The 72,089-nt window shown below is 37.8% G+C and overlaps 2 protein-coding genes across 2 annotated transcripts in view; both read left to right on the forward strand.

The window, feature by feature from the left end:
* The first annotated feature begins 31,935 nt into the window (after nucleotides 1-31,935).
* LOC101559022 (calcium homeostasis modulator protein 6-like) lies at nucleotides 31,936-34,462 on the forward strand. The gene is made up of 3 exons (XM_055136728.1): nucleotides 31,936-32,478; nucleotides 32,859-33,201; nucleotides 34,374-34,462. The coding sequence occupies exons 1-3, from the start codon at nucleotides 31,936-31,938 to the stop codon at nucleotides 34,460-34,462; spliced, it is 975 nt and encodes a 324-aa protein (XP_054992703.1).
* Nucleotides 34,463-70,757: 36,295 nt separating this feature from the next.
* LOC129404367 (calcium homeostasis modulator protein 6-like) overlaps nucleotides 70,758-72,089 on the forward strand; it is a 1,664-nt gene continuing 332 nt past the window's right edge. The window contains exons 1-2 of the mRNA XM_055136729.1: nucleotides 70,758-71,336; nucleotides 72,056-72,089. The exon at nucleotides 72,056-72,089 is cut by the window's right edge and continues 332 nt beyond it. Of these exons, the coding sequence (XP_054992704.1) occupies nucleotides 70,758-71,336; nucleotides 72,056-72,089 (613 nt within the window). The remainder of the gene's footprint in view (nucleotides 71,337-72,055) is intronic.

The raw sequence follows: 72,089 nt of genomic DNA on the forward strand, positions 1-72,089 counted from the left end.
CTCATGCACTCAGGAATTACTCCTGGCAGTGCTGGGGGACCATATGGGATGCTGGGAATCGAACCCGGGTCGGCCATGTGCAAGACAAATGCCCTACACACTGTGCTATCATTCCAGCCCCAATTTATTTTTAAAGTAAATACAGTTAAATGATGCAATCACAGAAACAAACTGGTTTTCAGAATCATTCACTAGGTAAGAGGAAAATTGTTCATGCAATTTCTATAACTTTATAATTATATAAACCCTTCATTATAGGTTTATTCTTTGCTTTTATGTATCTGTGATAAACCTCAGTTTGAAAATATTGCAATGAAATTTAAGATAGAGACAAAAAGAAAGAGTATGCACTCTCAAATCCAGTACCAAATTTTAACTTGAAGAGGTTGTATAAATTGCTAATATAGCTTGAGAAAAAGAAAATATTGTGTGTTGGGAGATAATCCTTTTGACCTCTCATATTTCCTACTTGTATGTCATATTACAATACTCTGACTTATTTTAACACACATAATTTCTCAGGATTCCGTTTGTAGCAAGTGATCTTGAAAGATGAACTGATCTCTGTTATAGACAAAGTGTAGAGTTGATTATAGTAACTGTAAAATGGTTACTAATACCAGGTTAGCCTCAAGCTCAGTGTTCTTTCCAATAGCATTTTCATATATGAAAACCTATGATCAACGTCTGTGTCACTGTATCACTATCATCCCATTGCTCACCGATTTGCTCATGCTGGCACCAGTAATGTCTCCATTGTGAGACTTCTTGTTACTGTTTTTGGCATATTGAACATACTGTTTTAGCATATTGAATATGACCAACCTCAGATTGAAAATATTGCAATGAGATTTGAGAAAGACAAAGAAAAAGAGAACACATTCTCAAATCTAGTACCAAACTTTAACTTTTATATGATCCTTTTCATTTTGGTGGCAAAAAAAAAAACAGTGAAAGAACAATTGAGAATCACTATTAGTAATACTATTAGTTTTACTATTAATAGTAAATAGTAATACTATTAGTAATACTATTAGTTATCATAATTTGGGAGAAATTTGGTGATCAATGGCATGATGATGATTAATTATCATATCAAATTAAATCTTTGGGGTTCATAATTTCAATGAAGAGGTCACAACTCAATTTTTAACCAAGCTACAAAATTTGCCCTACAGTTATAGGGCAGTCTCCTTAAGCAAAAAAATATATGTATCTTACAATGGATTTGGTAAACATGCATATTTCAGGAACTGTGGCTGTCTAAAGATGAGAATTGTTGATGACTGCTGGAATTTTAAGCTTAGATATACAGTAATGGAGTAAAGAGATTATATTGAAGGATTTTCAGAAATGTGAAACTCAATGATTGCTTTCAGAATCATGATTACAGAAAGAAAGATCATTGTACCATGTTTTAATTAATTCTCCTGTTGATTATTGAACATTTTGATCTATGTAATTTATGACATAGATCAAAATAGCATTATGACATAATTCCTTTCTTCAATTTGGAAGCTAGGATTCTTTCAGTTTTACTGGTCTAATTTTGTTCCACTGTATGCATAAAGTTTAGCACAGGGCTTGGGTTAGTAACCATAGGAAATTTTTTTTTTACTTATCTATCTTAGTAATTTGAACACCTATGCAAAAAATACAGATTGGGTAGGAGAATATTTCTGACAAGAAAAATTTATTTCTCTCAATTCTGGAGACATCCTGATTCTTCATGTACTAATCATCTCCACATACAAATATAATTATATTGGCAATCAGTTTGTAAAATAAAATTTGAGAGAACACAAAATTCAGTACATAAAACTACTACTCATAGCCCTTAAAGTTTCTTAATCATCTTTCTCCGAACTCCACTACACCTATTGACACAAGCTTTTCTATGTGGATTCTCTAATCAAATGCTAACCATTTTATAACACCCATAAAATGGTAAGAAATGTCAGTCAGACTTTCCACTCATCTAATTCCCTTTTCTGTCTCTTTCTCAAGATCTTCTTTGGGCTTTTATTTTTTTCCCATTCAACTTAAAAACTTTAGATAGTTGATTAAAAGGTGAAGTGCTTACCTGGCATCAAAGAATTGTAACTCGGGTTATACAGATTCAGGTTTAGCATTTATCTGTTTGGTTTTGAGGCCACACTCAGCAGTGCTCAGGGGATATTCCTGGCTCTGCCATCAAGAATCACTCCTTGCAGGCTCTAAAAAAGAGCCTTAGCTGTAGTCTCTCTCCAGCCCCGGTTTAACATGTAGGAAAACCAAAGACTGTCGAGAAAGAAAGACTGCAAAAGAGTTTATGGAAAGAAAAGAGGGAGATGACATAAGTAATTAAGAAAAGAGCATTAATAGACTGAAACTAGTCTTGGCAAGATACAATGTTTTTTCATTTTTTATTAAGGTACCATGACTTAAAACATTGTTAGTGATAAAGATTCAAGTGGGAGAGTAGGTACTTGACTTGGATTCAGTTGACTCTGGTTCAATGCCTGGCACCATATATGGTCTCTTGAGCATCATCAGAAGTGAGAACAGAGCCAAGAAAAAGCCATGAGTCCTCTCCCCCAAATGATACAATTTTAACATTTCAATGCCATACATACCACTATAGGGCATGCTTCCCTCCAACAATTTCCCAGGTTTCCTACCACACCTATCTCCCACCTTTATTCGACATACAATTGAATACAGATTGTAGCTTCTGGCAAAGAGTCCATAATAATCAATACTCAAACCTTGCGGTATCAATACGGCAAACCACAATGCCCAAAAGAAGAGAGAGAGAGAGAGAGAGAGAGAGAGAGAGAGTGAGAGAGAGAAGAAAAGCACCTGCCAAAGAGGCAAGGGATGGGAGGGGGTATGGTGTTGGAATACTGTATCACTGTAGCACTGTCATCCTGTTGTTCATTGATTTGCTCGAGCGGGCACTAGTAACGTCTCCATTGTGAGACTTGTTGTTACTGTTTTTGGCATATCGAATATGCCACGGGTAGCTTGTCAGGCTCTGCTGTGTGGGAGGGATGCTCTAAGTACCTTGGCGGGTTCTCTGAGAGGGACGGAGGAATCGAACCCCGGTCTGCCATGTGCAAGGCAAATGCCCTATACACTGTGCCATCACTCCAGTCCTTGGAATACTGTATGGCTGAAATCTAATCATTAATGGCTTTGTAATGCTCAAAAAAATGTTTAAAAAATCAAAAAATAAAAGTTCTTAGGCAAGGACTTTCCAACCCTGCAATCAGAAAAAAAAAAAAAACTCCTTATAAATCAGGTAACTTTCTTTCAATCCCTGGCATAACACAAATCATATATGTTTTTAAAAAATTGTTTACTTGATGGTTTCCTAAAAAGATTGATTTAGTCCCAGTTCAAATGAGACAGGGAATACAGTTTTTCAATAATGGCTGGCTTGCATCAGAAAATGGGGTGAGGAAATGAACAGAAACTTTCCCAAGGAAGAGATACTAATGGCCAAAAGGCACATGAAAAAATGCTCTACATCACTAATCATCAAGGAGATGCAGATCAAAACAACCATGAGATACCACCTCACACCACAGAGACTAGCACACATCCAAAAGAACAAAAGCAACCACTGTTGGAGAGGATGTGGGGAGAAAGGGACCCTTCTACACTGCTGGTGGGAATGCCGACTGGTTCAGCCCTTTTGGAAAACAATATGGATGATTCTCAAAAAATTAGTAATTGAGCTCCTATTTGACCCAGCAATACCACTGCTTGGAATATATCCCAGAGAAGCAAAAAAGTATAGTAGAAATGACATCTGCACTTATATATTCATTGCAGCACTGTTTACAATATCCAGAATCTGGAAAAACCCCGAGTGCCCTAGAACAAATGACTGGTTGAAGAAACTTTGCTACATCTATACAATGGAATACTATTCAGGTGTTAGAAAAAATGAGGTCATGAATTTTGCATATAAGTGGATCGGCATGGAAAGTATCATGCTAAGTGAAATGAGTCAGAAAGAGAGAGATAGACATAGAAAGATTGCACTCATCTGTGGAATATAGAATAACAGAGTAGGAGACTAACACCCAAGCATAGTAGAAATAAGTACCAGGAGGCTGACTCCATGGCTTGGAGGCTGGCCTCACATTCTGGGGAGAGGGCACCTCAGAGAAGAGATCAAGTATAATGCGGTCAGAGGTCATGCAGGGGAAGGGTGATGCGGGCTGAATGTGGGCTAGAGACTGAGAACAGTGGCCACTCAACACCTTTATTGCAAACCACAACACCTAATTAGAGAGAGAACAAAAGGGAATACCCTTCCACAGTGGCGGGGTGGGGTCTGGGGAGATGGGATTGGGGAGGGTAGGAGGGATGCTGGGTTTACTGGTGGTGGAGAATGAGCACTGGTGAAGGGATGGGTTCTCGAACTTTGTATGAGGGAAACAAGAGCACAAAGATGAGTATATCTGTTACTCTACCCTCACTGTGATTCACTAATTAAAAATAAATAAAGAAATAAAAAAATAATGGCTGGCTTGCTCTTTTTTCACAAATGATCCTACAAATATAACTTTTTTATATTATTCTAACAAACCAATAGTGTAATATTACACTATAAAGGCAGGTAAAAAAATAAAAATTTTGAGTCAAAGGCAATATATTATATTAATTACATATAAGTTCCATGTTTTCAAAGGCTGTTTTAACATTCAAGTCCTATAAAGGGCTCTAAAGCTAAGATGAATACTGGCACATAGTGGGCTATGCTACTGGAGTGAACATAGATCGCAAGGCTAATTTAGTATTAATTATTAGCCATTTTACAGTTACTAATATCAAGTCTAAATATTATCTGAGAGATCAATTCACCTCTCAAGGCCACTTGCTACAAATAGAATCCTGAGAAATGATCTGTGTTAAAATTAGAGTCTTGTGATCCGACACACTATTAGGAAATATGAGAGGACAAAGGGGCTGTCTCCCAACACACAATATTTTTTCTTTTCCAATCTGCATTAGCAATTTATGCTCCCTCTTCAAAACATTTCCCAATGATATCAATACATTGGAACTTCTTCCTTATCAGAGTTCTTAGAACTTCAACTCTCTAATTCACTATATATGCTTTTGTCACAATATCCCTTTAAATAAAAGTAAAACAATGTAATTTAGGATGGAGATATTGTTCAAATAGTAGTGCACATTTCCTCTATGTCTGGGACCCTCAGTTATAGTCGCAGCACAGGACAAACCCCAAGTACCACCAGATGTTGACCTCATAACCCTGATGAACTGAGTAGAAGGCACAGTAGTATACTGCTAGCTGAACTAGCCGAATACCTCAAGGAGTCACCTCTATTTTAAAAAATATGAACAATTAGAACAAAAAGCATTTCTCTTCACTGTATTGTAAAGATAAATCTTGCAAATGCTACAAAATAGAATAGATTTTAAAGGTAAGAAAAGTTAAATAATTTTCTTTTTTCATTAAGAAGAACAATTTGTAGAGTTTCACAAATAGTTATGACAAGTTTAAGTCATGGAGCCAGAGGTAATACAACAGATAGGGCATTTCAAGTTTCCATCCTCGGTATCCTATACAGTCCACCAAACCCCACCAGGAGGTATCGCTAAGCATGGAGCCAGGAATAATTTCTGAGTAGTACTGGGTGTGGTTCAAAATTCAAAACTAGAAATAAGACTTATTTCTAGTCTTAGAAGCTGCATAGAAATGAAAAGAAAATAAATCAGTTAATAGATGTTGTATTTTGGTAAATACATTCTCATTTCTAGATATGACAATCTTGCTTATGATTTATTTGTGCATTTATTTTGTGTAGGAACATAATTTTTAAAGACAAATGATAGAAAAGTGAAAGGATCCTGAAATTGATCTCAGAGGCAGAGAGCTTTTCTTCTATCAGAAAGCTGTGAATTTGGTGCCCAACAACATCAAACATCCAACACCCCACATTGCCGACTGCAGCTACCAAAACTATTGTTGTGATTCCCCAACTCAAAGTGTTGAACCTACATGACATAAGGAAGAGAGAAGAAAAATGTACTAAGGAAATAATATAAATAAGTTTCATATTTTTCTACATAAAAAATTTCGAGACAAAAATGGAAATTTTTTAAGCAGTATTATTGAAACTTGGGTTATTGATTTTCCACAGAATAAACCTCAGGAAACTGCCTCAGATAATTAGAAGCATTTGGAAAATTAATGCTTGTTTAGCTAATTTCTTATGTTCTAAATACTTAATGTTAAAAAAATCTGCCCCTTTCCACTAGTTCCCAGGTGAGCTTGGTGAGACCTTGCATATGATCCTACTCAGTCCCAACTCTCACTCAGAGAGGCAACACATTGCCCAAAAAAGCACTGCTACATTGACTTTTCTCCTCCACTAGTTCGGAGTAAGCCTTCTGAGGATTCCTCCACAGCTCTGACTCTTCCCAATCCTCAACCACCCAAGACTTACACTCAGCCTACCTGGGGAGCCAACTGCATAGCAAAACAGTTAGATAAAGGCCAAACACAGTTAATTCCTATTCTTTGGGTTGATGTGGATTCTAAGATGTATTGTTTTTCTTCTCTCACCCTGATCGTTCCATTCTAGGCCATGTGTCCCAATGTGGAGTTCTTCAGGCAACCTTCTCGGACATATCTTGGCATTAAAATCACCAACAATGATCTTGTAGAAGGTGTGGTCTTCTTTATAGAACTTCTCTAGTTCCATGTAGAACCTCTAAATTTCTTCTTCATCGTAGTTAGAAGTTGGTGCGTAGATGATGAAGATAGAAACTGCAGGCAGTGAGCCACATCTATTCAAGCATAATCGTCCAATTTGGGTTGTTGGGCATTCGAATGAATTGATGTTCATGGCCAAGTTCATGTTGACAAGGACACCAACGCCACCTACGCCTCTGTTATCACATGTTCTGAGGAACAATTCTTCTCCAGTGTCTAAAATAGAGTGATGTGATTGATGTCTCCTCGTTTCGGTCAGACCAATGATGTAGTACTTGATCTTCTGCGCTTGCACCATCAGGTACTCGATGGATGCTTCTAATGCCAGAGTCCATGCATTGAAAGTACAGACAATCATTTTAGTCTTTTTTTGTTTTGGCAGTCTAGTTCAGCCCCAAGATTTTTTCAGCCTCTCTTTGCTCATCTTTTTTAATGCTACCATATTGGGGGCTCTTTTGGTGACAGGTGAATGAGACCAATTGTTGTTACTGTTGTTGACATATCAGATATGCCACGGGTAGCTTACTAGGCTCTGCCGTGCGGATGGGATAATCTTGGTAGCTCGCCAGGCTCTCCGAGAGGGATGGAAGCTTTTAGAGTGGCCTCCAATCGCCCTTAGAGGTGTTACCATGGACACTTACATACTGCCAAGTAAAAAGACTTTCATTGACTAACCTCCTAAGAATACTTAGTTATCACCCCTTCGGCAGCAATATTGATATCCAGTGGATTACTATCCATCAAGCTGCAAAACAACTTAAAACACGTGCTATAGTCCTCCATAACTAAGGATTATGGAGCTCAAAATGTAGACTATTGGATTTAAGAAACCTTAAATTAATTAAGTTGACTTATTAATTATTACTTGTACTTGATGCTTTCACCACTGTATTTGTGTTTTAGTTATTATAGTCTTGTCATATATTCACAATAATATAAATACTTATAGTTTTTATGAAAGCAATTAATTCGCTTTTAAACCACCAAATTGTCCAAGCTCCTAAATCAATATCCTTATATTACATCTATATAAGGTTGATAAGTCCGCTTCATTATTTTTACCTACCAACACTCCTTCTTAGCTGTTCTTTTCAGTTCTGTATTCTAGGGACATTGGTTTCTCAACATTTAAAACCTGTCCACACTCATATAAGCAAATTTCATTACTTCATCTTTTCTAACATCTAAATAGTATTCCATTGTGTAGATGTACCAAAGTTTCATTTTCTTTTCTTTTCTTTTCTTTTTTTAAAATTTTATTGAATTAACGTGAGATAGTTACAAACTTTCATGTTTGGGTTACAATCACATGATCAAACACCCATCCCTCCACCAGTGCACATTCCCCATCACCAATATCTCCAGTACATCCCCCATTCTCCAACATCCCCCTGCCTCCATGGCAGACAATACTCCCCATATTCTCTACTTTGGGGCATTATGGCTTGCAACACATACACTGAGAGGTCCTCATGTTTTGTATGTAATCTACTTTTGGCATACATCTTTCATCCGACTGATTTCTCCAGCCATCATTTTCTGAGTGATCCCTTCTCTATTCCATCTGACTTCTCCCCTCCACTAATGAAGCAGGCTTCCAGTTATACGGAAATCCTCCTGGCCCTTGTATCTACTGTCCTTGGGTGTCAGCCTCATGTGATGTTATTCTATACTCCACAAATGAGTGCAGTCCTTCTATGTCTGTCCCTCTCTTTCTGATTCATTTCACTTAGCATGATACTCTCCATGTCTATCCATTTATAAGCAAATGTGATGACTTCATCTCTCCTAACAGCTGCATAGTATTCCACTGTGTAGATGTTCCAAAGTTTCTTTAACCAGTCCTCTGTTCTAGGGCACTTGGGTTGTTTCCAGATATTGGCTATTGTGAACAGTGCTGCAATGGACATATCGGTACAGATATTATTTCTACTGTGCTTTTTTGCGTCTTTGGGAGTACCAAAGTTTCTTTAACCAGTCTTCTCTTCTCAGGCACTAGAGTTGTTTCCAGATTTAAGCTATTGTGAACAGTGCTGCAATAAACATAGAAGTGCAGATGTCATTTCTACTGTGCTTTTTTGAATTCTTGGGATATATTCACAGAAATGGTATTGTGGGGTCATATAGAAGCTCATTCTCTGGTTTTTGGAGGAATGTCCATATTGTTTTCCAAAAAGGCTGGACCAGTCAGCATTCCCACCGTAAATGAATGAGAGTCCCTTTCTCCCCACATCCACACCAACATTGGTTGTTCTTGTTCTGTTTAATGTGTGCCAGTTTCTGTGATGTAAGACAATATCTCATTGTTGTTTTGATTTGCATCTTCCTGATGATTAGTGATGTAGAGCATTTTTTCATGTGCATTTTGACCTTTTGTATATCTTTTTTTGTGGAAGTTTTTGTTTATTTCTTCCCAGTTTTGATGGGATTGGAGGGTATTTTCTTGTATAGTTCTACCAGTGCCTTGTAAATTCTGATATTAACCCCCTAACTGACGGATACTGGGTAAATAATTTTCCCTATTCCATGGGCTCTCTCTGTACTTTGGTCACTGCTTTTTTTGAGGTGCAGAATCTTTTTAGCTTAATGTAGTCCCATTTGTTTTTCTGTGTTCCCACTTGATTGGTCAGTGATTTTTCATCCTTAAAGATGATTTGGCTAGAATATTATGGAGGGTTCTGCCTAGTACCTTACAGATTTTGGTCTGATTGAAGTCTTGAATTCATTTTCATGTTTTTTTGCTTGGTGTTAGGCAGATATCTGAGTTCATTTTCTGCATGCAACTGTCCAGTTTTTCCAAGGGCATCCAGATAGGGAAGAAAGAAGTCAAGCTATCACTATTTGCAGATGATGTGATAGTGTATTAGAAAATCCTAAAGACTCTACAGAAAAGCTCTAAAAACAATACATTTGTATAGAAAAGTGGAGGTTTACAAAACCAATACCCAAAAGTCCATGGCTTTCCTATATACAAATAATAAAAGAGAAAAATGAGACATGTAAAAGATGTTCACAATAGTGCCTCAGAAAATCAAATCCCTTAGAATCAGCTTATATAAAGAGGTGAAGGACCTATACAAAGTAAACTATAAAACACTACTGCAAGAAAAAAAAGAGGACACTAGGAAATGAAGACATATCCCCTGCTTGTGGATCACAAGGATGAAAATTGTCAAAATGGCAACATTCACCAAAGCATTATACAGATTTTATGCAATCCCTATAAAGATCCCCATGACATTTTTCAAAGAAATAGATAAAACACTCCTGAAATTAATATGAACAATAAACCACCACAAACAGCTAAAGCAAACCATGATAAAAAGAAAATGGGTGACATCATCGTCCTCAACATCAAACTGTACTAAAAGGCAGTAGTAATTAAAAGAGCATGGTATTGAAATAGAAACAGACCCACAGAACAATGGAATAGAGTTGAATATTCTTTTTTTTTTTTTTTTTTTTGCTTTTTGGGTCACACCTGGCGATGCACAGGGGTTACTCCTGGCTCTGCACTCAGGAATTACCCCTGGTCGTGCTCAGGGGACTATATGGGATGCTGGGATTTGAACCCGGGTCGGCCGGGTGCAAGGCAAACGCCCTACCCGCTGTGCTATCTCTCCAGCCCCTAGAGTTGAATATTCTTATACAAACTCTCAGGTATATGATCACTTAGTCTTTGAAAAAGAAGCAAGAAATATAAAGTGAAGCAAGGAAAGACTCTTCAACAAGTGGTGCTGGGAAAACTCACTTTCCTTTAGAGCTATTCCTTGTTTGAACAAAAAATAAAGGAATTGGAGCTAAAAACAGCCAAAAACTGACAAAATATGGGGATTTTGGTGAGAGATTTGGGCATTTTGTCTAATATAATCTATAGATTCTGGTCTCATATAGAGGTATTTAGTTTTTATTTGGGGGTTGTATGGTATGCATGGAGAGTAGATGGGAAGGGTAAAAGGGAGGTTGTAAGAAGTATTTTTTGGGGAAAAATATTTCATTTGAGTTGATCAAGAATATATATTATTGTGAAATTGCATTAGTTTACACATCCTCTTGACCAAAATATAACTTGTACAGATCCTCATGTTTATGGACAATTAATCTTTAATAAAAATTTAAAACATGTGAAATAGAGCAAGGAAAACCTCTTCAATAAATAACATTGGGGAAACCTGATATTCACATTCAAGAAAAGTCATTTAGACCCTTTTCTAACACCATCAAAAAATCAAATCAAAATAGATTAAAGAGGTCAGAGAGATGGTACATCTGGTAAGGCATTTGACATGCATGAAATCCTATATTGTCTACCAAGCCTCTCAGAGATGATCCCTAACTGGAGCCAGGGGATAAGTCTGAACTATATGTGTCCCAAAAGTAAGAACTAAATACCTAGAAATGAGAACAAAATCTATACATTGTATTAAGGCAAACATAGATTCTGCACTTCATGAAGCTAAGTCTAGAGATATCTTTAATGATTATTCAAAGTCATTGGCCAACCTAATGAAAACAATGATAAACAAAAAGAGCTACATAAATCTAAGACACTTGTGCACTGAAAAAGAAACAATGACAAGAATAAAAGTACACTTCACAGACTCTGAGAGAATATTCCCTCCTGTCAATTATTGGATAAAGGCATTGCTAACAAAGATATGTACACTGGTAAAAATTTAAAAGAAAAAATGACAAATAATCCCATTAAAATGTGTGGGAAGAGATGAAAGTAAACTTCTTCAAAAAAGACATACAAATGGCCAAAAGGTATATTAAAAATGCTTTATAAGACTTATGATTAGAGATATGCAATCAAAAGATTGAGATATCATTTCACACCAATGAGACTGGCATACATCAAAAAACACCAAAATCATCAGTGTTGGCATGAATGTGAAGAAAAAAAGCGACCCTCATTCACTGTAGTTAGGAATGTCAACTGGTCTTGCATTTTTGGAGAATAGGGACACCGCTCAGAACACCTCTCATAGAACTCAGCAATTTCACTGTGGGAATCCACTTCATGGACACAAAATTTCTATTCAGAAATTACATCTGAACTCATGTATTCAGTGAGCAATCACTTGATTCATTTGTCATCCCATTGATCTTTGATTTGCTGGATCGAGTGCCAGTACCGTCTCCATTTGTCCCTGTCACGTGCTAGTGTAGCCCATTGATATCTACTCGCTCCAGGAACAGAAATAGTCTCAAATCATTCATTCAGGGTTTTGACGAAGAAATCTGACCATCTCATTGGTGGGTGGCCACACAGTCATTTGACGTCCTGTGGAATCCAGTCCGTAACAGCTCTAGTCCAGCGGTCGTCTCTGAATCGAATTATGTGTCCAGCCCATCTGATTTTTGATGGCTTGGCAAATGAGACAGCACCCCTGATTCTTGACCTCCGACAGAGGTCAGAACTCTGGATTCCTTCTCTCACTTAAGTGAAACATGATACTCCTAGCATGGCTCTTTCAATTCCTCTTTGGGAAATCTGAATAGCATTCTCCTCCTATTTCCATAGGGCCAGGTCTCTGAGGCATATGTTAGTGCAGGAAGAACAGTGGAATCGAAAATATGTGCCAAGAATCGGAGGTTCTTCATCCTCTTAACCACTTCTTCGATGCTCTTGAAGGCATTCCACGCTGCTCTCTTCCTCCTGCCCAGTTCTGGGGCCATGTCATCCGAATGTTGAGTTCTCGACCCAGGTACACATAACTGCTGCACTCGCAGATGTTCATTCCATTGAGAGCAAATGGAAACTGAGGGATTAGTTTGTTTCTCGTGACCATTGTTTTGCTGAGGTTCAGCTGCAGTCCAACCTTTCCAAACTTGCGGTCAAAGTTGGCCAGCATTTGTGCCACTTGGCTAATGTTTGGCATTATTAGAATGATGTCATAAGCGAAGTGGATGTGGTATAGTTGCCAACCATCTATCTTCACTCCCATTCCTTCTCATCCCAATCATCCCATGATATTCTTGAGGGTGGCACTGAAGAGTTTGGGTAAAATGGTATCATCCTGCTGATCCCCTCTCTTTATGTTGATGATCACTTCCTTGTAGAATGGTGAGATCCTGGTGGTAAATCCATAATACAGCTCACAAAGGATCTTAATGTACTAAGTTTGAACACCCTGTTTGGTTAGGGTTTCAATGGCCGCTTCGGTCTCAACAGAATCAAGGCCTTCTTTAAATCAGTGATAGACAGAGCAGCTTCTTGAAATTTCACAAAACTTCAATGATTTTGGCCACTGTGTGGATATGGTTGATCATGCTGAGTCCTTTTTGGAACCCGGCTTGTTTGCATGGCTGTCCTTCGCCTAGTATTCTGCCTATTTTGCTCAGGATGACTTGAGTGAACAACTTGTAGATGACGGATAGTAGGCAGATTGGGCGATAGTTGCCAGTGTCGTGGATGTTTCCCTTCTTGTACAACAGAGTGGTCTTGCTGGTTTTCTGTTGAGATGGAACCTTGCACTTGGACAGGTAGTGTGTGAAGAGTTGAGCCAGTGTATTGACAAGTACAGGCAGCAGATTCTTCAGATATTTGGGTCTGACCTTGTCTGGACTGGGTGCTGTATATGTCTTTACCGACAAAATGGCATGTCGAATTTCAGAAGGGAGGACGTTGGGAACAACATATCCATTCTGTGGAATTTGGTTTTGTGGGCAGGTGGACATGACTGCGAAAGAGATCCGAGTATAAGTCGTGAATAATCCTCTCCTTTGCCCTTCTGGAAGATGTGATAGATCCATCAGGACATTGTAAGGCAGTCATCTTGGTCTTGTAGTTGACAAAGGACAGGCGAGCGTTATGAATACTTTTCCCAGCTTCTGCTGCATTGGCAAACATTGCTGTTCTTCTCTCTTTGAGATCTTTCTTTATCGAGTCTGTGCACAGTTTTTCGTGAGCTCGGAAGTTAGCTTGTGGTTGCCTGAGGCTCGTGCCAAACCACGTTGGCGAATGAGCTCGAGAGTTTCCAAAGACAGGCACCTGTTTGTGGCTTTCCCACTTTCGGCATTTTTCACACAATTATGGAAGTACTGAACCAGTCAATCTCGGCATTTTTCACACAATTATGGAAGTGCTGAACTAGTTGATCGTATTCCTCGTCAGTGTTGCCGCAATAGTGCCCAAGAGTTCCCAGTTGGTGATCAGTCTGGGAGTTCTCTTCTGAAACTTGAGCTCTACTACCCAGCCACTGCCACGCTCTAGGCAGCTTTCCAGAAACTTGGCCGAACTTCACATATGAGTGAAGCCCACAGAACTAGGTAAAGCAGAAATTTGCAACCTTGTACTCCAGGACCAAACCCAGACAACCCACCCTATTAGAGCCAGATAAATACCCCACTGGCAGAACTCCACTACTTCCACTATCCAGCACCGCCACACTCCAGCCCATTTTGCAGCCACATGACACAGCATAGGACACTTAGTACCCTTTTCCCATAATTTTTGCACTATATTTGATGAGCTTCAAATATGGTATGAACCATGGAAAAACCTGTAAGGGCCACTGGAGGCCGCCGTAAAAGCCTCTCTCCCTCTCGAAGAGCCTGGCAAGCTACCGAGAGTACCCCGCCCACACAGCAGAGTCTGGCAAGCTACCCATTTCATATTCGATATGCCAAAAACAGTAACAAGAATGGGCCTCAACGCGGTGAGAGCCACCCTCTAAGACCCCTCCACCAGGAGGTAGGACTTTCTTTAGTGACGTAGCCTGTAGGTGGTCCTGGGAGGGGGGGGGGCGTTCCCGGCGCGCCTTCCGCCCAGAGATGAACCGAGAGCCGCGGCATGAGAAGCAGACCCTCCGCGCCTACTGACTGTGATCCTGAGGTCTCCTAACCCATTTTGGCACCAGAGCAGATTCTTGCAGCCATCCATTTTGACTGTGAACTGAGCTAAAATATTAGAAACCCAAACTCTTACCAATGAAGAGAAATTATTAGATGATGCCTATTCAGCAGGACTGATTGTTGGGGAAAATTTCCAATCAATAATAGTGAGTTCTGTATGGAAATATGAAATGTACTCAATATATATAGAGAATAATGGGAATATCATTAGCTACTTAGATGGGGGGTGGGTGGGAGGGGGGTGTATTGGGGTTCTTGGTGGTGGAACGGGTGCACTGGTGAAGGGAAAGTGGTTTAATCAGTATTTGACTGTGACTTAAACCTGAAAGCTTTGTATTTTTTTTTGTTTTCACGGTGGTTCAATAAAATATTTCTTTAAGAAAAAAAAATAAATAAAACAAGGCAATGGGGCTAGATTCATGAGACTGAGTACATGATTTCCATAAAGACTTAGGCTTGGTTCCCAGCACCACGTGGTCCCCCCCCAGCATAGCACTGACTGCCAGAGAAATGCTCTCCGGTCTAAGCATAGATCCAGATCCAGTTGTAGCTACTGAGCACTGTAGGATGTGATCCTCTAAAAAGGGATATTTAAATTTTAAAAGCAGAAGATGGACACCTCCCAGTTGGAAAAAAATTATGAAAATATTACGCTTTTATTTTGAATTTTAGTTTCCAAATTCCTATTAACCATGTGTGTGTATATATAAAAAAAAAAAGAATGGGCCTCATTTGCCTGATACTGAAAGAGCCCCCAATATGGCAGTGTTAAAAAGGATGAGCAAGAAACGGCTGATAAATTCTCAGGGATGAACTAGGCTGCCAAAAAGAAGAAAGAAAAAATTGACTGTCCGTACTTTCAACACACATATGCTGGCATCAGAAGTATCCATCGAGGACCTGATGGTGTAAGAGCAGAAGATTAAGTAAGACACCATTAGTCCATTAGTCTGACTGAAACAAAAAGGCATCAATGACATCATGCCATTTCCGACACTGGAGAAGAACTGTTCCTCAGAACATGCGACAATAGAGGCACCGGTGGTGTTGGTGTCCTTGTCAACATGAACTTGGCCGTGAGCATTGATTCATTCAAATGCCTAGCAACGTGAGTTGTACGATTTTGCTTGAATAGATGTGGCTCATTGCCAGCAGTTTCTATCTTGGCCGTCTACACACCAACATCCAACTATGATGAAGAAGAAATTGAGAAGTTCTACATGGAACTGGAGAAGTTCTATAAAGACCACACCTTCTACAATATCAATGTTGGTGATTTTAATGCCAAGATAGGACCAAGAAGGTCGCCCGAAGAACTCCACAATGGCTCCCATGGCCTAGAATGGAACAAACAGGGTGAGAGAATGAGTTCATCATGTCGTCCAAAAGCATCCATGGTAACTCACAGTTCCAGAATGCCGAATCTAAATGTTGGACATGGGAGTCTCTCTGTGGACAGTTCCACAATGAGATTGACCACATCATATTCAATCAAAGGTTTTGCCGACTGATGTTGCTGTTGTCCCAAAATTCCAAATAGGATAGGACCACCGTCTCCTTCATGCAAAATTCTACTTCACAGAGTGGGGAGAAAGGACTGCAAAGGTTTTAAGAAGAGCAATATTCACAAAAGCACAAATTTGGAAAACAAACCCCAAGTATCCAAGAACTGTATAAAGAAAATACTAAGAGTTATGGTACATATACACAACGAAATGCTACTTGAATTTAAGAAATAGTAAAGTCATGCATGGCTTTACTGATTCCTCTTTGGAATCGGAGAGTCTCTTGCCCGCATGCCTGGCTGTCTTCCCCAGGGCCCCTCAGAGGAGATGGGCTCCAGCTTCCCTCCCTACCCCAAGCAGAGCTCCTGGTGGCCGAAGACCACCAGAACCTACCTACAGCTATGCTTGAGGCCCCTCTCCACATGTTTGGACAGGCCTCATGCGTGAAGGTACTGGCAGAAGAACCCAGGTGTGTGTAATCCCATCAATAGCCAATATCCAGAGACTTAAAAGCAAGCTCCCAGAAGCGATATCTTGTAACCTACTTCTCCCTCTGGAAGAAAGTGGCAATCTTCTGAGAGTTTCCTGCCCACATGGGACAGCCTTGCAAGCTTCCTATGGTGTATTCATATGCTAAATCCAGTAACTAGCTGGATCTCATTCCCCTGACCCTGAAAGAGCCTCAAGTGTGACATCCTTGGGAGGGTCGAGTCAAGAGAGACTTCTAAGATCTCAGGGAAATGACAAATTAAGAGGTTACTAAGCCGGCTCGAGAAATCGATGATTAACAGGATTTCGTGAAACTCATGCAATTTGCTAATTTGCTAGTATATGGGTAAATCTGGAGAGTATCATGCTGAGTAAATAAATCAAGAAAGAGACAGATACAGAATTATGTCTTATATGGAGCGATAGCACAGCGGGTAGGGCATTTGCCTTGCATGCAGCCAACCCGGGTTTGATACTACCACCCCTCTCGGAGATCCCAGCAAGCTATCGAGAGTATCCCACCTGAACGGCAGAGCCTCGCAAGCTAACCGTGGCATATGTTGACAATGCCCAAAGTTGACAGAGCATCAATTGAAAGCTTACTACAAGAAAGGGGTATAGAAAGGTTGTATGTATCTCAATAAATACCTCTAGATATCCAAGTCAAAACACAGTAATTATAGGTCTGGAGAGATAATACAGATTAAAGCATTGTCTTGCATGCTTATTTGGCCACAAACCTACCACATATGGGACCTAGGCACCACAAATTGTGGCCTCTTACCTCTTATCCTGGCCCTTACTAGAGAGACAGGAATTTCCCCCAAACGCTGTTGGAGGTGTGCTCCCCCGTCCCCCCCCAAAAAAAAAAAAAACAAGAAAAAATAGTACTTCTTCTTTCTGTTATGAGACAATGATTTTCCATACACCTGCTAGAAAATTCACCAAAAACTCAATTATATATGATAAAATGTAAAATTGTTTTATAAAATATAAATGAGCTACCATGTGAGATCTGTGAAGACAGAATATCTGGCATCATGATCAAATTTCTGTGCCAAGCAGGATAAGCTTGGCAATCAATGAACAAACTGGCTTTGACCCAGTATAGGTGCAGGTCTCTATGGAAGAAAATAATTTTATGAATACTGCTTAGCATTAGCTAATAGTGCCAAAGAGTTCCCAGTTGGTTGTCAGTCTGGGAGTTCTCTTCTTAAACTTGACCTCCACTACCCAGCCACTGCCACGCTCCAGGCAGCTTTCCGGAAACTTGGCCGAACTTCACATATGAGTGAAGCCCACAGAATGCTAATGCTTACCATTAGGATTCGTAGCTTAGAGTTTAGATTAAGTACATGGTTCTAAAATATCTTACTAGAAGTTTTATTTTGAACATTCATTTAGATTTTTTTACCCATAACAATTATATTTTGATGAAGTCCAAATTTCTTAGTAAGATCATGAAATCCCTTACTTTTCCATTTAATCTCCTATTTACTTACATCATTTTAGTTAATCATGGTTATAGAATCTATATATTTATGTAACTCTATGTCATTGCCCCTGGTGTTCTCTTTCATCCATTCTATAAATACTGAATTTCTTTTAAATTATAATTTCTCTGTTTTTGTCACTCAGTGTGCCAGGTACTCCTAGAAAGAAACATCAGAAAACAGTAAAAAATAAAGGAAGTTTCTGTAATTATTGAGGTTTTTATTCTATCAAGAGAGATACCTAATAAATAGAAAATGTAATAGAGAAGTTATATAGCATGCTTAAACATTGAGATAGTATCCCTCCCCCAAAAAAACAAAACAAAACAAACACCAGAACCAGAAATTGAAGAATTGTAGATCAGAATAAAAGAGATTGGTAATATCAGAAGGGCAGAGTGAATGCGAGTTTTCATTTTAAATTAAATGATTAAATCAATTTAACAGTTAGTATCATTTTCTACAGTCAACATTTTCTGTTTTGTTTTGTTTATGACCTGACAAGTTGGAGTGTTTACCCCTCATTCTGTGCTCGGGATTCACTCTTGGTGCTGGAAGAAAGGAATATGATTGACTGCAGGGAAAAAACCTCCCTGTACCACTTTTTTTTTGCCCTGTGGTCAACGTTTCACAAGAATGGAAAGAGCTGAGGCCATAGATATATCTGTTTAGAGGATGAGTATACTATAGTGCCTTCCATAGGTTAGAGACTGAATTTTCTTACGTTGAATATTAGGGGTGGAGGGGCGTGCTTAGGGAAGGTTTCTGAAGAGATTTTTGACTCTAGTTTCAAGATCTTTGCAGAAAGAAGAATCTAGTTTCTCAGGCTACAGTAGTTCAGGGACTTTTATTTTTCCTAGATTGACCTCGAAGCTGCTCCTATGCTTTACAAGATGCAGTCAGTTTTGCAGATCCCATTCCTAAGTCTTGAACTCATACATGAAGTCATTTATACTAAATTCGGGGACAGTATCTTTTCTGTTCTTCTAAGGCCCACTATTATATCTCCAAAGCTTCCTTTATATGTCTTCATGTAGAAATAAATCTCATTTTAAAATCAAAGTTGTCTATGTCTGGATCACAGAATGGGAAGGAAAACTGATAACATTGGTGGTGGGAAATGTACACTGGTGGAGGGATGGATGTTGGAACACTAACAAGGGATGCAAATAGTAGAATAAGGACCACATAAGTGAGAAGCAAAATTTTGTATCTTATGCAAAAAAAAAAACTAGTTTAATTCTTTTATATAGTTAATTTTTTCAATATATGTACCACTCTTTTGTCTTTATTAGCTTAGTGCACTTAACCATAAGTTAAAATATAAACATAGAAAAGCAGTATTGAAAGTGATGCCCAGAACATATGGCATTGCAGATTCCAAATTATTTGAATTATTTCCAGTAGAAGCTGTTACATTACCAGATATTCCTGGTCAAGATCATAGTGGCTTACTCCTGAAAGCAAGAAAGTAAGAAAGTCAGCTTATTCCTAAAGTCAAGAAGGCAATAAAATGCTTGAGTAATTCCATTTACATTGACACAAATCATCATCATGAGTATAGGGAAGAAACCAAGAATCTTGGCTAATAAGCTTGTACTTTGTAGAATTATTCTCTCCTAAGTACTGGCTAGAAGCCGTATCTTGAGACCACATATGGAAAGGAGCTATACTAACTTTGATTCAGAAAATATTTGTAAGGGTTTATGAAACACTTAAGTACTTAGCAAACTTTTTTAAAGTTTCCTTTTGTTCTTTAAAAAGTGTCCAAGAAACTTTAATTTAAAAACTATTGAACAAAAATTAATTGTTCTAAAATTCATATATTTTATTTTAAGTCAAATTACTAGTTTAATAATTCTTACAGTGGTTTAATGTTATTTCAGAGGATTGTGATTTGTTCAATCTTGGTATTAAAAAAGACAGATATTGAAGTAAGGAAAAAAGTTTAATAACCTAGTTTTGCTGAATTATAATACAGGGAGCTACAGTACAGTGGACAGTAAAAGGTTATTTAAAAGTCCCTGAAGCATGTGAGATTTTTCTGGGTATAAACAGTATCAAGACATCCTAACAATATCATATACACTAGAAAACATTCTAATCCTCAGATTCTATAAGATAAAAATAGTATTATGGTTATTCTATATCTTAGTTACTTTGTACTATAAATTATGAATTTATAAATATTCTAAATGAATTTCCAAATACATATTTAATATAATAAAACTGAAGTTCACATGTTAGTTATCTGCTGAGAGGAATTTGTAAGCAAATAATAGAAAAAGGCAGATGGTGACATGAGATTTTTTCAGTCCAGTTTTCCTCACAGCTAGCTAGAGTTCATTATATCTTTTAATGTCAACAAATAGAAATTAACAGTATTACACCCCAACATATGTTAATATCCATTAGTGTTCAAAATGATTTATGTATGATGAAACAGTAAGGTAAAATATTAAGATATGAAATATTTTATAGTATTAAGGATGCCCTTTTAAGTAATGTATTATCTGCCTTTTTTTCTGTTTCCCAGTAATGCATTTTCCTCCTTTTCATTTCCACCTTCTTTGTTACAAAATTAATAATAATGTCCACTTAATACCAGATCTACAGAACTCACTAGATGAATCATCATTGTATACTTTAGAGAATCCAACCTTCCTGAACTATGATTTGGATTTGATTTCTTACCTATGCAAAACAGTTGCTATATGATCATAATATAGAAAATGAAACATACTCTAATCATTTGGATATTTTTATGAGAAATCATGAGTGAGCACTTAAATCAACACAATTTTTATGAAGCTTGTATATCTGCTCTGCTTATAATTACCACATTTTCCTGCCTATGGAATAGTTATTGGAAACATAATTTAATAATGCAAAGAGATTATCTTCAATAGTTTATTAAACTTTGAGTGAAGTTAGTTTCTTCTAGGTGGAAGGCTGAAAAGTTCTCTTCCTGTTTGAATGTAGGAAGGCATATTTTCAATTTTTCTAGAACCAATGAAAAGATGAAAGGAAGTCAGAGATTTGCTAATCTACATCAAGACACATCAGGCAATTGAAATAATCATTTTATACTGACTTGATTTCACTTTTTAATGATAGAAAAACGCATGATTTAGTATTTCCTACTACAATTGTATTGTAAGGAAACCAAAAATTACTGGGGAAAGGCCGTTAAGCTCAAGATTTGAGTTAGCTCCTTTTGGGGGGTAGGTCACAGTCTAGACTGACTAGTATCACTCTTTTCTTAATTATCAGGGAAAAAGTTTGCCTCCCTCTATTATTGTCTTTGCAGCAATTTTAATGAAATGTATTCAGTTTTTGTCTAATAGGAAGTATTTTATTAATAACTGCAAATTATCATGGAAAAAATGTCCTTTTCAATAATGCTGTCAAATTTACTCACACAAATGCACATACCCACATCACGCATCACCACACATACACACAATAGTATAAGATTTGATTTAAAATTCAAGTTTTTCCATCTAGAAAAAAGCTATACTCCTCAATATTAAGATTACACATCTCATAGTCAAATGGCATCTCCAAAGTATTTAGTAGTACTATCAGTGATCTTCAGAAACTGACATTATAAAACATATTGACTCAGTATAGCCCTAATCCACTACAATGAGATAGCTCTCTTATAATTCATATCCACTTAAAACAGATATTTCAACCTTACTAATATGAACCAACATTTTTTTGTTCTTTGTTCAAGTATTATTAACTAATTGGTATTTCTTTTATTTTTTAAATTACAACCTCATTGCAACAAATAATGGATGTTTAATATAATTTCAATATTCTAAAATAAAAAATTATTTTGATTTGTATAATTACAAAGAAATATTCAATGCAGGTAGTTCCACTATAGGATCATCTGTACAAAGGATACTGTGAAAAATATTTATATAAAACTATCAACATTACTGCCCTATGCTGTCCCGGGAGGGGAAGGATTGCTGTCCCTCAGTCTTTTTCCCTTTGCGGCAGCATGGCAACCGCTACCTTTCAGAGCAAACTGGACAGAGAGGTAGCAGTTTGCAGTGATGGGGGCACAGGAAATCTCGTGATGGGGATTGTGGAACTGGGTCCACTCCCCGCCCAAACAAGACCCCAAGCTGCAGCCCATGAATGGCTCCTCTGCTCCTGAATGGCCGTGATAACAGAGGCACACAAATCAATCTCGGAACGCAGTGGCTGCTGGCAGAAATACCTCTGGACTTAATTACTAAAATACCAGAATTCCAAAACCACGTAGCCACTGTTGCGGCCTTGTGTCATCATATGCTCTTCATTATCAGCAATAGAAAACAAGTTACCTAACGATGTCTTTTCGGCAGGTCTGATTGTTATGGGGAAATTGCAAATAATAATAATGGCTTTTCTCTTGAAAATTGAAAGCAATCAAAGTAAAGAGAGATTAAAGTGAAAATAATCTGTCACACAGGCACAGTGGTAGGTGAGAGGGTGGCTATGCTGGGGTTCTTGGTGGTGGAACATGTACCCTGGTGAAGGGATGGGTGTTTGATGATTGTATGACTGAGACTTAAACCTGAAAGCTTTGTAACTGTTCTCATGGTGATTCGATTAAAAAAATTATCAGCATTACAATTGCTTCAATTTTTCAAACAAACAATATAGAATATTTTCTACTGAAGCAATTTTATTTATACTTTCAATAATAGAGTATTATAAACTATTTCTAACATATGTACTCTATAATTTTTCTTTTTTTAATTTAATTTATTTATTTATTTTTAATTAGTGAATCACCTTGAGGGCACATTTACAGATTTATACACTTTTGTGCTTATGCTTCCCTCATACAAAGTTTGGGAACCCATCCCTTCACCAGTGCCCATTCTCCACCACCAGTAAGCCCAGCATCCCTCCCACCCTCCCCGATCCCATCTCCCCCCACCCCGCCCTGCCACTGTGGAAGGGCATTCCCTTCTGTTCTCTCTATTCTGTTCTGTTCTCTCTAACATATGTACTCTATAATTTTTCAAACTACTGAAAAAATAATACTGCAACTTTTACCTTTTTTTTTAACTTGGGGACTTCGTTTTTTATTTATGCTTTTTAATTGAGACACCATGAGAACAGTTACAGGGCTTTTAGGATCAAGTCTCAGTAATATAATGATGAAACACCCATCCTTTCACCATTGCACATGATCCACCACCAAGAACCCCAGAGACCCTCCCTCCCTCTACCCCTCTGCCTGTGTGGCAGATGATTTTCAATTAACTCATTGCTATAACATTCAATTTTTGACCAAAATCTCACTATCATTATTTGGAGTTTCCCCCGCAAGAGTCAGACCTGTCAGAATGGCATCATTAGATCGTATGTTTTCTATTGTTGATAACAATGAGCATATGATGTTGCACGGTCGTGAAATTGGCCACCCAGTTTTGGGATTCTGGTATTAAGACCAGAGGTATTTCTGCCAGCAGCCACTGCATTCCGAGATTGGTTTGTGTGCCTCTGGGATCATGGCTGTTCAGGAGCGGGGGAGCTGTTCATGGGAGGCCGCTGGGGTCTCATTTGGGTAGGAAGCAGGGCTGGTTCTGCCCCACCCCCCATCATGAGATTCCCCATGAGTCCCATCATTGCAAGCTCCTACCTCTCTGTCCAATTGGCACTCACTGGTGGTGCTCGCCATGCTGCCGAGAGGGGAAAAGGATGAGGACAAAAACCCTTTCCCTCCTGAGGCTGCATGGGACCATAGCTTAGTTCAAAGTCCACGAGTGTAGCTGCCAACAGCCTCTCGGTTTCTGTTCCTCTGGTATAATGGCCGCTCCGGGTGGCAGAGTTGTTCCTGAGAGTTTTCTTTGGATATCAGGATAACTAATCCAAATTTAGGAGGCCGTGCAGTTTGGAGAGATATCCCAGTCCCACAAAACGGAGCCGTGTTGCGGTGCTGCCAGCCCAACTTCTTACTGATGACTGTTGCTGCAAAATGACGCTGAGGGCGGGTTGAGGGCGTGACTTCTGGCACCAGGGGCGAGGTGGAGACTGGGCTGGTGCTGCCCCGTTCCAGTGCCCCACGCATTTTGGAGAGATATCCCAGTCCCACAAACCGGAGCCATGTTAGTAGAAGCTCAGTGTCACCGGGACTTCATCTGGAGAAGGTGGGAACTCTGCACCTTCTCCGTCTGGCGCCCCAGTGTTGTTGGCCTGGTCTTGGGTCTGTCTGATGTATTGCTCCAGCTTGAGGTGATGCCAGCCTGGCTTCTTGCTGCTGACTGTTGCAGCAAAACAGCGCCAAGGGCAGGTTGAGGGCATGACTTCTGGCAGCAGGGCGCGCTGGAGACTGGGTTGGTGCCACCCCGTTCCAGTGCCCCCACGCATTTTGGAGAGATGTCGCAGTCCCAAATACTGGAGCCCTGTTAGTACAACGTGTTGCTCAGTGTCGCCAGGGCTCCATCTGGAGAAGGAGTGCTGGCTGTACCTTCTCCGTCTGGCGCCCCTGTGTTGTTGGCCCGTCCTGGGGTCTGGAGCATTCTCCGGCTTGAGGTGCCGCCTACCTTCTCTTTTTAATCTTAAAGTGGAGTTATATTTAAATTCATATTTAATGGCAGAATTAACTCTTTCTATTATCAATATAATGAGAAATAGACTTAAGAAATATAATGTGGAGATTTAAATTACTATTTTCCTTCTAACAATTAAACCACTGCTGAATACACTAATCCACTCATGCTGTCAGGTTTATCATCTGCAATTAATTTTATTCAAGTACAACCTCAGCATTAGATAAAAAATAATAGAAAGAAGTAGACAAATAACATTGTAAAATCCTGAATATGTAGTATGGATTTGATCCTCTAGACATTTTCTTTTCTATCATTTTAAAATGAGGAGTGAGGGGCCAGAAGGCAGTGCAATTATTAGGAGTGGATGCTGTGCATACATAGAACTTTAGGCTGATCCCAGGGAACCCTCTTGTCCTTTAAGCACAGCTGAATGTGGCCCTAGTGAACCCAAGACAATAGCTCTGGTAGGGAGCCTTGCGTATCCTGGCACTGCAGAACCCAACTAACACTGGACAAGTTCTGCTTGCTTACACTCTAATATTCAGCCCTTGGTAAGCTCAGTCCCATAGACCAACTCTAATGTTTTGTTGCTTGGGCCATTTATTGTTATCTTGTTGTGTTGTTATCTTTATACTCAAGTTATGAAAGAGATTATTTTATACATGTCGCCATTTGACTGACTTCAACCAGACCAATATACTCTAGTCCCACCAAGATAGTAGAAAATTGCATGTATACATATTTACACATGAGAAGCAAGCATGTATGTGCATACCAAAATTTTGTTATTAAAATTACTAGCAGGTGAACAATTGGGTTGTTTCTATATTTTGGCTGTTGCAAATAGTTCTGTATTGAATACAGGAGCACAAATGTCTTTTCAAAATAGTATTTTGTGGCCTTTTGGGTAGATGCCAAGGACTAGAATTGCTATATCATATGGGAGTTAATAGGAGTTCTTTTTTTTTTTTTTGGAGAAGCTTCCATACTGTCATCTGTAGATGCTGAACCAGTTTACATCTTCACTAGCAGTGGGTAAGGGTTCTAGTTTCCCCACATTTGCTTGCACCAGCACTACTGTAATGGTATTATTCTTTTTTTATGTGCTCTAAATTCACTGGTGCAATGTAATATCTCATTGTTGTTGTGACTTGAAATAATAAAAAACTTTTTTTTCATATCCCTATTGCTCAAAAACTTGTTCATTAAAGTAGAAAATTGCAATATTCAAAAAATCCATAGCACATTTATATGCAATGAATTAATAAGAGAGAAAAAAACATTCAAAATTTTGCTACAAAAAACTAAATACTTTAGACACAGCTTAACAAAACAGTAATACAATTCACCTCTGAATTCTACTTTTACTTGGTTAGTCCAACTAAAAGAGCTTTCAAGTTAAAATCTATTCCAATGTATTACAAACCATGATGCCAGAAGTAAAGAGAGAGTAACAAGGAAATTGTTTGCCATAGAGGCAGGGGCTGGGGTGGGGGTGGGAGGAATACTGGGGACATTGGTGGTGGAAAATGTACACTGGTGGAGGGATGGTTGTGTGATCATTGTATTACTAAAACTCAGTCATGAAAACTTTGTAACTGTATCCCATCTGGATTCAATTTTAAAAAAAGAAACATATACCAATTTAAAAAAAAGATAAAAGTCAATATTCATTGAAAAATATACCCGAAGGACTGAGAGAAAATAGTAGCTCACCAATCAATTGACAAGTGTTAATATGTAAAATATATATAGCAATTAAAAATTTAATAAGAAACAATCAACTCAATCAAGAATGTGGAAATGAGACAAATAAAAATTGTTTGAGGGACCCTCTACGCCTAAAGACTTTGATTCCAGAGATGTAACACTTTCGGGCATCCAGCGCAGCATCCGATAGCAATGCACTGGGACTGCGAACTGGGCTACAACTCTGTGCTGCCGGGGGTGGATTTTTTTTCCTCCCCACCCTGTCTTCCTGCACGGAAAGCAGCGGCCTGGCGGCACCCACGTGCAGGTGCCATCTTCTGTGACTCCAAACCCAGAGGTATTTGGTTTTTTCTTTTGGGGCTCCCAGGAACTCATGGGAAGGGGGCGTAACCGGCACGCCCTCGTCCCAGATAAATCCAGAGCTGCTGAGCGCGAATCGGACACTCTGCACCTAAAGACTTTGAATTCAGAGACTTCTTACAGCAATGCACTGGGACTGTGAGCTGGGCTATGTAATTTCTGGCAGAATTTTCCCTGGACTTTATACAGAAATCCAAAACCGCGCCGACGCTGACACGTCCGTGCAACTTAACATTTATAATTGTCAGCAATGTGAAACGGTTCCTTTTGAACAGGTCTGACTTGGGTGGGAAACGCCAAATAATAACAGTAAGTTTTTGTTGAAATTTTGAAGGTTTTTAACGTAGCAGCCACCTCTCTGGACTGTGAACTAAGCAAAAGCCCCACGCTGGCAGACGCGGCATGACATACACCATACTATGAGGCGCGGGAAGGGGGATGAGGGGGAAAAAGAAAAAAAAAAAAAGGGAAAAGGAAAAAGGAAAAAAAAAGAGAGAGAGAGAGAGAGAATTATGTACTTGTAGTAGTGGGGCTACAAATCTCTTCATTTCCTGCAATGAAAAACTAATTATCAAATGTAGTAGGTCTGTCTCTCTTGGTTGGAAACTCCAACAACTATAGTGAGTTTTGTGTTGAATTATGGAATGTAATCAAGGTAAAGAAAAAATGAAGTGAAATTCATTAGTTATACAGTAGGGGGTAGGGGGTGGGGGCTGGGGGTATACTGGGGTTTCTGGTGGTGGAATATGGGCACTGGTGAAGGGATGGGTGTTTGAATATTGTATAACTGACATATAAACCTGAGAACTTTGTAACTTTCCATATGGTGATTTAATAAAAAGTTTTAAGAAAATAAAAAAAAATTGTTTGAAAGAAGACACGCATATGACCAATAGGTACAGGGAAAAACATTTAGCCACTCGTCATCAGGGAAATATAATTCAAAACAACAGTAAGATATCATCTCACACAGTGAGACTGACATACATCACAAAATACAAAAGTTCCAATTTTGGCGTGGATTCAAGGTAAAAGGAAAACTCATTCATCCCTGGTAGAAATACCAGTTGGTTTATTATATTTGGAATATAATATGTTTAACTTATAGGTTTAACACTAAAATTTTCCGTGAAGTATAATAATTGAAATTAATGTTGCATTTCTTTAGACCTAGTCTTTTGAACACATATTGAACCTGTGGTAGTTTGAAGTTGGGGAAGGTGATGCCACCCATCTTCTTTCTCCCAAGGACTGCTTTATTCGCGGGGTTTATTGTTCCATATGATTTTCAGGAGTGTTATGCTTATTTCTTTGAAAAATTTTATGATTCTCTTGACAGGGACCTCATTAAATCTGTATAGTGCTTTGGGCAGTATTGCCATTTTGATAATGTTAATCCTCCCTATCCATGAGCAGGGGATGTGTCCCTATTTCTAGTGTCCACTTATTTCTTAAAGGAGTGTTTTATAATTTTCCTTGTATAGGTCCTTCACCTCTTTAGTTAAGCTAATTCTGAGGTACTTTATTTTCTGAGGTTCTATTGTGAACGGGATTGTTTTTTAATGTCTCTTTATTCTCTTTCATTATTTGTATGTAGGAAAGCCATAGATTGTTGGGTGTTGATTTTGTAGCCTGCCACTTTACTATACAAACCTATTGTTTCTAGGAGCTTTTCCATAGAGTCTTTGGGATTTTTCTAAGTATATAGTATCATATTGTGTGAAAATAGTTATAGCTTTTTCTGTATGCTTTTTTCCCCTAAGTATATCGTAATCGTATCATATCATGAGCAAATAGTGATAGCTTTTTCTGTATGTGTTCCTATCTGTACGCCCTTGACAGATTTTTCTTGCCAGACTGTTACGGCCAGTTACTATATTGAATAGGAGTGATGACAGCAGGCAACCTTGTCTTGAGCCCAATGTTAGAGGGAAGGCATTTTGTTTCTCTCCATTGAGAATGATGCTTGCTGTAGAAGGCTTTGTCTATATTGAGGGAAGTTCCATCTATGCCCATTTTGCTGAGAGTTTTCATCAAAAATGGGTGCTGGATCTTGTCAAGGGCCTTCTCTGCATCTATTGATCTGATCATATGATTTTCACAATCTCTTTTATTGATCTGTTGGATTATCTTGATTGGCTTGAGAACGTTAAACCATCCTTGCATCCCCTGGATGAATTTTGGTGTATGGTCATGGTGTGTGATCCTTTTAATGAGTTTTTGGGTTCTGTTTGCTAGGATTTTGTTGAGGATTTTTGCATCAGTGTTCATTAGGGATATTGCCTGTAATTCTCTTTCTTTGTGATATCTCTGTCTACAGTTTCTATGATATTTGCTTCATAGAAACTATTTGGAAGTGTTTGTGATTCTTCAATTTCCTGGAACAGCTTAAAGAGGGTTGGGAGTAAGTTCTTTTTAAAAATTTTTAAAATTTGGAAGAATTTACTAGCGAATCTATCTGGGCCAGGACTTTTGTGTTTTGGGATAATTTTTACTACTGTTTCAATTTCCTTGATTGTGATAGGTCTGTTCAGGTATTCCAATTCATCTTGGTTCATCATCAGGAGGCTAAAGAATATAGGAATGTATCCATTTCCTCAAGATTTTCTTGTTCCGTGGCATAAAGATTCTCAAAGTAATCTCTAAGCATCCTTGTAATTTCTGTAGTTTCTTTTGTGATGTCCCCGTTTTTGTAAAACATCACAGTATTGGGCTACAAATCAATAGTACAACGGATCAATGGAACAGAGTTAAATATTTACTCACAGACTCTCAAATATATGATAATTTAGTCTTTGTCAAAACAGCAAGAAATGTGAAGTGGAAGAAGAAAAGCCTCTTCAACAAGTGGTTCTGAGAAACCTGGATAGCTACCTACAAAAAGAATGAATTCTGACCTCTGTCTAATGCCAGGAACAAAACCAGATCAAAGTGGATTAAAGACATAAATCCCTAAGGTTCATGGGGGAAAATGTATGCAGAACCCTCCATCACATTGAAGCTAAAAGCATCTTATGCAACACCACTGAACAAGCAAGTGAAAACAAACATAATGAAGTGGGGCTACATCAAACTAAGAAGATTCTTTTCCTCAAAAATAACAGTGACCAAAATACAGAGAAATCCCACAGAATAGGAAAGAATATTTGCCCAATACCCATCTGATAAGGGAATAATACCCAGAATTTACAAGACACTAGTGGAATTGTACAAAAAAAAAATCCCTCCAACTCCATCAAAAAAAAAAAAAGGGCAGAAGAAATTAATAGAAGCTTCCTCAAAAAAGAAATACAAATAGCCAAATGGCACATGACAAAATGCTCCACATTGCTAATCATCAAGGAGATGCAAATCAAAACAACAACGAGATATCATCTCACACCACAGAGACTGGCACACTTTCAAAAGAACAAAAGCAACCAGTGCTGGCATGGATGTGAGGGAAAAGGAATGCTCTTTCACTGTTGTTAGGAATGCCAACTGGTCCACCTTTTCTGAAAAGCAATATGGACATTCCTTCAAAAACTAGAAATTGAGCTTCCATATGAACCTGCAATACCACTTCTGGGAATATATCCCAAGGGTGCGAAAAAGCACAGCAGAAATTAGGCCTGCACCCATATGTTCATTGCAGCACTGTTCACAATAGCCAGAATCTGAAAACAACCCACATGCCCGAGAACAGATGACTAGTCAAAGCAACTTTGTACATCTACACAATGGAATACTATGCAGCTGTTAGGAGACATGAAGTCATGAAACTTGCTTATAAGTGGATAGACATGAGATTATCATACTAAGTGAAATGAATCAGAAAGAGAGGGACAGACAGAGAAGAACTGCACTTATTTGTGGAATATAAAATAACATAATATGAGACTGACACCCAAAGACAGTAGAAAAAAGTCCCAGGAATATTACCCCATAGTTGAAAGTCTGTCTCGTGGAGGGGTGGAGGGACGAATATAGCTGGAATAGAGAAGGGATCACTAAGACAATGATGGGAGGAATCATTCGAGATGGGAGATGTGTGCTGAAAGTAGATAAAGGACCAAACATGATAACCTCTGATTATCTGTATTGCAAATCATAATGCCCAAAAGTAAAGAGGGAATATGGGGGAAATTGTCTGCCATGGAGGCAGGGGGAGGGTTGGAAATTGGTGGAGTATACTGGGGACATTAGAGAATGTGAATTGGTAGAAGAATGGGTGTTTGATCATTGTATAATTAAGACTCAAACATGAAATCTTGTAACCGTATCTCACGGTGATTCAATTTAAAAAAAAGAAAAAAAACCCTATTTTTACTATATCTACTTAAATAATCTAGAAAGTCCAATTCTTCTGTTTTAAAAAATTTGAAAGGTATAAATTTAAATCCAGTTCAGTCAATATCAAAATCCTTTTGAAAAAATTCACTACATTAGCATATATATAGCAAATATACACACTACATATATATGTATATATATATATATATATATATATATATATATATAGACAGAACGGATATAGTACCATTTAAAAGAAGCACAAGAGAAATTTCAGAATCTTCTCTCTTAATTATCCATAGTTTTTCTCAGTGTGTGCCCTGTTTTACTCTGAAATTGCTTTAAGGGTTTGAGTTTTCTCTAACTAGACTATGCTTTAATAAGGAAATAGAGAATTTCCTTTCTATACCTTACAAATACACATTTCTAGCATAAATCTGTGCACAAAATTGTCATATTGTCATATTTTTAGTTAAATATTGGACAAGGCATTGAAATTTATAGGCAAATAAGAAAGGCATTTGAAACAGGACTTTGTCAAGGAACTTAAACACAGAGACATTATCTTCAGTGTAGTTCTAGCCCCAGGGAAGTGGAGGATGTGTGGTGAGCTTTGTGAAGGTAATTGGAATAGCTATTTAATCTAGCTTGTCAGCCAAAGAGAAGATATGGTAAAACTACAGATAAGAGGCTGCACAGATAATACAGAGGTAAAGTCACTTGCCTTCTGTATAAGCTACATAGGTTTGCTCAACAGCCCTGCATACATTTTCTTGACCAAAAACATCAAGGAGATCAGTGAAGCCCTCTTCTTTTATCAGAAGCTCCTTCTTAACAAAGAGCAGAAAACAAGTCCAGACCCTAGTTGACCCCTTATAAGCAGAGCAGCAGGAAGAACAACGGGCAACAGGCGCCTGAGTGGAGCAGCCTCGTGGAAAGCCATGGAGATGTTTCGCCGGGGGCTGGACCTGTATCTCAAGTATCGCAGTGCCCTGGGCTATGGCCTGGCAGCCACGCTGACAATAGGGGGAGAGAGCATCTTCTCCAAAGTGGTGTTCGAGTGCCCCTGCAAGGACACCTGGAACCTGGCCTATGGTTTGGTGTTCCTGTTGGTGCCGGCCGCGGTGCTTTTAATCCTGGGTTACCTGGTGAGAACACGAACCTGGCGCCTGTTGACCAACTGCTGCAAGCAAGGCTGCTGCCCTGAAAGCTGTAACACTTGCTGGCTGAATAGCTGCTACTTCTTGGAGCTTAGCTGTTCGGTCTTTTCTTTGCCGCTCACATGGATGGCCGTGGCGCTGCTCGAAGGTACCTATTACGTATGTGCTGGCAGCGGGAGCAGCATAATTGCAAAGCGCCTCTGCTCTGCTGTCTCTGTCAATGTCACCGACTGCATGACCCAGATGCCCCTGGTTCCCTGCAAGGATTCAAAACTATTACCCGAATTGCAGGCATTTCCAAAGGTTCTCAAGGCTCAATCACAGGTCAGTCACTGGTGTTGCGGGTAGAGGAGAAGGTAGAAGAGGGCTGGTTTCTATGGGCTAGCTGGGGTGAGGAAGAATTGTGTCTTTTCTTGAAACTTAGTCACCAGAAAATAAAATAGAGTCGCTGCTTGTCTCTACAGAGCTGAAAGGCCAATATTTAAGTAAAACTGGTGAAAAGGAGGAAAGACACTGAGAGAAGATTCTGGATCATATACCTCTGTCTGTCCTTTGCCTTCTACATCACTTTCTTATTTCCCTTTCTCTGATGGAATTAAGACTTTACATTCTTATCAGTTCATCACATAAGAGTAGGCCAAACTTTACTTATGAATTTAATTTTTTATTAAAATTTAACTAAATTGCTACTTTGTTATTTTCAGATTTATGGCTGGATGCTGATTGGGGTCACTGTTTTAGTCTTTATGATTGTTGCATTTGGTTCTCAGTGCTGCTCTTCTATGAGTTTTCAACAGCGGAAATTTTGGAAAATCTATGTGAAACAGGAAGAGGAGACCTTTAAAGATAAATTAAATACGTATGCTAAAGCATTATCCCAAAAGAATGTTGACTGTTTCTTTAGACTGCCCTCAAATGCAGAGAACAACATCTCTTACATCCCAACCCATGAAGACTGGGAGAAAATTTCATCAATACATACTTTTGAAAAAGAAAAAAATTTCTACAGTTTACTGCACGAATGTGCTGGGAATCTTGGCACAGGAGGTAGGGAGTTGCAGGAGTTAAACCCGGGTTCGACTCCCCAAAGACACTAAACCGTAGACCAGGTTGAAGGTGTTGCAGAAACCCAGATGGTCCCCTGAGCACCGTCAGTAGTGATTTCTGAGTGCATGAGCCAGGAGTAACCTCAGTGCATCGCTGGGTGTGACTCAAAAAGAAAGAAAAAATGAAAATACTAAAAAAAAAAAAAATCCTGAACATAATGAAACTGAGTGTAAAGAAAAAGCTGGAGATAACAACTAAAATCTGTCTTGAATTTGAATATTGTCTAAACACCACTGATGACTAATGACCTTATAAATGGATAGAAAAAAAAGTAGTTGTTTTAAGTCCTTGCTTCATTTAGAAATAAAAAAATTGGTATTTGACTAAACATTTTTTGTCTTGTAAATTGTAGAAAGAATTTTACCTATGTGCTAAAACTTATTTACCTTTGAATTTATTTTTAAAGCAGCATCATCAGCATCATCATCATCATCATCATCCCATTGATCATCAAATTTCTCGAGCAGTCTCAGTAATCTCTTCATTCGTCCTATCCCTGAGATTTTAGAAGCCTCTCTCCACTCGGCCTTCCCAATAGTGCCGCATTGGAGGCTCTCTCAGGGTCAGGGGAATGAGACCCAGCTTGTTACTAGCTTTGGCATATGAATGCACCGTGGGAAGCTTGCAAGGCTCTCCCATGTGGGCAGGAAACTCTTAGTAGCTTGCCAGTTTCTCCCAGAGGGAGAAGTAGGTTATAAGATATTGCTTCTGGGAGCTTGCTTTTAAGTCTCTGGATATTGGCCGTTGATGGGATTACACACACCTGTGTTCCTCTGCCTGTACCTACATGCGTGAGGCTTGTCTGAACATGTGGAGAGGGGCCTTGAGCATGGCTGTGACTAGGTTCTAGAGGTCTTCGACCGCCAGGAGCTCTGCTCAGGGTGGGGAGGGAAGCTGGAACACATCCTCTTCGAGGGGCCCCGGAGAAGACAGCAGGTGCGTGGGCAAGAGACTCTCTGATTTTTAAAGGATCAACAGTTAAATGATGCAATCACAGTAACAAACTGGGTCTTCAAAATCATTGACTAGGTATTAGGAAAAATTGTTCATGGAATTCCTATAACTTTATAATTATATAAAACCCTTCATATAGGTTTATTCTTTGCTTTTAGATACCTATGATCAACCTCAGATTGAAAATATTGCAATGACATTTAAGATAGAGAAAAAGAGAAAGAGAACACCTTCTCAAATCCAATAACCAAATTTTAACTTGAAGAAGTAGTATAAATTGCTAATATGGCTTGAGGAAAAGAAAATATTGTGTGTTGGGAAATAATTATTTTGTCCTCTCATATTTCCTACTCATATGTCAGATTGCAACACTGACTTATTTTAACACAGATCATTTCTCAGGATTCCATTTGTTGCAAGTGATCTTGAGAGATGAACTGATCTCTGTCTTAGACAAAGTGCAAAGTTGGTTATAGTAACTGTAAAATGGTTACTAGTTGATATCAGATTAGCCTCAAGATCAGTGTTCTTTCCAATAGCATTTTCATACAGACTTTTATATATGAAAATCTATAATCAACCTCAGATTAAAAATATTGCAATGAGATTTGAGAGAGACAAAGAAAATGAGAGCACATTCCCAAATCCAGTACCAAACTTATATATGATCCTTTTCACTTTGGTGGCAAAAATAGTGAAAGAACAATTGAGAATCATTACTAGTAATACTACTATATATCACATCAAATTAAATCTCTGGAGTTGATGATTTGAATAAAGAGATTTCAGCTCAATATTTAACAAAGTTGCAAAATGTATTGTTAGCTAAACCATTAAGTAGTGTAGTTATAGGGCAGAGTCTCTTTAAACAAAGAAGTATATGTATGTTATATTGGATTTGGCAAAGATGCATATTTCAGGAACTGTGGCTGGCTAAAGATGAGAATTGTTGATGACTGATGGAATTTTAAACCTAGATATACAGTTAATGGAGTAAAGAGATGTGTATTAGAGGATTTCAGAAATGTGAAACTCTCAGTGATTGATTGCTTTCAGAATCATTATTACACAAGCAAACATCATTGTACTATGTTTTAATTTATTCTCTTGTTCATTATTCAACATTTTGTTCTATGTATCTTAGCATCTAATTTCTTTCTTCAATTTGGAAACTAGCATTCTTTCAGTTTCACTAGTCTAATTTTGTTCCACTACATGCCTAGTTTAGCATGGGGCTTGGGTTAGTTAGATACATAATTTTTTTTACCTATCTATTTTAGTAATTTGGACACCTATATAAAAAACACAGATTGTGTAGGAGAATTTTTAGACAAGATAGATTTATTTCTCTCAATTCTGGAGGCATCCTGATTCTTAATCATCTTCACATACAAATATAATTATATTGGCAATCACTGTCACTGTCACTGTCTTCCCGTTGTTCATCGATTTACTCGAGTGAGCACCAGTAATGTCTCTATTACACTCAGCCCTGAGACTTTAGCAGCCTTTTCTTACTCATCTTTCCCAAAGATTGGAGGCTCTTTCAGGGCCAAGGGAATGAGACCTATCATTACTGTTTTTGGCATATCGAATATGCCTCAGGTAGCTTCCAGGCTCTGCCGTGCAGGCGGGATACTCTCAGTAACTTGCAGGGCTCTCCGAGAGGCATGCATACATCTTTTACTGTATTTGAGATATTGGCAATCAGTTTGTAAAATAAGGTTTGAGAGAACACAAATTTCAGTATATAAAACTACTACTCATAGACTTTAAAATGTCTTAATCATGCTTCTCCCAACTCCACTCCACCTATTGACACTAGTTTTTCTACATGGATTCTCTAATCAAGTGCTAACCATTTTATAACAGCCATGAAATGGTAAGAAATATCAATGAGACTTTCCACTCACCTGATTCCCTTTTCTGTCTCTATCTCAAGATCTTCTTTGGGTTTTTATTTTTCCCCATTCAACTTAAAAACTGTAGATGCTTGATTAAAAGGTAAAGTGCTTATCTGGTATCAAAGGATTGTAACTGAAGTTGTACAGATTCAGGTTTAGCATTTATTTGTTTGGTTTTGGGACAGTGCTCAGGGGATATTCCTGACTCTGCCCTCATGAATCACTCCTCACAGGCTCTAGAAAATAGCCTTACCTTCCGTAGTCTCTCTCCAGCTTGGGTTTAACATTTAGGAAAACCAAAGGCTGTCCAGAAAGGAAGACAGCAAAAGAGTTTATGGAAAGAAAAGAGGAAGGTGACATAAGTAACTAAGAAAAGAGCATTAATAGACTGAAACTACTCTTTGAAGATATAATACGTTTATATTTTTTATTAAGGTATCATGAATTAAAATATTAGTGATAAAGATTCAGGTGGGAGAGTAGGTACTTGCCATGCAGCCAACTGACTCTGGTTCAATGTCTGGCCCCACATATGGTACCTTGAGCACCACCAGAAGTGAGAACAGAGCCAGGAATAAGGCCTGAGTCCCCTCCCCCAAATGATACAATTTTAAATTTCAATGACATACATACCACTAAAAGGAATTCTTCTTTCCAAGAATATTTCAGGTTCCCATCCACCCATCTCCCACCCTTATTTAACATACAATTAAATAAATAAGTATGGTTGTAGTCTCTGGCAAAGAGTTTATAATAATCAATACTGAAACCTTTCAGTATCAATATGGCAAACCACAATGCCCAAAAGGAGAGCAAAAGAGAGAGACAGAGAGAGACATCGAGAAAGAGAGAGAGATAAAAGAAAAGTACCTGCCAAAGAGGCAGGTAAGGAATGGGGAATGGGGGGATGGGAGAAATACTGGGGATACTGATGCTGGGAAATGTACACTAGTGGAGGGATGAGTGTTGCAATACTCTAAATATTGGAATTTAATCATTAATGGCTTTGTAATGCTCTAAAAATTTTTAAAAATCAAAAAAGAAAAATTCTTAGGCAAGAACTTGCAACCCTACTATCAGAAAAATAAAAATCCTCATAAATCAGGTAACTTTCTTTTAATCCCTGGAATAAAATAAATAATATGTTTCTTAAAAAATTTGTGGCTGGAGCAATAGCACAGCGGGTAGGGCGTTTGCATTGCATGTGGCCAACCCAGGTTTGATTCCCAGCATCCCATATGGTCCCCTGAGCACCGTCAGGGGTAATTCCTGAGTGCAGAGCCAGGAGTAACTCCTGTGCATTGCCAGGTGTGACCCAAAAAACAAAAACAAAAAAATTTAAAAATGTTTACTTGATGGTTTCTTAAGATAATTGCTTTAGTCCCATTCAAATGAGACAAGGAATCTGTTTCTCAATAATGGCTGACTTGCTATTTTTTTACAAATGATTCCACAAATAAGACTTTTTAATACTCTTTTAACAAACCAATAACCAAATATTATTTTATAGAGGCAGGCAAAAAAGGTAAAAATTTGGAATTAAAGCCAAAATATTATATTAATTGTATCATAAGTCCCATGTTTTCAATGGCTGTTTTAACGTTCAGGTCCTATACGGGCTCTAACGCTAAGATGAATACTGGCACATACTGGGCTATGCTACTGGAGTGAACACAGATCCAAAGGCTAATTCTATATTAATTACTAACCATTTTATGCTTACTAATATCAAGTTTACACATTGTCTAAGAGACCAGTTCATCTCTCAAGGCTATTTGCTACAAACAGAATCCTGTGTTAAAATAAGTCAGAATCTTGTGATCTAACATACAAGTAGGAAATATGAGAGGACAAAAGGACTGTCTCCCAACACACAATATTTTTTCTTTCCCAATCCACAGTAGCAATTTATGCTCCCTCTTCAAAATATTTCCCAAAGATATCACTACATTAAAACCTCTTTCTTATCAGAATTCTTAGAACTTCAACTCTCTAATTCACTATATATGCTTTTGTCATAATATCCCTTCAAATAAAAGTAAAACAATGTATTTTGGGATGGAGATATAGCTCAGGTATTAGTGCACATTTCTTCTGTGTCCAGGACCCTCAGTTACAGTGGCAGCACAGGACAAACCCCAAGCACCCACAGATGTTGACCTCATGGCCCTGAAAAAATGAATGGAAGGCACAGTAATACTGCTAGCCTAGCTGGATGAATACCACAAGGAGTCAGCTCTATTTTTTAAAATATGAACAACAACAACAAAAAGTGTTTCTCGTCACTTCATTATAAAGATAATTTTGCATGTGCCACAAAATAGCAGAATAGATTTTAAAGGTAAGAAAAATTAAATAACTTTCTTTATTAATTAAGAAGAAAAATTTGTAGAATATCACAAATAGTTATGACAATTTTAAGCCATGGATCCGTGGTAATACAACAGATAGGGCATATCAACATTCCACCCCGGCATCCTATACAGTCTACCAAACCCCACCAGGAGTTATCCCTAAGAATGGAGCCAGGAATAATTCCTGAGCAGTGCTTGGTGCGGGTCAAAAACCAAAAATAGAAATAAGACTTGAGCTGTATAGAAATGAAAAGAAAATAAATCAGTTAATAGATGCTGACTTGGGCTGGAGCAATAACACAACGGGTATGTTTGCCTTGCATGCTGCTGACCCGGGTTCAATTCCCAGCATCCCATATGGTCCCCTGAGCATTACCAGGGGTAATTCCTGAGTGCAGAGCCAGGAGTGACCCCTGTGCATTGCCAGGTGTGACTCAAAAAAAGCAAAAAAAAAAAAAAAATAGATGCTGCCTGTTGGTAAAATACATTTTCATTTATAGATATGGCAATCGTGCTTATGATTTATTTGTGCATTTATTTTGTGTAGGAACCTAATTCTTAAAGACAAATAATAGAAAAAAGAAAGGATCCTGAAACGGATCTCAGAGGCAGAGAGCTTGTCTTTTATCAGAAAGCTGTGAGTTTGATGCTCAATAGCACCCCACATTGCCAACTGCAGCTACCAAAACTACTGCTGTAATCCCCAATTCAAAGTGTTCAACCTCTATGACATAGGGAAGAGAGAAGAAAAATGTACTAAAGAAATAATATAAATAAGTTTAATATTTTTCTGTCACTGTCACTGTCATCCCGTTGTTCATCATTTGCTCAAATGGGCTCAGTAACATCTTCATTTGTCTCTGTCGCATCCTAGTGTAGCCCTATGGCATACTGGGGGTTCTTTCAGGATCAGGGGAATGAGGACCATCATTGTTATTGTTTTTGGCATATTGAGTACGAAACGGGTAGCTTGCCAGGCTCTGCTGTGTGGGAGGGATTTTTCTATATAAACAAAATTTTGGGCTAGAGTGATAGCACAGCGGCTAGGACATTTGCCTTACACAAGGCCAACCCAGGTTTGATTCTTCCACCCCTCTGCGAGATCCCAGCAAGCTACTGAGAGTATCTCACCCACATGGCAGAGCCTGGCAAGTTACCTGTGGCGTATTTGATATGCCAAAAATAGTAACAAGTCTCACATGGAGATGTTACTGGTGCCCGCTCTAGCAAATCAATGAGCAATGGGATGACAGTAATACAGTGATAAAGTGAAACAAAATTTTGAGATAAAGGATGATAATTTTTTCATGGAGTATTATTGAATAACTTGGGTTATTGATTTTCCACATAATAAACCTCAGGAAACTGCCTCAGATAATTAGAAGCATATAAACAATTAATGCTTGTTGCATTCCCTCTACAGCAAGCACAAGTTCTCTTCATCACTTGTGCTTGATTCTTACCAAGAATCAAAACCATATAAAATTGTCTCGATAAAATGTTTAAATATATTTTTTAATATTTGGAGCATAAATTGTTTCTTCCTATTTACCTTTCTTATAAGGAAAACTTGGAGAGTCAACATCATTGTTAATGTAGAAATGTTAAGTGGAAAAATGTCCAATTTATTAAAATAAATGATTCCAGATTAAAAAAAATAATAATAATGCTTGTTTACCTAATTTCTCATGTTCTAAATATTTTGTCTTAAAAAAATCTGCCCCTTTCAACTGTTTCCCAGGTGAGCTTGGTAAGGACTTGCATATGATTCTACTCAGTCCCAACTCCCACTTAGAGAAGCAACACCTCGCTCAAAAAAACACTACTACCTTAATTATTCTCTTCCAGTAGTCCTGAGGTGAGCCTTCTGAGGATTCCTACACAGCTCTGACTCTTCCTAATCCTCAACCACACAAGACTTACACCCAGTCTAACTGGGGAGGCAACTGTATTGTGAAACAGATAAAAGGCCAAACACAGTCAATTCCTATTCTTTGGGTTAATGTGGATTCTAAGATGTATTGTTTTTCTTGCCAGTATTGATGGCCTGATTACATTCCAGTTTAGTTTTCTTTAGACTGGTACCTAAATGAATAGAATTTGGCAAGTTCAACAACATAAGCTCTCTCTACTCTTAAATAATGCAAATGATCTTTAAGGAAATGTGCTCTGCTCCAAACAAAAGTATACACACAAGAGACATACTTGATATGGTTTTGTATTAAGTCCTACATGAGTGTGTTTGTTGCGTAGGATTCTAAATAACAATTAGTAAAATAATCCAAAATTCTACAAAAATAGAGGAAAATTTCTAGCAAAAGCATAGCAACAGCACAGAATAACATTTATTTACTCGACCTGGCACCCATCCTCCCTGCCTGCTGCCTAAGGCCCGCCTCTCTCCGCCAGGTGTGAAAGCGCCCCAAACAACATCTCAAAAGGTAACTAGGGGCTGGGCCTGTGTCTCGGGGGCGTAGCTTAAAAGGGAGAGTGGCCTCCTGCTAGAGCGGTGGCCACTGTTATTTCAACCTGCACAAACCCTTCCTAAACAGAGCATAGTCTCAAGCCTTCATGAGCGGCCCCACATAAATAGGAGGAGCGCCTGAGAGTATCCTAGAATAGGAACAAGGCTATCATCATCAACTTAGCTCATCCAGAATCCCTTCTACAGCAAAAGGAAATAGGGATAGACAAATACAAGGTGTCAGCTCTATACTTCCATAACAATATGAAGAAACAGCAAAAATCCCCTCCATGAAGAGAGGATGAAGAAAAGATTCCGGAAGCCTCAACAGAGGTTACCCACATATACGACCTCTCAGAAAAAGAATTCAGAGAGGAAATCTTGAAGAGGTTTGACGTACTCAAAGCAACCAAGGACAGACATCCAATAAATTAAGGGAGGATATGAATGAAGCATTGGAACGGTCCACCAAAAAATGCAGGAAGAAATGAGAGCAGAAATTTTCAAGCTATGAACAGAAGTCACACAAATAAAGGAATCAGTAGATGAATTAAAAATCTCAGTAGGTGCACTCAACAGTAGAATGGCTACAGCCATAGACAGAATCAGTGAACTTGAAGATGAGCTGCAGAAAGCTTACAGACAACAACAAGTAATGGCAAAAGACCTCAAAATGGCTATAATGCAAATCACAATCCTTAGGGATGACTTCAAGAGGAATAACATAAGAATCATTGGAGTACCAGAAGCACAGGGAAGTAACCCCAATGAAAAAAACACAGTTAAAGACATCATTGCTAAGAAATTCCCAGAGCTGGAGAAAGCAGGCATCCAGATTCAAGGAGCCTAAAGAGTACCAGCAAAAACAGACCCAAATTAAAAGACTCCAGGCATATCATAGTTCGAATGACAGATGCTATGCATAGAGACACAATTCTGCAAGCAGCAAAGTCAAAGAAGGAAATCACATACAAAGGAGCACACCTTAGAATTACAGCAGACCTATCAGAGGAAACCCTCCAAGCCCGAAGACAATGGTGGGACATAGTGAAAAAACTCAACGAAATGAACACTTCACCAAAAATACTTTGTCCAGCTAAACTCTTACTCATACTCAAAGGAACCATATACTACTTCGCAGATAAACAATAGTTCAGAAATTTCATTGACTCAAAATCAAACTTAAAAAAAGGACTAAAGGGGCTATTGTAAGACAAGTAAAAACCCTACAGGAACAACAAACCCCATATAAAGATGACATAAAAACCCATGACAATAATCTCTCTCAATGTCAATGGCCTAAATGCAGCAATTAAAAAACACAGAGTGGCAAATGGATTCGGAAACAAATCCTAACATTCTGCTGCCTACAAGAAACACACCTGAACAGTCAGAGCAAACACAGACTCAAAGTCAAAGGATGGAAAACAATCCTGCAAGCAAAACACTCCCTCAAAAAAGCCTGGGTGGCCATACCAATATCCGACAACATAGATTCCAGGTTGAAAAAGATTAGAAGGGACAGCGAAGGTCACTTTCTATTTACCAAGGGATATATACAACAGGAAGAAATCACACTCTTAAACGTATACGCACCTAATGAGCGACCGGCTCAATACTTAAAAGAACTCCTAACAGACTTTAAGGAGTGTAAAATACTAAAGCTCGCCAAGGGGCGAGTGCACTCGCGGGCTCTCTGGGCAGCTCTGTCTCATCGCCCGCGTTCGGTGCCCTGGAACCACAGTGTGTGGACTGGATCGGGACGGCCAGTGGTCAAGGACAGGCGAAGGAAAAACGAGGACCAAGCTGGTTGCTGATTAGTTACCATTTATTCAATCTTCCACCTTTCTCATCTCCCGCACTCCCAGCTCCTGCCTCTCTCTGGATCTACTGCCACTGCCACTTTCTCTCCAGCCTCTCTCCCACCTTGTATCTCTCCCACCTTGCCCTCTAGGCCACACCCAGCCATGTAGCAAAATCAACATAAGAAAGCCCTTCCTGAGGGCAGGGCATTCCAAAGCCCTTCCTCACTCTTAAGGTTTTTTTTTTTTCCTTAGTCCAGGAACTTATTAACATTTTAATACTAGTTATTTTTGTATGGACATAGCAAGGGATACATTGAGGCTTGCAAGGCAGCTCTCCTGGCAACATCTTGCCACAGGCTCAGACCACAGCACTCAGGCCAGATTAATCATTCCTCACCCTAGCAGGGTCCAAATCTAGTTATCACTGTTTGGATCATGACAGCATTTGTCCATGATCAAGCTCTTAACTTATAGTTAAGCATTAGGCACTTTGGCCAGGCCCATCTCGATGCCAGGCTAGCACACAACTCACCGCTTGCCCTGGGTCCTTCTTGTCCCACGTCGGGACCGTGCTTTAGGGTTGCTAGGAAGTAAGGGCAGCTGAGGCTTAGGTCAAGAGAACAGATGCCCTGGAGGAAAATATCATGTAGAGTCAAATGATTCCCAGGTTACAAAAGCATAACATTTGTTAAGTCTTCCTGTGTCCATACAAAAAGGACTTGCTCTGAATAAACTATGCAAAGGACTCAAGGAGAAGAGAAAAACATTTACAAGTCAACAGAACACTAAGAAAGAAGCTACAAATAAACAAAGAGGAATTGGAGCACTGTAACGGGAGTAACCCAATAAACCTAAACTACTGAGGCTATGTTATCCTACAAAGGAGGACATTGCTAGCAGCACAATAGTAGTAAGAGACTTCAACACCGCCTTGTCAACTCTGGATAGATCGACAAGAATAAAACTCAGCAAGGAAATACTGACTCTGAAGGAAGAAATAGGAGAGAGGCCTAATAGACCTATACAGGGTTTTACACCCCAAAAAGAAAGAATACACGTTTTTTTCCAGTGCATATGGAACATTTTCGAAAATAGACTGTGTACTGGGCCACAAAACATACCTCAATAGAATCAGAAAAAAAGAAATTGTATCAACTATCTTCTCAGACCATGGTGCGCTATAGATAGAAGCTATTCACACACAGATACAGAGAATCAAAGCAAACACCTGGAAATTAGATAGAACAGTGTTGAACAATGACTGGATCAGGAAGGAAATCAAGGGAGAAATAAAGAGATACATCGAAACAAATGAGAATGAAGACACGAGCTACCAAAACCTATGGGACACAGCTAAAGCTGTGTTAAGGGGAAAATTTATAGCTCTGCAAGCATTCCTTAGGAAGGAAGAAAGGGCCTACATAGATAGCTTGACTTCACAGCTCAAGGCCCTAGAAAAGGACCAGAAAAGGGAACCCAAACCAGACCGAAGGAAAGAAATAATAAGAATTAGAGCAGAAATTAAAGACATGAAAACCCAGAAAACAATCTGAAAGGTCAATGAAACCAAGAGCTGGTTCTTTGAGGAAATATCAAGATTGATAAACTGCTAGCAAGACTCACAAAGAAAGAGAGAGTGAGAACCCTAATAAACTGAATCAGAAATGAAAAGAAGGACATCACGACAGAAGCCAAGGAGATTCAAAAGATCATCAGAGACTACTTTGAAAGTCTGTATGCCAAAAAACAAGAGAAACTAAAAGAAATGGATGAAATCCTTGACTCCTATAGTCTCCCAAGACTGAACCAAGAAGACTTGGAATACCTGAATAGACCCACTAATATCAAGGAAATTAAAACTGTAATCAAAAGTCTCACCAAAAGCAAAAGCCCAGGTCCAGATGGATTCACGGGCGAATTCTTCCAAATATTTAAAGACCCTTTGCCCGTTCTCCTCAAGCTTTTCCAGGAAATTGAAAAAAAAAAAACAACAGGAACTCTCCCAAACAGTCTCTATGAAGCACATATCTCCCTAATACCAAAAGCAAACAAAGAAATCACTAACAAAGAAAATTATAGACCAATATCCCTGATGAACACCAATGTGAAGATCCTCAACAATGTATTAGCAAATAGGATCCAACAACTCATCAAAAAGATCATACACCATGACCAAGTGTAATTCATCCCAGAGATGCAATGATGGTTTAACATTTGGAAATCAATCAACATAATCCATCATATCAACAAAAGTAAAGATAAAAACCATATGATCATATCAATAGATGCAGAGAAAGCATTTGACAAAACAAAACAAAAAAACACATTTATTTACTCATTCAATAATTCACTAAAGATCACTTGTATCACTTGTCACTTGTCATCCCGTTGATCTTCGATTTGCTCGAGTGGGCGCTGTTAACATTTTGATTCATCCTTGTTGCGTGCTAGTGTAGCCCAATGGTATCTGCTCGCTCTAGGAACATCAATGTCCTTGTATTACATCTATATAAGGTTGATAAGTCCACTTCATTATTTTTCCCTACTGACTCTCCTTAGCTCTTCTTCTCAGTTCTGTATTCTAGGGACATTGGTTTGTCAACATTTAAAACCTGTACATACTGTTATAAGAAAATTTCATTACTTCATGTTTCCTAATAGCTGCATAGTATTCCTTTATTTCATTTATTTTTTTTATTTTATTGAATCACAGTGAGATAGTTATAAGCTTTCATGTGTGGATTACAGTCACACAATGATCAAACACCCATCCCTGCACCAGTGCACATTCCCCATAACCAATATCCCCAGTACATCCCCCCCTTCCCCACCCTCACTGTGCCTTCATGGTAGACAATATTCCCCATACTCTCTACTTTTGGGCATTATGGCTTGCAACACATACACTGAGAGGTCCTCATGTTTGGTCTGTTATCTACTTTCGGCACATATCTCCCATCCCAGCTGATTCCTCCAGCCATCATTTTCTTAGGGATCCCTTCTCTATTCCATCTGCCTTTTCCCCTTTGCTCATGAAACAGGCTTCCAGCTATGAGGCAATCCTCCTGGCCCTTGTATCTACTGTCCTTGGGTGTCAGTCTCATGTGATGTTATTCTATACTCCACAAATAAGTGTAGTTCTTCTATGTCTGTACCTCTCTTTCTGACTCATTTCACTTAGCATGATACTCTCCATGTCTATCCTCTTATAAGCAAATTTCATGACTTCATATCTCCTAACAGCTGCATAGTATTCCATTGTGTAGATAGTACCAAAGTTTCTTTAACTAGTCATCTGCTTTAGGGCACTTGGGTTGTTTCCAGATTTTGGCTATTGTGAACAGTGCTGCAATAAACATAGAAGTGAAGATGTCATTTCTACTGTGCTTTTTTGGATTCTTGGGATAGATTGCCAGAAGTGGTATTGAGGGGTCATATAGAAGCTCATTCTCTGGTTTTTGGAGGAATATCCATATTGTTTTCCAAAAGGGTTGGACTAGTCAGCATTCCCACCAGCAATGAATGAGAGTTCCTTTCTCCCCATATCCACATCAACACTGGTTCTTCTTGTTCTGTTTTGATGTGTGCCAGTTTCTGTGATGTAAGACGATATTTCATTATTGTTTTGATTTGCATCTTCCTGAGGATTACTGATGTAGAGCATTTTTTATGTGCCTTTTGACCTTTTGTATATTTTTTTGAGAAAGTTTTTTTTATTTCTTCCCTTTTTTGACGGGATTGGAGGGTTTTTTTCTTGTATATTTCTACCAGTGTCTTGTAAATCCTAGATATTAACTTCCTATCTGATGGATATTGAGTAAATAATTTTTCCTATTGCTTGGACTCTCTCTGTATTTTGATCACTGTTTCTTTTGAGATGCAGAAGCTTCTTAGCTTAATGTAGTCCCATTTGTTTATCTTTGGATTTTGGTGAGAGATTTGGGCATTTTGCCTAATATAATCTACATATTCTGGTCTCATTTAGAGGTATTTCGGTTTTATTTTGGGGTTGTATGGTATGCATGGATAGTAGATGAGAACGGTAAAAGGGAGGTTGTAAGAAGTATTTTTTAGGGAAAAATATTTCATATGGGTTGATCAAGAATATATGTTATTATGAAATTGTATTAGTTTACACATCTTTTTGACCAGATCCTCATGTTTATGGACAATTATTCTTTGATAAAGATTTGAAACTTGTGAAATAGAGCAAGGAAAACCTCTTCAACAAATGACATTGGGAAAACTTGATATTCACATGCAAAGAAAGTGATTTAAACCCTTTTCTAACACCAACAAAATATCAAATCAAAATATATTAAAGAGGTCAGAGAGATGGTACATCCGGTAAGGCATTCAACATATATGGAATCCCATATTGTCTACCAAGCCTGCCAGGGGTGATTCCTAAGTGTAGAGCCAGTGGAGAAGTCTGAACTAGATGTGTCCCAAATGTAAAAACTAAATACCTAGAAATGAGAACAGAACCTATACATTATATTAAGGCAAACTTAGATTGAGCACTTCATGAAATTAAATCTAAACATATCTTCAACGATTATACAAAGTCATTGGCCAAACCAATGAAAACAATGATAAACAAACAGAGCTATATAAATCTAAGACAGTTGTGCATAAATAAATCTATATAAATCTAAGACACTTGTGCACTGTGAAAGAAACAATGACAAAAATTCAAATTCACTTCATAGTCTCTGAGAGTATATTCCCTCCTGCCACTTACTAGATAAAGCTATTGCTATCAAAGATATGTACACTGGTAAAAAATTAAAAGAAAAAAATGATATATAATCCCATTAAAATGTGGAAGAAGAGATAAAAATAAACTTCTTCTAGAAAGACATACAAATGGCCAAAAGGTATATTAAAAATGCTCTACAAGATTCGTGATTAGAGATATGCAATCAAAACATTGAGATATCATTTCACACCAATGGGACTGGCATACATCACAAAACACCAAAATCATCAGTGTTGGCATGAATGTGAAGAAAAAAGGAACCCTCATTCACTGTGGTTAGGAATGTCAACTGGTCTTGCATTTTTGGAGAACAATAGGGACACCGCTCAGAACACCTCTTATAGAACTCAGCAATTTCACTGTGGGAATCCACCTCATGGACACAAAATTTCTATCCAAAAATTACATCTGAACTCATGTGTTCAGTGAGCAATATTCACAACAGAACAAATTTGGTAAACAAACTCCAAGTATCCAAGAACTGTATAAAGAAAACAATAAGAATTATGGTATGTATACACAACGAAATGCTACTGGACTTTAAGAAACAGTGAACTCATGCAATTTGCTATTGGGTAAATCTGGAGAGTATCATGCTGAGTAAATAAATCAAGAAAGAGACAGATAAAGAATTATGTCTTATATGAAGTGATAGCACAGCAGGTAGGGCATTTGCCTTGCACGTGGCCGACCCAGGTTCAATTCTTCTGCCACTCTTGGAGAGCCCAGCAAGCTACCAAGAGTATCCCATCTGAACGGCAGAGCCTGGCAAGCTAACTGTGGTGTATATTGATAATTCCCAAAGTTGACATAGCATCAGTTGGAAGCTTACTACAAGAAAGAGGTATAGAAAGGTTGTATGCATCGCAATAATTATTCTAGATATCTTAGTCAAAACACAGTAATTATTGGTCTGGAGACATAGTACAGATTAAGGTGCTTGTCTTGCATGCTTATGTGGCCACAAACCTACCACATATGGGACCAGGCACCACAAATTGTGGCCTCTTACCAGAGAGCCAGGAACTTCCCCCAAGCACTCTTGGATGTGTGCCCCCACAAGAAAAAAAAAAAAAGAACCAAGAAATAATAGTACTTTTTCTTTCTGTTATCAGACAAAGATTTTCCAGATACCTGCTAGAAAATACACCAAAAACTCAATTATATACTGTAAAAAGTAGAATTGTTTTATAAAATATAAATGAGATACCATGTGAAATCTGTGGAAACAGAAAATCTGGCATCACTATCAAATTTCTGTGCCAAGCAGGAAAAGATTGGTAATCAATAAACAAACTGGCTTTGACTCAGTATAGGTGCAGGTCTCTATGGAAGAAAATAATTTTATGAATGCTGCTCACCTTTCTGATTAAAAAAGTTATTTATCTACAAACTGCTCAGTTTATAGTTTAAGATAAAACTCACATCCTCAATGTTACACAGAAAGTCTTAAATAAAAGTATTTACAAGACTATCAAACTGTAACAACTGTATTTATAAAAACTAACTAAAACATCATTAATGAAACCAGGATTATATGCAAATATTCTTACATTTTCTTAATTTTGTTTTTACTCTAAATGTAATGCCACCTAAAGGTGTATTCTTGGTCTATGCCATTTTTAAGAAGAGTATTCATACAAATGCCTATGATACCATTCAATCCTATGCACATTATGTACACATAGATACATATATATGTTTATTCTGCACTGTAGAATATAGCGCTATCATCCCATTGTTCATTGATTTGCTCCAGCGGGCACCAGTAATGGCTCCATTGTGAGACTTGTTGTTACTGTTTTTGGCATATCGAATATGGCACAGGTAGCTTGTCAGGCTCTGCTGTGTGGGTGAGATACTCTTGGTAGCTTGCCAGGCTCTCCGAGAGAGACGGAGAAATTGAACCCAGGTTTGCCACATGCAAGGCAAACACCCTACCTACTGTGCTATCACTCCAGTCCATGGTTAATTTTATGCAGATAAAAAAGTAATGTTTATAGAAATCAAATGACTACAACTCAGTGTAAGTCAAACTCTACATAGTTACTTAGAATGTATTGATCTTCAGTAACATGAGCAAGTATAACCTGTTCCATTTTTTCAAAAGCAAAGTTTTTAAAAACTATTCCTTAATAATAATTTTTAAATTGTCCTTTTTCTGTTTGGAGTTTTATCTGGCTTCACATAAGAAAAATTGCAGCTGTAGCATAGGTCTCCTTCTGCATCAGTAGATTTACTAATGGAATCCTTCTAACCATTCAGGGAGGCCATGTTCGCCAGCATTGATCCAGGGCTCTCTATTATACCTGGCTGTTTCCTAGTTTTATTTTTATAGGCAAGTTAAATTACCAAAACTGAGTCTCAATTACATAAGAATTTAAGTTTTTTCAAAAAACAACTATTTCACTTCAGAGACATTTTCTCATGTCCTGAATATATATGCCCTAAATAAAGAAAAAGGCCTTTGATTCTATTGAGATTGAAGTGGTCATCGAAGCCCTAACCAAACAGGGCGTTCAAACTCAGTACATGATCAAACTCATTACATCAGGATCCTTCAGGAGCAGGGCGACACCCTTTCACCAAAACTCTTCAATGCCACCCTCAAGAACATCATGCGACTGGAATAGGAAGGACTGGGAGTATCCAATGTGGTATGCTACTCCTAGCATATCATTTGTATGGAGTTTGAGATGTTATGCAACCATGAGTGCGAAATTAATCTGTTGAAAAACTCAGGTATGCAGGTTCTGTGAACCAAATCTCCAAGCTTTCACAGAGGTGTGGGTGGGTTACCTACCCCCATCTCCCTGTTCTTCTGGGAATCTGGCAGTCACACCCATGAACTGCCTCTGGTGCCGTATAAGCCCATTAATGAGCCACGATCCAGAGACTCATAAATAAATCTTGAGGGAGATCAACTAGCTGCAGAGATGCCTCCAGACCACATGCCAGGCTGAGTCTCATATCTGGGGTACCCCAGAGTGGGATGAGTGAACCCACCACCAGTCCAAACAGAGCCCTACAGCTGAAAAGTTCACACTCCAATAGCCACTAAACTCATGGCTGGACTCCACAAGCTCAGGACGAGCCTTATCCAGGAAATCAATCTGTTGAAAAACAGGTATGTGGGTTCTGTGATCAAAATCTCCAGGTTGTCAGGGATGGGCTCCTCCCACCATCCCCCATTCTTCCTGGAGCTGGCAATAATGCCCATGAACTTCCTCTAGAACCATATAAGTTGATTAACTGGCCATGTCCCAGAGACTCATAATAAATCTTGAGAGAATCATAAATAAATATTGAAAGAGATCCTCTTGCAGAGTTGCTTCCGGACCCCAACGTCACCATCCACAAATAGATATTTAAATATTGTGTTTATGTATTATAAAGCCTAAGTATTATGATGTATTCAATAATTTTGCTTTTACATATAATCATAATAAATGAGTTTTCCATTTTAAGTTATTTCCACATTTACCTAAAAAAGGGGGGTGCATTGTGGGTCAGGGCATTTGCTTGTATGCTGCAAACTTGGGCTTGATTACTAGGCCGTCATGTGGTTCCCTGATCCCTCATTGAGTTATCCCTGAACTCAGAGAGCTCAGATCCAGGGTTAATTCCTGAGTACTGCAAGGTATGTCCCCCAACACACACACACACACACACACACACACACACACATACACACAAACACAAAGACATATAGGGGTCTGGGCCTCTTGGGATTAGTTTAGTTTAGGTGGCGCAGAGGCAGGCAGATGCTGTTCCTGGTGCAGAAACAATAGCATAGATATGGGGCTGGCTGTCACATTAGTGACCTTGAGGCCTCCAACGGTACCCCATCCTGGTGTTAATGGTCTGGGTTGATGCCGAGACCCAGAGATGATACTGAAAAAAGGTGCCCAAGAAGGAATTGGCTGGTGACATATGTCCTTAGGTGCCAGTGGGATCTCAGAGATGTCATAGTGACACGTCCCAGGTTCTTGCCCTTTAAACAGAATGGAACTCAGTAGTCAGAAAGGGTGGCATCTCTGTGGTAGGATGGAGTCATGCAATGTCTGGGAAAGGTGACCTCACAGGCTACTGGGAGGTGCTGATCCACCCCTGTATCCCCAGCTCCCAAGAGTACAACCTGAGCCACACTGCATCATGGAATGTCTCTGCTCTGATGTGGGATAGGCCCACTGTGATCCCAAAGCCATTCTCAGGGACCTACCTGGTCCTACCTGTGACCCCTCTTTAGTTGCATCCCGTAAGGTCAGTGCTTAGGTCTAGCTTTGTGCAATGCCAGTATTAGAGTTCAGGATTATGACTCAGGGTCAGATTTCAGGGTCATGGGTAAGGGCACTGGTTGAGGGGAGGTCAGGGGGTGAGGAGCAACCAATCAGTTGGCAGTAATGGTGAGGGGTCAGCAACAGAGGTAAGAGTCAAGGACCAAGGGTTTATGATACAGTATCATGACCAGGGATCAGAGGTCAAGGGTTAAGGTGAGGGATTAAGAGTCATGGTAGTGAGGAACCTGGCTGGTCTTGGGCACTGATACTATGTGGGCCAGCAGCACCATGGTCCAGTTGACACCATTCCTGTTGTTGGCACTGCAAACAACATTTAAAAAAGCCTTTGATTAATGTCCATGATTATTTGGTATTCCTGTTGTAAATTCCAATGGCATTTATGGAGTCAGAGAGGAAACAGAATATTTTAAAAAGAATTGAATACAGATGGAATAAACCTAGATAAGAACTCCTCAATAATGAAATAAATATAAAAAGAGGTAATTTCACACACACTATATGTATCAGGAGACATCCTTACATGTTAATTTAAAATATAATAAAAATAATTAAAATTTTTATTTTATAATCCCACTTTATAGATGAGGAACCAGCCTTAACATTTATAATTTCATAGCTAGTAAATAAATACCCTCTACTTAAAATAGTTTAGCAGACTTTGCATTTAAAGTTCTGTAACCATTGGTGAACTCATTCTCAATTATGGTATTTGAACACAATAGCCTTTAGCAAAGACATCTACCTATAATAAAAATTAACAAAGGGTAATAACCAAGAGCACCTGATGTTATTTCAAATATTTTTGCTGTTTTATTGTCATTATGGTCACCATCATCTGAACCCCTTCACAGATTCATTTATTCAGGGAGATTAATAGGATAACATACCAACATATAACTAAAAACTTCTATTTCTCATAAGAATATATATGTCTAAGATTCAATGAAAATAAGTAGAAAAAATCAAATACCTCTCAAGATGTAATGGCTCTCTCTTTCTCTTCTTAATTGTTATTTGTGTATAAAAACGCAATCAATTTTGGTGTATTGACTTTGTAGCCTGATGTTTTGCTGTATTGGTGTATTGCTTCTAGAAGGTTTCTTGTAGACTCTTTTGGGTCTTCTATGTATAACATTATGTCATATGCAAATAGAGATCATTTAAATTCATTTTCTATTTTAATCAATTTCATTTTCTTTTCTTGCCTGATTGCTGTTGTTAGGATTTCTAATACAATGTTGAATAAGAGAGAAGAAAATTGACACCCTTGCCTTGTACCTGATCTCAGTTGGAATGCTTTCAGTTTGTTTTTTTTTAATTTTTTATTGAGTCACCATGTGGAATGTTACAAAGTTTTCAGGTTTAAATCTCAGTTATACAATGCTCGAATACCCATCCCTTCACCAGTGCACATATTCCACCACCAAGAATCCCAGTATAGCTCCACCCTGCACCCCCACACCCCTAGCCCCCCCACGCCCCTAGCCCCCCCACCCTTAGCTCCCCCACCTGTGTAACTAATAAATTTCACTTTACTTTCACTTTGATTGCACACAATATTTCAACAAAACTCACTATTATTGTTTGGAGAGTCTCTCCCCTAAAGTCAGACCTGCTGAAAAGGAAGCATTAGATAATTTGTTTTCCATTGCTGAGGATGAAGAGGTATGAGGTCGAGTGACCACATTTAGCGGCCTCTCGGTTTGGGGTTTCTGTATTTTAGTATTTTAGTAACTAAGTCCAGAGAGATATCTGCCAGAAGTTGCATCGTTGCCAACTTGTACTTCTCAGTTACATTATATTCCACATATGAGTGCAATCTTTCTATGTCTGTCTCTTTCTTTCTGACTCATTTCACTCAACATGATACTTTCCATGTTGATCCATTTATATGCAAATTTCATGACTTCATGTTTTCTGACGGCTACATAGTATTCCATTGTGTAGATGTACCAGAGTTACTTTAACCAGTCAATTCGAAAGATCAATGAAACCAAGAGCTGGTTCTTTGAGAAAATAAATAAGATTGATAAACCACTAGCAAGACTCACAAAGAAAGAGAGAGAGAGAGAACACTTATAAGTCGAATCAGAAATGAAAAGGGGGATATCACAACAGAAACCAATGAAATTCAAAAGATCATCAGAGACTACTTTGAAAATCTGTATGCCACGAAACAAGAGAACCTAGAAGAAATGGATAAATTCCTGGATTCGTATAATCTCCCAAGGCCGAACCAAGAAGACCTGGAGTTCCTGAATAGTCCTATTAACATCAAGGAAATTGAAACGGTAATCAAAAGTCTTCCCAAAAACAAAAGCCCAGGCCCAGACGGATTCACAAGCGAATTCTTCCAAACATTTAAAGAGGACCTATTGCCAGTTCTTCTCAAACTTTTCCAGGAAATTGAAGAAACAGAAACCCTTCCAAACAGTTTCTATGAGGCTCACATCTCCCTAATACCAAAAGCAAACAAGGACACCACAAAAAAAGAAAACTACAGGCCAATATCCCTGATGAACACAGATGCGAAGATTCTCAACAAAATATTAGCAAAAAGAATTCAACAACTCATCAAAAAGATCATACACCACGACCAAGTGGGATTCATCCCGGGGATGCAAGGATGGTTTAACATTCGGAAATCAATCAACATAATCCATCATATCAACAAAAGAAAAGATAAAAATCATATAATCATATCAATAGATGCAGAGAAAGCATTTGACAAGATCCAGCACCCCTTTATGATGAAAACTCTGGCCAAAATGGGTATAGAAAGGACCTTCCTCAATATAGTCAAAGCCATCTACCACAACCTATGGCAAGCATCATCCTCAATGGGGAAAAACTAAGACCCTTCCCTCTGAGAACAGGGACAAGAAAAGGATGCCCACTCTCTCCTCTTCTGTTCAATATAGTACTGGAAGTACTTGCAATAGTGATTAGGCAAGAAAAAGATATTAAGGGCATTCAGGTAGGAAAGGAAGAAATCAAGCTCTCACTATTCGCTGATGATATGATATTATACTTAGAAAACCCTAAAACCTCTACCAAGAAACTCCTAGAAACAATAGACTCGTATAGTAAAGTTGCAGGCTATAAAATCAATACCCAAAAGTCCATGGCTTTCTTATATGCAAATAGTGAGAGAGAAGAAAGCGACATGATAAAAGCTATCCCGTTCACAATTGTGCCTCCAAAAATCAAATACCTCGGAATCAGCTTAACTAAGGAGGTAAAGGACTTGTATAATGAAAACTACAAAACACTACTTCAGGAAATAAAAGAAGACATGAGGAAATGGAAAAATATCCCCTGCTCATGGATTGGAAGAATTAATATTGTCAAAATGGCAATTCTCCCCAAAGCATTGTACAAATTCAATGCGATCCCGATAGGGATACCCTTGTCATTCTTCAAAGAAATGGAGCAAGCGCTCCTGAAATTCATAGGCTTTCAGTTTTTGACTATTAAGAAAAATGTTTGTCACTGGTGGAGGGATGGTTGTTTGATCATTGTGTGATTGTAACCCAAACATGAAAGCTTATAACTATCTCACGGTGATTCAATAAAATTTTTTAAAAAGAATAATATTTGCTGTGGGCTTGTTATAGATAGGCTTTACTATCTTGAGTAAGGCTCCTTATGCTCTTATTTTGAGTGTTGTTATCATAAATTGATGTTTGATCTTGTCAAGAATTTCTCTGCATTTATTAAATGGTTTTTATTTATCCATTTTAAAATAGTGTTGATGAACACCAAGTGCTAGAGCGATAGTACAGCGGGTAGGGTGTTTGCCTTGGACATGACCTACCCAGGTTCGATTCCCAGCATCCCATATGGTCCCCTGAGCACCGCTAGAGAGTAATTCCTGAGTGCAGAGCCAGGAGTAACCCCTGTACATCACCGGATGTGACCCAAAAATCGCCCCCCCTCGCAAAATAAGCCCAACCCCCCCAAAAAAAAACTTATCTGTTTAATCCATTTTAAATTCTTCTTTATGTAAGATGTGATACAAGGTCTAAATTCGTTCTCGTGACTAACCAACTTTCTCAGCACCACTTGTGGAGGAGACTTTTCTTGCTCTATGTCACAGTCTTCATTCCTTTGTCAAATATTGACTGATGTATACATGAGGGGCTGTCTCTGCACTTTCAATTCCATTCCTTTGATGTGAGAATTTGTCTTTATTATAGTCACATGTTTTGATTACTGTAGCTTTATAGTATAATATGTAAAGTTGAAGAAAGAAAAGTCTTCTTTAACCAAAGTCTTCTTTTTTAACCTAAGATTGTTTTGGTTATTCAGGGGTTTTATTACTCCATAGAAAGTTTGACAATATTTAGTCTATCTTTAAAAATATAATGAGCTTTTTTTTTTTATCAGAACTGTGTTGAGGCCATAGTGAATTTAGTCCTATATGAAGTTTCTCCCCAGCTGGAGAGTCACTTTCTCACTTTCTCTTCTATTTTTCAATAAACTTTTCTATTTCAAAACAGAATTGTGTTGAGTATGAATTATGCAATATTAAGCCTAGAATATATTTTTATTTGCTTTTACTGTGTTTACTAATATAATCATAAGACATTTTTATTTTACTGATTTTACTGTATTGACAATGTTATATCACTTTGGTTGGCGTCAATATACTAAACCATACTTACATTCCTAGGATAAGAGCTACTTGATTGTGCTATGTGATTCTTTCATTTTATTGTTGGAATTAACTTTCCAATGTGTTGTTGAGAATATTTTCATCTATGTTCACAAGTGAAATTGGTATATTATTTTATTTTTTAATGCACTCTATGTTTTGCTATTAGAATATCATTTCCTCATAAAGCTGAAAGGATTCCTGTTTCTTCAACTTTCTGTAATTATTGAGAATGTTTATATGTAAGTCTTCTTTGAACATATGGAGGAATTCACTAATAAATTCATTTGGACCTTGTCTTGTGATTTTGAAAGACGTTTTTTAATATTTAGTTTCCTTGATAGTAATTAGTCTGTTACAAAGCTCTATTTATTCCTTATTTACCCTTGGAAAGTTCTTAAAGTTCAAAAATCAATCCATTATTTTAAGTTCTCTAATATAATGGCATAAAAATTTTCACAGTTAATTTGATGGTCCTTTGAATTTCTTTGGTATCCATTGCAACATCTCCCTTTTATTTCTAATTTAGCTCATTAGATTTTTCTCTCTTTCTATTTTATGAACCTACAAAATTGTTGATCTTGTTTATTTTTTAAAAAAGCAATTTTTGGTTTCATTGATTTGGATGATATTTATTATCTTTTCTTGATGTTTTATTATTTCCCTCTTCTGCTTACTTTAAAATCCCTTTATTGGTCTTTTTCTAGCAGCTTAAGCTCTGCCATTTTACTTGGGCCCTTTCTTAATTCCTTATGATGCTTAGATAGCTATGAACTGCCCTCTTAACATTACTTTTATTATGTCTCATATGTTCTGGTAACTTTTATCTTCATTCTCGTTTGTTTCCAGGAATATTTTTATTTCTTATCTGATTTCCTCTTTGATCCCACTTCAGAAATACGTTTTTTAGTTTTCAGGTGTTTGAAAATTTCCCAGTTCTGTTTGTGTTCCAGTTTCAAAGAACAGTAATCTGGGAACACAACTGATATTGTGTATACCTTGTATTTTGTATTTATTGCATTTATCTTATATTGTATTTTGATTTTAAAGGAGAGATATTTTGTGTCCCAGAATGACATCTATCTTGAAGAATGACCAATGTGCACCAGATAAGAATGTGTACTCAAATACTTTGTGGAGGAAAAGACTTATACAAGTCTATTAGTTTATTATTTTTTGTTTCATGTTTTCAATGTTTGTGTTTTCTTAATAGAGTTTTTGTCTTATTGATCTATCTAGCGGTCAGAGGAGAGAGGAGACTGTTAAAATATTTTATTACTATCCATGTGCTATTGTATTGCTGTCAGTATCCTTCTTTAGTTTTATTAAATACCTTGTAGTTGCTTTAAATACCTTGGTGGTCCATCATTAAGTACATTTATGTTTAAGAAATCTCAAGTTCTTGATGTTCCTAAAGATCCCATTATCATTAATTATAACGATCTTTCCAATGAACGCCTTTTAAAATTTGAAGTTTATATTATATAAGTATGAAAATCCCAGCCATTCTTAGGCAATTGTTTTTCTATAAAACTGTTTTCCAACCTTTGATTTTGAAAGGTGGGTGTAGTATTGTTTATCTTTCCTGCCACTCTGTATCTCTTGATTGGTGAGTTCAGGTGATTGACACTGAGTGAGATTACTTAGATTAAATAAATGCATTGCCATCACTTTGCAGAAACTATCAATATTTTTGAAGTTTGTTTTATTTTTTAAAGTCCCTTTAATGATTATTTTCAAAATGTTTCATGGCTATCAACTTTCTAAAGTTTTTTTGTCCATGAAGCTTTGTACCATTTATCCAAAGCCGAATGATAGCCGAGTTGGATAGAGTACACTTTGTTGTTGTTATTGTTATTGCTGCTGCTGTTGTTGTTTGGCCATACCCCGCCATTCTCTTTTAGTCTGGTTTTACTCTTTAGATAAATCCACTGTAAATCTTATGTGAGTTCCTTTGTATGTGAGTTATTTCATCTTCCCACTTTCCATATTTTATCTTTTTAACTTATATAATTTTTATCATGATATATCTTGAAGTTTTCTGTTCAGTTTTATTTTCATTATAGCACTTTAAGCATCTTTTATCTGGGTTCATGTGTCCCTCAACTCCAAATATTCTTAATTGTGATTTCATTAACTAGCAGTTTTTCGTCGCTTTGCCTTTTTGTTCCTTGGGGACTCCTATGATTCTTATATTGTTCCTCTTGATCTTGTTCCAAAATTTTCTGATACGTTTCTTCAATTTCTCCTGTCTTTTACACTTCTTTTGTTGTTTTCTGGAGATATTCTGAATTTTATCATAGAGGCCACTGATTAATTTCTCAGTTGTTGTCACACTGATGCTGAAGCCTTCTATTGGGTTTCTTATTTCACCCACCTTGCTCTTCAGTATTGTCATTTCTGATTTTAGTTTTTTCATTTCTGCTTTCATCATTTCTTGTACTTTATTGATTGCCTGTGCCATTATTTCTCTAAGCGAATTCAACATTTTCAACATGAAATCTCTAACATCGTTGTCTGAAGGGTTATGAGCCGATTGTTGCTGGAGTTCTCTCAGCAGTCATTAAGCTTGATGGATTTCTACACTTTACCTTGATGATCACTATGCACTGAAAGCTATGGGTGAGGTTTTGGTTTAAAGTTCCCAGGGCTAAAATGTACACTGGTAGAGGGTGTGGTGTTCAATAATTTTATTAATGAAACTCAATCATGAAAGATTTGTAACTGTATCTCATGATGATTCAACTTTTAAAAAAAAATTAAAAAACTAATAAAGTTCACAGTACTTTGGTATTGAATATTGAATCTAATAAATTATTGTCAACAACTTTATAAAAATAAAGTATAAAAAGAAAACGAAGTAAAGTTCGCAGTGTTTCACCCTGGCCAGTTCACTCTGGCACCTCAGATCATTGGTTCATTGTTTTAGGTTTCAAGAGTCTAGAGAACTTTGGCTCTCTTGCTCCTCTTTTGTTTTGGACTACAAGGTTTCAGGGATGGGAAGAGTACTATCTTTGTAGTTGTCTGGTGCCACCTAGTGTCTGAAGCTTTGTGTGAGGTGCTTCCCAGAATGCTCCACCTGCAGTAGTAGTTAATAAACATTTCTGCTTATTTTCTTGTTCTTTTCTGGATTCCTGCTAGGCACTTTTTGGACTTTCTGGCTAGACTTTGTGCTCCTGGAGAGCTTCTGTAGAACTAAAAGCCCATGTGGTTGACTGGAACTCAAAGTTTCTCTGCTCTTCCTTAGCCCATGCTGTAGGTTTCTGCCACTAACCCTTGTGTGCAGGCTACCTTCTCTTTGTTTCTCTGTCCCTGTGGCAGCCCTGTAACCATGGGATTGGTAACTCACTTAATCCCTGTTCTTCCTTTCCAGAGGTTCTCTGTGATGTTCCATGGGGTTTTGTACTTCCTTTCTCTGCCAGACCTCGTACAAAACTAATTGCTATTTCTGTTCTGATCATTTCATTTATTTGTTTAGTTTACTAATTTATTATTTGTTTAGTTTCTTTGCAATATTCTAATTCTCTCCATACTTAGCTAACTTTGTATATATTGTTTTATACCTTTGCAAGCAATTTTACAGCATCCCCACTTATTAATTATATTATAATATAAAATTTCCATAATTTGATAAATTTGGCTCCATCATCAACACAAGATATCCATATGTGTATGCGTTTATGTGATTGAGCTTTTTAAATTCTTTTTCTATTTTTTTCCCATTCTGGTACTGCTAAAGCTCTAGTACCACACTGTTTTAATTACTACTGCTTTGTAATAAGATTAGATGTCAGGAAATTGTGACACTTCCATTTCCTTTTTTCTGTTAAGATAGGTTATTCACCCCATTTTGTTTATATTTTTTTTATGTAATAATGTATTATAATATGTATGTTTTTATGCATATCATTAAAAATCAGCATGTGTATGTATGTTATTAAATTCACTATAAAAATCCCATTCTAGCTTTATTATATCATTGACTTCATTTTTTAAAATTTTAGTTTAGGCAATCTGGTTTATATATAATATTGTTAATTATAGGGTTTCATACATAACACAATCTATAACTATATCCTCTTCCATAGTGTCTACTTCCTTCCCCGATTGCCCCAGTGTCCCCCACATGCCCCCAATCCCTCTCCTGTGGTTGGTAAACTTCTATTGAAGATCAGGTATCCATTTATTTTGCCTTTGGGCATTTGTTGTACCTATACTCTGTTTTCTTTATGTTCCTCATAGAGATACTTTTATCTAACTGATCCATCCCTTCTTCCTATTCCCCTCTGGTAACTAATTGAAGCATGAAATAACAAACTTTCAGGTTATGAGACTAATTCATCCCATTCTAAATAGAAATTGAACTTCAACTTTACATAGACTACAGAATGGATGGAAATGTGGAGCACTTTGGCTTTGTAGTTCCTCTACAAAACTATTAATGAGAACATAAGTGCAGGATCCCAAACCCTTAGGGATAAAAATGTAAATCATATAAACATGGAATAGAGAACTCTATAAATGCAAGTAATATGCAAGAAAACTTTTGAATGTGTAGTAGGGAATGAAAATCAATTATTTAGCAACATATTCATAGGTTGTTACATAAATAAGATGCATAGTTCCTTCTTTGATTTGGGGTTTGTACATTTGTGTGACTGTTTTTGTATAGCCATACTTTTTTTTACTTATTATAATGCAATATGTGTTGATGGAAGGTCTAGTAACCTGGACCCATAAATTGTACAATCTAATTATAGGAAAAATATTATATCAGCCCAAATGCTTATAATTTAGCTATTTTAAGTAAAAATGTCTAACCATGGAAAAGGAAATAAAATTTGCACGAGTCATGTAAAGGCATTATTTTAGGGAAGGATAAAGTGGCTCAATATATTTGGAACAGGTTGTATAATTCTCTTGAACTTATTTTTAAGATCAGGTAAAAATAATTCTCTCTGGTTCACTCTGGCCTCTATACATCTTTTTTTTAAAAAAAAAAAACAAGTCTACTGAGACACTGCACTTTTTTCACCTAAGAAAACCTCTTCTACAATCATATCATACAGAATTCTCTATTAATTTATGATAATTTACTTTATTTTAATAATAGAGTTCTAAAGCTAGAGTCACACTGTCAGGCTTCCTTTTTCATTTTTCCACAAGTGGATACAGCTGTGGACCATCCCAGAGGGCTCTGCATTGCCTCTATCCATCTAATTCAAACTCCTGTGGTACAACAGCAAAAAGAGAAAGGTAACTTAAGTCACTAATGTTATGGTGCCAACTCTAGAGATAGTCCAAGGTTCCTATCTATCCATTCAATCTTCCCGAGCAATATGAAAAATATAATCTATTTAAACGGTCACTCACTGTAACTCATACTTTTTACTTTAATCAATGACACCTGTGAGGAGATGATAATTTTGACTTAAATGGAAATCCATATACAAAGTCCTTTGATATACATAATACTTTACTCATAAACATTAATTTTATACACTACAAAGACAAACTAAGGCATGATATAACTAGTAGCTGGAATCTTTTTCTCAGAAGACTTCTGATACAGTTCACACAGAGGCTATCTATTTGAATGACAACATGTACATAAAGAGAAACCTGGGTCTTATATTTTCCTGAACAATAACCTTCCTTATGTCTCTATGTAAGTAAGCAAGTCAGTTTTCCCAAGCCAGGAGTTTATCCTGGGCATTCCTTTTCTGTAAAATTGTCTCAATGCAAGATTCTTGAGTCAAAAGTGTGAAAAGTTTGAGGATATGAACTTGATATTTGAATCTCCAATCACAGTAACTTTTGAATTTGCTCATCATACAAAAAGTTTGTAAATATTTAAAATTTTGTTAGACATAAGTAGTTGAGATATAGTGGCCTCCTTGGTAAATACATCATATATATACACACATAATATATACATATATAAGTAAATATTATAATTTATATATAAAACTTAATGTTAAATCTACAAATCTACTGGCAATATATTACCTTATATACCTAAAAGTGTATATTATCTTCTGGAAATGATAATGAATCATTTATCATAAGAGAAAGCGTTTATCTTGAATTATCCAGGTCACCTGGAATGCTATTGCATGTTTATTGTTTTTTTCTGATTTTTTATCTGATTTTGTTTGAGGGCCACATCTAGCTGTGCTCAGAATTTAATCCTGTTTCTGCACTCAAGGGACCACTACTGATAGGACTTGGGACCATAGGCGTTGCCAGGTATTAACCTAGGTCAGCTGCATATAAGGCAGATACCTAACTAGCTTTACTATTGCTTTGACCCAAAGGCTAAAGGAGTTCTGACACAGGTTATAGTAGTAAAAAATATGGCCTCAGATGCAGAACATAGAGGAATATAGTCATAATCCCAGGAATGGCAGGGCAGTCACAGAAAAGTTTGAATAGAAAAAAGAACAAGTTTCTCCTTACACCTGAGAGAAAATAACCTTGATTTCAGACTTTGCTTCCATACTGTGAAGAAAAAATCTTGAACCTCCAAGTCTTTTTCGTTTTTGTTGATTTTTAAGGTGTGTCCTTTTTTTAAGATTTATAACTGTAGGAGATATGTATTGATTATGAAATTTTTCTGGATTTGTACGTTGAACTTGTGGTTCAAAGGTAGTTTGTTTTATATCCTTTAAGAATATTAGGAAACAGACAGCTGCCATCATGTTGACTCAGGCACTAGCCTTGCTCTATCAATTCCCAACTAAATCTCCCAGGAGATGCATGCCACGCAGCTGAAATCCATGGAAACACAGGTCCCATTGCTGAATTCTGGGGCGCCCTTGGTAGGTGAAAGAGCTGAAGCCCTGGCAGCTGCACCCCCACCCCCACCACTGCAACAACACCCAAGGGCCCATCTCCACTACTTCACTAATATTCTCCACAGACACTAAGCTGAAACTAGTTTTAGGTATACTGGTGCCTAGGCTGAGAATTTTGGTGACTTCTTGGAGGTGGGAAGAGCAACCTTTCTCCACACTCCACTCCCAGACTTTAGAAGCCCTCGACAGCCAGGCCCACCTACATGTCAACTCATTAGCCCAGACCATAGATTTTGAAGTCTTTGAGCCAGGTGGAAGCATGACACCTACTAATTCCTCAATATGTAATTACAATAGAAGCACAACAAATATAATGGAAAAGTAATATAAGAAGCAACTGTACTCAATAAACAAAGACAGTAACTAGCAACAAATGGCTGAATAAATTCATAGGTGAGGACTTACAACTTCATGATGAAATATAAAAATTTATCTTTTATATTTTTATATAAAAACTGATCTTTCATACTTATTTTAATATTAGAGTTTTTATCTAAGCAATTTCAACTCTAGAACTGTATCAACAGTTGTGGTTTTTGCCTACATTTAAAAATAAATAAATATAAAATTTAAAAAGAATATTAGAAAAGATATTTGACCATTGTCAATTAAACATTATCCCTCAGGATAATTGAAAACTAACCTCTCTAGTCGGAATAGGAATTAACTTTTTCATCCACTAGTGAGAACAGTTATGAGCAAAATGATTCTTCCTTATTATTTAAATAATTATTTCTCTCAGTGCTATATAGCAACAAATAATAGTGCTACCCTCCGACATCTATGTATATCATTTGGAGTCTAATAATGGTTTTTATACATAAATGTCCATTTACATGTATGATGAAAGAGAATTGGGGGAAAATTAAAATATAAATATCTTACAACATTAAAGATATCTTTTAAATAATTTACTTTTTGCCTTTTCATCTGTTTCCCAAAAAACATTTTACTCCTTTTCTAATTTCATCTTTTTTGTCTTAGAGTTCATAGCAATCTCCATGTCCATTTGCTTCAGTAGATGAATCATCATGGTGTGCTTTAGAGAATTCAACTTTCCTGAACTGTGAACCCCTTTTAATTTTAATTTCTTATCTATCAGTTAAACTATTGCTAGATGCTCATAATATAGAAAATGAAACATACTCAATTATCATTTGGATTTTTTATGAGACCATGAATTAATCCACACAATCTTTATGAGCTCATATATCTGCTCTGCTTATAATTAACACAGTCATTTTCCAGAAAATAGAATTATTATTTGGAACATACATTAATAATGCAAAGTGATTATTGTCAGGTACAGTTTCTTAAACTTTGAGTGAAAGTTTCTCTACTAGGTGGGAAATGAAGAGTACTAATTGACTGTTCACACAGAGAAACATATTTTGAGGTTTTCTAAAACCAATAGAAAGATGAAAGGAAGTCAGGGATTTGCTCATCTACCTTATCCTGTGTCAGACAGTGGACATGATCCTAACATATTGAGTTGATTTCACTGTTTAATAAGAGAAGGATGCATAATTTAATATTTCCTTCTAAAATTTCATTATAAGTAAACCAAGATATATGAAAGAGGACATTAGCCACATGCCTGAGTTAGTTCCTTTTTATGGGGGAAGTGAGACACAATCTAGACTGATTACCATCACTCTGTTCTGACTTACCAGGGGAATATCTTGCTTCTTTTTATTGTTGTCATTGCATAAATTTTAATTCCATGTATTCAATGATTGTCTAATAGGAAATTTTTATTAATAACTGTGAAAACTATCATGGAGAAAATGTCCATTCCAATAAGGCCATAAGATTCATCATACAGATATACACACACACACACACAGCCACACAGATCAACAGATACACACACACACACACACACACACACACACACACACACACACACATGCACTATTTGACTTAGAATCCGCATTTTCTACCTGGAATATAACCTAGACTCCTCAACATTCCATGCCTCACCATCAAATAGTGTTCCCATAGTCATTATCACAACCATCAGTGATCTTCAAAAACTGGCACCATAAAGAATATAATTTAACATAGCTACAATACAGTACAATGGCCAGTGGCACCACCCTCTTAAAATTTGAAAATAGAGACTTCAGCTTTACAAATGAAAATTAGTAAAGTGATTGTCAAATTTATTAAAGAATATTTTCTCTGTTCTTTGTTCAAGTAATATCAAATAATTGATATTTCTTTTATTTTTAATCACAACCTCATTGTAACATGTAATGAATATTTCAATATTATAAAATATAAAACCATTCAGATTATTAAAATTAAATAAACATTTGACACAATATTATTGGGTGAGAGAATACTGAAAAAGTATTTAAATTTAAATAAAATTATCAATTGACTTTCCAATTATAGTAATTTTTAAAACAAAAAAATTATGTTATTCCACATAAACAACTTTGTTTAGACTTCCAACATTAGGTAGCATTATTATAAACCTATTTCTAATGTACTCTATAATTTTTTTAAATTGCTAAAAAATAATTATATAAACTTTCTTCCTCTCTTTTTCTAACCAAAAGTGGAGTTATATTTTAGTTATACTTCACAGAGAAATTAACTGTTTATATTAGTGCTGTAATAAGATATGTGCATAAAGAGAGAACATGGATATTTTTAATTAATTATCCATTTTTTGTTTTGTGCCCATACCCAGAAGTGTTAGGGGTTACTTCTGGTTCTGTACTCAGGATTTATTCCTGCTGGTTCTTAAGGGGCCATGGGATACTAGGGATTTAATCCGTGTCTGCTATATGCAAGTACTACTCATTGTACTATATTTTTCTGACCTCAAGACCATTAAGGTTTAATTTAATATCATCAGCCATCAGCCTTGTGATAAAATTACTGCCAAATACATTGATCCACTCATAATTCCATGCTCAATATCTGCACTTATACTTATTCAAGATTAAGCTCAGTATTAAATACAAAATAGTAAAGAGGTGAGATACACCATGAGTTAACAAGCACAGCTGAGTGTGAGTCTGGCGACCCTCAGACCCAACTCTCATCAGTAGCCCGATGTATCCTGGTACTGCAAGACCTGAACAATGATCGAGCAATTCTGCATGCTTGCACTCTAGCATTGAGCACTCTAAATATCACAATGACTAACTACCAGACTTCCTGAGCACTGCTTGGGAGCACTAATTCCTCAAAAGGTAAAATAAAATGCAGGTACTAAAAAGTATTAAATTTTGAAATCAGTACCTATACAAACATTGACATCTTACTTAACATGTCTGAAATTATACAATGGATAGAAATATAATAAATAATGTGAAAGAAATATTTTATGCAAAGTGGCCCACTATATTCAATACATTGAAGTCTTCAGTGAAATTAAAATAATGCAACAAAAACAAAAATAGATTTTTAGCAATAGTGAAGGTCTGGACAAGTGCTAACAATTGATTGAAAAATAAAATTCTGGAAAACATGAAGCAAATTACATCAGGACCAGGAAACAGAAAAATAATAGAGGAAAATAAGAGGATCTCCTAAAAGTGAAGAGTAGTCGTTGTTGTGATTAAAGCAAGAAACTGTGAAAGAAACTGTCATGGAATTGAAAATATCAGAACAGTAGCCTCCTGGTTTCAGCCCTGAGGATATAAACCTAGAACAGCTTCCAAACTGTACAATAGGACTGAATATTAGTACAAAAGGCAATGAATCTGAGAGATAAGACAATATTTCTGTCATTTATAACTATCATCAAAGACAGAGTCCCTTCTCATAAGTAAATAGTTTAATACTTGAATCATGTACTGTTAAGGTCGAATAGACCTTGAGCAGATCTCTACCTGGGGAGGCGCGAAGAGAGGAACGAGACCGAGGTAACTCTTTCTGCAAATGCACGGGGTTTATTCAAGCCAACATGCCGGGACCCTACAACTACAGAGCCGAGGGTCCCGAACCCAAAAACCAAACAGTTTTTATACCCTTTTGGAAGAAAAAAGGGGAAATCACACATATTGGATCAAAGGGAATTACACCTATTGGATCAAAAGGGAATTACACCTATTGGATCAAATGGGAATTACACCAATTGGATCAAAAGGGAATTACAGCTATTGGATCAAAGGGAATTACACCTATGTCACTTAATTTGCTTATCTCAACATTTGTTAACTATTAGCTGTTTCCTTGCAAATGTTTGCTTACAGTTCCTAGGGCAGTTTGTTGGCCCATTTGGTGACAGTTTCCTGCCCAGCTGTAGGCCACGAAAACATCTTTCAAAGCAGCCAAGCAGTTACAAAGGCAAATTTAACCTTAACCTGCCCTCCTCTTCAATACATCTCTCAAAGCAGCCAAGCAGTTACAAAGGCAAATTTAACCCTTAACCTGCCCTCCTTTTCAGTACCTCCTACCTTCTTCCCCAGCAATCACAGAGCAGCCATACTCACATAAACACATACACATGTTCAACGACTAGAGCTTGGTTACTTCCATCTATCACCATATTTAAGTATATTATGACTCATAAGAAAAGTCTCATTTGGGGGGCTGGAGCGATAGCACAGCGGGTAGGGCGTTTGCCTTGCACGCGGCCGACCCAGGTTCAAATCCCAGCATCCCATATGGTCCCCTGAGCATCGCCAGGAGTAATTCCTGAGTGCAAAGCCAGGAGTAACCCCTGTGCATCGCCGGGTGTGACCCAAAAAGCAAAAAAAAAAAAAAAAAAAGTCTCATTTAGGCAGAGTAAATGCGCAAATGCCCATACTTCAGTCAATAATTTCACTAATTCAGTGCTCATCTATAAATAAACTCCACAAATAAAAAAACAATAGACACTTGAAAGTAACTTGAAACAGTAAAATATATCTAAAGAAGGAAAGTTTTGTCACCAATAAAATATTAATATAGAAAAGAAAAATATTAAGATCAGAAAAAATAGTAAGCCATATTCAAGAGAGGAGACAGTCATTTTAAAAATTAAAAAGTCCTGAAATGAAAAAATGTACAGTTAATTTTTAATGTAGCACTCTCGTCCTGTAGTTCATCAATTTACTCGAGCGGGCACCAGTAATGTCTCCGCTGTGATACTTGTTGTTACTGTTTTTGGCATATCAAATATGCCACGGGGAGCTTGCCATGCTCTGCAGTGCAGGTGGGATACTCTCGGTAGCTTTCCAGGCTCTCTGAGAGGGATGGAGGAATCGAACCTGAGTCAGCCGCTGTAAAAAACTAAAGCAATCCAAGGGGCATGTGCACTCACGGGCTCTCGAGCAGCTCTGTCTCACTGCTCGCGTTCAGTGCTCTGGAACCACTGCGTATGGACTGGATCGGGACGGCTGTTGGCCAAGGACAGGTGAAGGAAGAATGAGGACCAAGCTGATTGCTGATTAGTTACCATTTATTCAATCTTCCATCTTTCTCATTTCCCGCACTCCAACTCCTGCTCCCTGCACTGGATTCTCTCTCCTCCCTTTTTCCTCTCTCGCCCTTGCCCCAAGATTACACACCACCAGGTAGCAAAATCAACATAAGAAAGCCCTTCCTTCCTGAGGGCAGTCAGGTTCAAAGGGAACACAACCTAGGGGCATTCTAAAGCCCATTCTGACTGCCAGTAGGCAAAATACCTCTTAAGGGTTTTTTCTCCTCTCCTTATTCCAAATACTCATTAACATCTTAATACTAGTTATTTTTTGTATGGACATAGCAAGAGATACATTGAGGCTTGCATGGCTGCTCTCCTGGCAACATCTTGTCACAGAATCAGACTACAGCACTCAGGCCAGGTTAATCATTCCTCACCCAGGCAGGGTCCAAATCTAGTTATCACTCTTTGGATCATAACAGCATTTGTCCATGACCAAGCTCTTAACTTATAGTTAAGCATTAGGCACTTTGGCCAGGCCCGTCTCGATGCCAGGGTAGCACACAACTCATAGCTTGCCCTGGGTCGGTCCCGTCCCTTGTTGGGACCCTGCTTTTGGGGTGGGTGCTAGGAAGTAAGGGCAGTTGAGGATAAGGTCGAGAAAACAGATGCCCAGGAGGAAAATATCATGTAGAGTCAAATGACTCCCAGGTTACAAAAGCATAGCATTTGCTAAGTTTTGGAGCAAATGTTACTCTGAAGGTGGAGGAATTAACATGTTAGTAAAAGATATCATTTGAAACTTTTTAGGTTCAGTAAACAAACGACCTTATGTCCTACCCTCACAACGTGGTGGTTAAGATTTTGACTTTGATCACAGTACTGACAGCATTATAATATAATTTGGAGAAAAAGCAAAAGTCAAAACAGTTCAGTACAATTTCCAGCTAGAGAAAAGCAGAAGAAAAAAAGCTGTATGAATTAGGTTAGTGGTTCTGTCCAGAAGTGGTAACAGGAATGAGACAGAACATAATGGGGGTATTAAAATTGAACTGAATTTTGCTATTGACAGAGACAAATGGGAATTGTCAGGGTGAGATGAATAATATGGTCCTAAGGGGAGAAAATGTTGATATGGAATGTTACAAGGGTAGTCCTAATATAAGCCTATATAATCTAAATGGTTAGACACAAGAAGATAATCATCTTAACATCCTAACCCATGTTTTATTGGCTCATCTACTTTAAACTTAGTAAAGGATGCTCATTCACAACTCTGCTAATTAAAATGATATAAAAGAAGAAAAGTTTCTGCCTTTATCTGGAATTCTGCTTATGGAGACACCTCCCTTAACCGTGGAACTTCTTTGTCTTCTTTATCTTTCTTTTCTTTCCACTCTCTTAAGTAAAATCTTTTTTGAATTTGACCATTCCTTCTCTAGTCTTTTGTTTTCAATTTTAACTGTTTGAAGGTAAAGTGTTACAGTCTGCATTCACTGTGATTTAACTTGTGAACAAAACATCTGTCCTTAAATTGTTCCTGTATATGCATAAGGTTTTGTTTGGCTTGGGCTTTTGTATTTGGAATTATTGTTTGTTTGTTTTTTATTGTTTCAATTCTTTAGTCTTACTAGGAATTAATTTAGAAATTAGGGTAGCTACAATAAGGAAAATAAGATCTTTCTCCAAAGTTCCCTAAGTAAAACATATTCTTTCTGTTGAATGACTGCATGGGAACATAAGGGAAAATATACTGTGTCAATGAGGAATGAAAACAAAAGTAGCAATGAAACAAAGTTTACCTTTTGATAGAGTACCTGAATTGAGGGAGAAAGGTCACCATTGAGGAGGATCTCTTAAATGGGGTGGATTCAAAGAAAGGGTGTGTATGGTTGGATATTTTGGTCATGCTCAGCTGATTTGGTTGACATAAAAGGAGAAAGAAACCCCAGAAAGAGCTGAGATGCCCTCTTCTCTTTTCAGGAGTTGCTTCCAACAAAGGGCAGGAAGTCTCTGATTCCTATGCATCCAAATCCTCTAAGACAGAGGTAGAAGCATCAGGATCTGACCATGAGTCAGAATGAAGATCAGGAACAACTTGTTGAGAAGGAAGTGAAGAAACTTCAGGTGGTAGTGGACCTGTACTACAAATACCGGAACAGCCTGGGTTGGGGCCTGATGACCATACTGACAATAGGTGCAGAGACCATCTTCTCCAATGTTGTGTTCAAGTGCCCCTGCAATGCCACCTGGAACACATCGTACGGTATGGTCTTCCTGTTGGTGCCAACACTGGTACTCTCCATCCTAGGCTTTATGATGAGAGGACCCAATGAGCGCCTGCTGGACTCATGTTCGAAATGTTGCACATCCGGTTTCAAGGATATTTGTCTCTTTTGCTGGAGCTTGACTTGGACTAGCCTTCTTTGGCCACTCATGTGGATAGCCCTGGCACTGATCGAGGGCACCTTCTCTGAGTGTGCCAGCAGTGGGACCGCCTCAACTGCACAAAGCCTATGTTCCGAAAACTTTGCCAATAGCACCAAAGATTATGAGAACTGCATTAATGAATTGCCACTGGTGCCCTGCAACAAAGCCACGGTCTCTGAAGTGCAGGACCTCCTGAAAGTACTCAAGGCCCAATCACAGGTCAGGAACTAGGACTGGATAATGTGGGGAGGTTTGGAGAGAGTGCCTTCTATGGGGTGGATTGGGTAGAGGAAGAATCACTTAATTTCTCTGAATTTGTGATCCAGAAGACAAACTAGATTGGCTATTGCTTTAACTGAGGGAGGCAAAAGGTATGTACTAAAATGAAACAGCAAAAAGAAGGAAAAATATTCATAAATCAGGGATCTAACTCTGCTCCAGATACACTGCTGGGTCTGTTGCCTCCTTCTACATCATACTCTTAAAGTCTCACAGCCATCTTTTACTTTAGAGTGACTACAGTGAGACAAGGCAAGTTGTCTGTTGAGCCGGAGGTAGACAGAATTGCTATAGCAAAATGTGTCTGCCTAGCTCTCAAATCACCACTCCAAAACCTTTAGTCTTTAAATGAACAGAGTTGCTTTGTTTCATTTGTTAACTGAATGTTTGTTTCACAGTTTTGGGAAATTCCAGTTTTAAGTTCTGGAGGAAGGGCACAGAAGCTCCATGCTGAACTTTTGATGTGGCTTGAATATGGCTGACTTAATCATAAAAAGCTGCTGCAGAGAAATGTTCTAGTGGTCATTGCTTTTTCTTTCTAGGGATTAAGACATAAAACTATTGATAATTCGCTGCATGAGAGTAATTCAAATTTCATCTCAGGATTTCTAAGTTTCTCATAACAATGTAACTAAACTACTATTTTGATGTGTTTACAGGTGACAGGCTGGATACTGGTATTAGTGATTATTT

This window comes from Sorex araneus, chromosome 4 (assembly GCF_027595985.1).
Source record: "Sorex araneus isolate mSorAra2 chromosome 4, mSorAra2.pri, whole genome shotgun sequence".
Classification (NCBI taxonomy): domain Eukaryota; kingdom Metazoa; phylum Chordata; class Mammalia; order Eulipotyphla; family Soricidae; genus Sorex; species Sorex araneus.

Excerpts from the sequence above, each read along its gene's own strand:
- LOC101559022 (XM_055136728.1), top strand. The coding sequence starts at position 31,936 with ATGGAGATGTTTCGCCGGGGGCTGGACCTGTATCTCAAGTATCGCAGT. Across the intron at positions 32,479-32,858 it reads TTCTCAAGGCTCAATCACAG|ATTTATGGCTGGATGCTGAT; the intron begins GTCAGTCACTGG and ends TGTTATTTTCAG. Across the intron at positions 33,202-34,373 it reads TGGGAATCTTGGCACAGGAG|ATACCTATGATCAACCTCAG; the intron begins GTAGGGAGTTGC and ends CTTTGCTTTTAG.